Source organism: Triticum urartu, chromosome 4A (genome assembly GCF_056163025.1).
Source record: "Triticum urartu cultivar PI428250 chromosome 4A, HENAU_Tu73, whole genome shotgun sequence".
Taxonomy (NCBI): domain Eukaryota; kingdom Viridiplantae; phylum Streptophyta; class Magnoliopsida; order Poales; family Poaceae; genus Triticum; species Triticum urartu.
In genome coordinates this window covers 137,977,330-138,049,418 of record NC_141876.1, presented here as the reverse complement: position 1 = coordinate 138,049,418, position 72,089 = coordinate 137,977,330, and positions in this window count along the sequence as shown.

Below are 72,089 nucleotides of genomic sequence, written 5' to 3'. Positions count from 1 at the left end.
GCCAAATTCTTTGCACCAAGTAGAGATACTACTTGTACTTCCAAATATCCTTAAACCCAGTTTTGCCATGAGAGTCCACCATATATACCTATGGATTGAGTAAGATCCTTCAAGTAAGTTGTCATTGTTGCAAGCAGTAAATATTGCTCTCTAAATATGTATGATTTATTAGTGTGGAGAAAGTAAGCTTTATACGATCTTGTGATGTGGAAGAAATAAAAGCGACAGACTGCATAATAAAGTCCCATATCACAAGTGGCAATATAAAGTGACATTCTTTCGCATTAAGATTTTGTGCATCCAACCATAAAAGCACATGACAACCTCTGCTTCCATCTGCGAAGGGCCTATCTTTTATTCTTGTCTTATACTTCATACAAGAGTCATGGTGATCTTCACCTTTCCTTTTTACATTTTCTCCTTTGGAAAGCACAATATGTTGGAAAGATCCTGATATATATAGCTAATTGGATGTAAGTTTTCATGAACTATTATTGTTGACATTACCCTTGAGGTAAAGGTTGGGAGGCAAAACTATAAGCCCCTATCTTTCTCTGTGTCCGACTAAAACTTCATAACCATAAATATTGCGTGAGTGTTAGCAATTGTGAAAGACAAAATGATGGTTGAGTATGTGGACTTGCTGAAAAGCTCTTATATTGACTCTTTCCTATGTTATGATAAATTTCAATTGCTTCGATGACGGAGATTATAGTTTGTTAGTTTTCAATGAAGTTTCTGATTCATACTTGAAATTGTGAATGAATTGTCACTTTAGCATAAGAAATCATATGACAATATATATATGTGTATATGTTACTGTTATAATAATGATCATGATGCCCTCATGTCCGTATTTTATTTTATCGACACCTCTATCTCTAAACATGTGGACATATTTTCAATTTCGGCTTCTGCTTGAGGACAAGCGAGGTCTAAGATTGGGGGAGTTGATACGTCCATTTTGCATCATGCTTTTATATCGATATTTATTGCATTATGGGCTGTTATTACACATTATGTCACAATACTTATGCCTATTCTCTCTTATTTTACAAGGTTTACATGAAGAGGGAGAATGCCGGCAGCTGGAATTCTGGGCTGGAAAAGGAGCAAATATTAGAGACCTATTCTGCACAACTCCAAAAGTCCTGAAACTTCACGGGAGCATGTTTCAGAATATATAAAAAGTATTGGGCGAAGGAAGTACCAGAGGGGGGCACCCACCATCCACGAGGGTGGGGGGCGCGCCCTACCCCCAGGGCACGCCCCCTGCCTCGTGGGCCCCCTGGCAGCCCTCTAATGCCCATCTTCTACTATATGAGGTCTTTCATCCAGGGAAAAAAATCACAAGCAAGCTCATGGGACGAAACTCCGCTGCCACGAGGCAGAACCTTGGCGGAACCAATCTAGGGCTCCAGCAGAGCTGTTATGCCAGGGAAACTTCCCTTCGGGAGGGGGAAATCATCACCATCGATCCTCTCATCGGGAGGGGGTCAATCTCCATCAACATCTTCACCAGCATCATCTCATCTCAAACCCTAGTTCATCTCTTGTATCCAATCTTTGTCCCAAAGCCTCAGATTGGTACCTGTGGGTTGCTTGTAGTGTTGATTACTCCTTGTAGTTGATGCTAGTTGGTTTATTCGGTGGAAGATCATATGTTCAGATCCTTTATTCATATTAATACCCCTCTGATTATGAACATGAATATGATTTTTGAGTAGTTACATTTGTTCCTGAGGACATGGGAGAAGTCTTGCTATAAGTAGTCATGTGAATTTGGTATTCGTTTGATATTTTGATGAGATGTATGTTGTCTCTCCTCTAGTGGTGTCATGTGAACGTCAACTACATGACACTTCACCACTGTTTGTGTTGGGGAACGTAGTAATTTCAAAAAAATTCCTATGCACATGCAAGATCATGGTGATGCATAGCAACGAGAGGGGAGAGTATCGTCTACGTACCTTCATAGACCGTAAGCGGAAGCGTTATGACAACACAGTTGATGTAGTCGTACGTCTTCACGATCAACCGATCTAGCACCGAAGGTACGTCACCTCCATGATCTGCACACGTTCATCTCGGTGACGTCCCGCGAACTCACGATCCAGTAGAGCTTCGAGGGAGAGTTTCGTCAGCACGACGACGTGATGATGGTGATGATGTTGCTACCGAAACAGGGCTTCGCCTAAGCACCAGTACGATATAACCGAGGTGGATTATGGTGAAGGGGGGCACCGCACACGGCTAAAAGATCAATGATCAACTTGTGTGTCTTCTAGGGTGCCCCCTCCCCACGTATATAAAGGAGGGAGGGGAGGCTGGCCAGCCTCTTTAGGCGCGCCAAAAGGGGGGAGGAATCCTCCTCCTAATAGGAGTAGGATTCCTCCTTTCCTAGTCCTACTAGGAGGGGGAAGGAAGGAGAGGGGGAGGAGAAGGAAAGAGGGGGCGCATCCCCTCCCCTAGTCCAATTCAGACTAGGCCCATGGGGGGCACACGGCCAGCCCTCGTGGCTTCTCCTGTTTTTCCCTTAAAGCCCACTAAGGCCCATATGTACTCCTGTATTCACGTAACTCCCCCGGTACTCCGAAAAATACCCGGATCACTCGAAACCTTTTCGATGTCCGAATATATCCTTCCAATATATCGATCTTTACGGCTCGATCATTTTGAGACTCCTTGTTATGTTCCTGATCTCATTCGGGACTCCGAACGACCTTCGGTACATCAAAACACATAAATTCATAATACCGATCGTCACCGAACGTTAAGCGTGCGGACCCTACGGGTTCGAGAACTATGTAGACATGACCGAGACTCATTTCCGGTCAATAACCAATAGCAGAACCTGGATGCTCATATTGGCTCCTACATATTCTACGAAGATCTTTATCGGTCAAACCGCATAACAACATACGATGTTCCCTTTGTCATCGGTATGTTACTTGCCCGAGATTCAATCGTCGGTATCTCAATACCTAGTTCAATCTTGTTACCGGAAGTCTCTTTAATCGTTTCGTAATGCATCATCCTGCAACTAACTCATTAGTCACATTGCTTGCAAGGCTTATAGTGATGTGCATTACCGAGAGGGCCCAGAGATACCTCTCCGACAATCGGAGTGACAAATCCAAATCTCGATCTATGCTAACTCAACAAGTACCATCGGAGACACCTGTAGAGCACCTTTATAACCACCTAGTTACGTTGTGACATTTGGTAGCACACAAAGTGTTCATCTGGTATTCGGGAGTTGCATAATATCATAGTCAGAGGAACATGTATAAGTCATGAAGAAAGCAGTAGCAGCAAACTAAATGATCACCGTGCTAAGCTAACGAAATGGGTCAAGTCAATCACATCATTATCTAATGATGTGATCCCGTTAATCAAATGACAACCCATGCCTATGGCTAGGAAACTTAACCATCTTTGATTCAACGAGCTAGTCAAGTAGAGGCAAACTAGTGACACTCTGTTTGTCTATGTATTCACACATGTACTAAGTTTCCGGTTAATACAATTCTAGCATGAATAATAAACATTTATCATGATATAAGGAAATATAAATAACAACTTTATTATTGCCTCTAGGGCATATTTCCTTCAGTCTCCCACTTGCACTAGAGTCAATAATCTAGTTCACATCGTCATGTGATTTAACACCAATAGTTCACATCTTTATGTGATTAGTTCACATCTCCTTGTGAATAACACCCAAAGGATTTACTAGATTCAATAATCTAGTTCACATCGCTATGTGATTAACACCCAAAGAGTGATCATGTTTTGCTTGTGAGAGAAATTTAGTCAACGGGTCTGCCACATTCAGAGCCGTATGTATTTTGCAAATTTTCTATGTCTACAATGCTTTGCACGGAGCTACTCTAGCTAATTGCTCCCACTTTCAATATGTATCTAGATCGAGACTTAGAGTCATCCAGATCGGTGTCAAAGCTTGCATCGATGTAACTCTTTATGACGAACTCTTTGTCACCTCCATAACCGAGAAACATTTCCTTATTCCACTAAGGATATTTTTGACCGCTATCTAGTGATCCATTCCTGGATCACTATTGTAACCTCTTGCCAAACTTATGGTGAGGTACACAATATGTCTGGTACACAACATAGCATACTTTGTAGAACCTATGACGGAGGCATAGGGAATGACTTTTCATTCTCTTTCTATTTTCTGCCATGGTTGGGTTTTGAGTGTTTACTCAACTTCACACCTTGCAACACAGGCAAGAACTTCTTCTTTGGCTGTTCCATTTTGAACTACTTCAAAATCTTGTCAAGGTATGTACTCATTGAAAATATATCAAGCATCTTGATCTATCTCTATAGATCTTGATGCTCAATATGTAAGTGGCTTCATCCAGGCCTTTCTTTGAAAAACTCCTTTCAAACATTCCTTTATGCTTTCCAGAAAATTCTACATTATTTCTGATCAACAATATGTCATTCACATATACTTATCAGAAATGTTGTAGTGCTCCCACTTACTTTCTTTGTAAATACAGGCTTCACCGCAAGTTTGTATAAAACCATATGCTTTGATCACTTTATCAAAGCATATATTCCAACTCCGAGATGCTTGCACCAGTCCATAGATGGATCGCTGGAGCTTGCTCACTTTGTTAGCACCTTTAGGATCGACAAACCCCTCTGGTTGCATCATATACAATTCTTCTTTAAGAAATCCATTAAGGAATGTAGTTTTGACATCCATTTGCCAGATTTCATAAAATGCGGCAACTGCTAACATGATTCGGACAGACTTTTAAGCATCGATACGAGTGAGAAACTCTCATCGTAGTCAACACCTTGAACTTGTTGAAAACATTTTTGCGACAATTCGAGCTTTGTAGATAGTAACACTACTATCAGCGTCCGTCTTCCTCTTGAAGATCCATTTATTCTCAATGACTCACCGATCATCGGGCAAGTCAATCAAAGTCCATACTTTGTTCTCATACATTGATCCCATTTCAGATTTCATGGCCTCAAGCCATTTTACGGAATCTGGGCTCATTATCGCTTCCTCATAGTTCGTAGGTTCATCGTGGTCAAGTAACATGACTTCCAGAACAGGATTGCCATACCACTCTGGCGCGGATCTTACTCTGGTTGACCTATGAGGTTCTTTAGTAATTTGATCAGAAGTTTCATGATCATCATCATTAGCTTCCTCACTTACTGGTGTAGGAATCACTGGAACTGATTTCAGTGATGAACTACTTTCCAATAAGGGAGAAGGTACAATTACCTCGTCAAGTTCTACTTTCCTCCCACTCACTTCTTTCGAGAGAAACTCCTTCTCTAGAAAGGATCTATTCTTAGCAACGAATGTCTTGCCTTTGGATCTGTGATAGAAGGTGTACCCAACTGTCTCCTTTTGGGTATCCTATGAAGACACATTTCTCCGATTTGGGTTTGAGCTTATCAGGATGAAACTTTTTCACATAAGCATCGCAACCCCAAATTTTAAGAAATGACAACTTTGGTTTCTTGCCAAACCATAGTTCATACGGTGTCATCTCAACGGATTTAGATGGTGCCCTATTTAACGTGAATGCAGCTGTCTCTAATGAATAACCCCAAAACGATAGCGGTAAATCAGTAAGAGACATCATAGATCGCACCATATCTAGTAAAGTGCGATTACGACGTTCAGACACACCATTACATTGTGGTGTTCCAAGTGGCGTGAGTTGCAAAACTATTCTGCATTGTTTCAAATGAAGACCAAACTCGTAACTCAAATATTCTCCTCCATGATCAGATCGCAGAAACTTTATTTTCTTGTTACGATGATTTTCCACTTCACTCTGAAATTCTTTGAACCTTTCAAATGTTTCAGACTTATCACTTATGTTTCATCAAGTAGATATACCCATATCTGCTCAAATCATCTGTGAAGGTCAGAAAAATAATGATACCTACCGCGAGCCTCAATACTCATTGGACCGTATACATTAGTATGTATTATTTCCAATAAGTCGGTCGCTTGCTCCATTGTTCCGGAATGGAGTCTTAGTCATCTTGCCCATGAGGCATAGTTCGCAAGCATCAGGTGATTCATAATCAAGTGATTCCAAAATCCCATCAGCATGGAGTTTCTTCATGCGCTTTACACCAATATGACTTAACGGCAGTGCCACAAATAAGTTGCACTATCATTATTAACTTTGCATCTTTTGGCTTCGATATTATGAATAGGTGTATCACTACGATCGATATTCAATAAACCATTTATATTGAGTGTATGACCATAGAAGGTTTTATTCATGTAAATAGAACAACAATTATTCTTTGACACAAATGAATAACTGTATTGCAATAGACATGATCCTATCATATTCATGCTCAATGCAAACACCAAATAACATTTATTTTAGGTTCAACACTAATCCCGAAGGTAAAGGGCATGTGCGATGGTGATCTTATCAATCTTGGAATCACTTCCAACACACATCATCACCTCGCCCTTAACTAGTCTCTGTTTATGTTGCAACTCCCGTTTCTAGTTACTACTCTTAGCAACTGAACCAGTATCAAATACCGAGGGGTTGCTATAAACACTAGTAAAGTACACATCAATAACATGTATATCCAATAAACCTTTGTTCAGTATTCCATCCTTCTTATCTGTCAAGGATCTAGGGCAGTTCCACTTCCGGTGACCCTTTTTTCTTTGCAGTAGAAGCACTCAGTTTCAGGCTTGGGTCTAGCTTTGGGATTCTTCATGGGAATGGAAACTTGCTTGCCATTCTTCTTGAAGTTCCCTTTCTTTCCCTTGCCCTTTTACTTGAAACTAGTGGTCTTGTCAACCATCAACACCTGATGCTTTTTCTTGATTTCTACCTTCGCCAATTTCAGCATCGCGAAGAGCTTGGGAATTGTTTCCCTTATCCCTTGCATATTATAGTTCATCACAAAGTTCTAGTAACTTGGTGATAGTGACTAGAGAACTCTGTCAATCACTATTTTATCTGGAAGATTAACTCCCGCTTGATTCAAGCAATTGTATTACCCAGACAATCTGAGCACATGCTCACTGGTTGAGCTATTCTCCTCCATCTTGTAGGCAAAGTACTGTCAGAGGTCTCATACCTCTCGACATGGGCATGAGCATAAAATACCAATTTCAACTCTTGGAACATCTTATATGCTCCATGGCATTCAAAACATTTTTGAAGTCCCGGTTCTAAGCCATAAAGCATGGTGCACTAAACTATCAAGTAGTCATCATACCAAGCTTTACCAAACGTTCATAACGTCTGTATCTGCTCCTGCAATAGGTCCGTCACCTAGCGGTGCATCAAGGACATAATTCTTCTGTGCAGCAATGATGATAATCCTCAGATCACAGAGCTAGTCTGCATCATTGCTACTAACATCTTTCAACATAGTTTTCTCTAGGAACATATCAAAAAATAAACGGGGAGCTACATCGCAAGCTATTGATCTACAACATAGATATGCAAATACTATCAGGACTAAGTTCATGATAAATTAAAGTTCAATTAATCATATTACTTAAGAACTCCCACTTAGATAGACATCCCTCTAGTCATCTAAATGATCACGTGATCCAAATCAACTAAACGATGTCCGATCATCACGTGAGATGGAGTAGTTTTCAATGGTGAACATCACTATGTTGATCATATCTACTATATGATTCACGCTTGTGAAGGAAATATGCCCTATAGGCAATACTAAAGTTATTATTTATTTCCTTATTTCACAATAAAAGTTTATTATTTATGCTAGAATTGTATTAACCGGAAACATAATACATGTGTGAATACATAGACAAATAGAGTGTCACTAGTATGCCTCTACTTGACTAGCTCGTTGAATCAAAGATGGTTAAGTTTCCTAGCCATAGACATGAGTTTTCATTTGATTAACGGGGTCACATCATTAGAGAATGATGTGATTGACTTGACCCATTCCGTTAGCATAGCACTTGATCGTTTAGTTTGTTGCTATTGCTTTCTTCATGACTTATACATGTTCCTATGACTATGAGATTATGCAACTCCCGTTTACCGGAGGAACACTTTGTGTGCTACCAAACGTCACAACGTAACTGGGTGATTATAAAGGTGCTCTACAGGTGTCTCCGAAGGTACTTGTTGGGTTGGCGTATTTCGAGATTAGGATTTGTCACTCCGCTTGTCGGAGAGGTATCTCTGGGCCCACTCGGTAATGCACATCACTATAAGCCTTGCAAGCATTGCAACTAGTGAGTTAGCTGCGGGATGATGTGTTACGGAACGAGTAAAGAGACTTGCCGATAACGATATTGAACTAGGTATTGAGATACCGACGATCGAATCTCGGGCAAGTAACATACTGATGACAAAGGGAACAACGTATGTTGTTATGCGGTCTGACCGATAAAGATCTTCGTAGAATATGTAGGAGCCAATATGAGCATCCAGGTTCCGCTATTGGTTATTGACCGGAGACGTGTCTCGGTCATGTCTACATAGTTCTCGAACCCGTAGGGTCCGCACGCTTAACGTTACGATGATAGTTTTATTATGAGTTTATGTGTTTTGATGTACCGAAGGTTGTTCGGAGTCCCGGATGTGATCTTGGACATGGCAAGGAGTCTTGAAATGGTCGATACATGAAGATTGATATATTGGAAGCCTATGTTTGGATATTGGAAGTGTTCCGGGTGAAATAGTGATTTTACCCAAGTACCGGAGGGGTTACCGGAACCCCCCGGAGGCTATTGGGCCTTATGGGCCCAAGTGGAGGAAGAGGAGCGGCGGCCAAGGGGCAGCTGTGTGCCCCTCCCCCCCAAGTCCGAATTGGACAAGGAGGGGGGGCGGCACCCCCCCTTTCCTTTCCCCTCTCTCCTCCTCCCCCCCAAGTCCTAATCCAACTAGGAAAAAGGAGGGGAGTCCTACTCCCGGTGGGTGTAGGACTCCTCCGGCACGCCTCCTCCTATGGACGGCCGCACCCCCCTTTGCTCCTTTATATACAGGAGCAGGGGGGTACCCCAGAGATACAACAATTGATCTCTTGATCTCTTAGCCATGTGCGGTGCCCCCCTCCACCATAATCCACCTCGATCATATCGTAGTTGTGCTTATGCGAAGCCCTGCGTCGGTAGAACATCATCATCGTCAGCACGCCGTCGTGCTGACGAAACTCTCCCTCAACACTCAGCTGGATCGGAGTTCGAGGGACGTCATCGAGTTGAACGTGTGTAGAACTCGGAGGTGCCGTGCGTTCGGTACTTGATCGGTCGGATCGTGAAAACGTACGACTACATCAACCGCGTTGTGCTAACGCTTCCGCTTTCGGTCTACGAGGGTACATGGACACACTCTCCCCTCTCGTTGCTATGCATCACCATGATCTTGAGTGTGCGTAGGAATTTTTTTTGAAATTACTACGTTCCCCAACAGTGGCATCAGAGCCAGGTTTTATGCATAGATGTCATATGCACGAGTAGAACACAAGTGAGTTGTGGGTGATATAAGTCATACTGCTTACCAGCATGTCATACTTTGGTTCGGCGGTATTGTTGGATGAAGTGGCCCGGACCGACATTACGCGTACGCTTACGCGAGACTGGTTCTACCGACGTGCTTTGCACAAAGGTGGCTGGCGGGTGTCAGTTTCTCCAACTTTAGTTGAACCAAGTGTGGCTACGCCCGGTCCTTGCGAAGGTTAAAACAGCGCCAACTTGACAAACTATCGTTGTAGTTTTGATGCGTAGGTAAGAACGGTTCTTGCTAAGCCCGTAGCAGCTGTTGTGGTTCTAAGACTGGCAGTAGAATAGGGGGGGTAGGAATGTAGAGGCAAGATCCTAGCTATGGAGGAGTTGTACACACGAGTTTTACGAGTTCAGACCCTTCTCAGAGGAAGTAACAGGCCTACGTCTCGGAGCCCGGAGGCGGTCGACTGAATATATGTGTGTGAATTACAGAAAGTGCGAACCCCTGTCCCAGAGGAGGGGGGTGGCTTATATAGAGTACGCCAGGACCCCAGCTCCCCTCCGTTACACAAGGTTCAATGTTCATAAAGGAAGGGCGTTACTGGTAACGTCTGCAGTAAAGTGTTGTAAATGCCCATAAAGCTATGGTTTAAATCCTGACCGTTGCAAAGTGGAGGGTTTATCATCTTCTGGTGGTCGAGTGTCTTCAAGGTGGTCGAGTGAGCACATCTTCATGGTCGAGTGGATGATGGTTTCTCTTCGACTGCTTCTGATTCTTTGTAGAGATGTCCTTGGGGAGGGTATGTTGGACAGAGCCATGACCCTACCCTAGGTACATAGCTTCATCATTAGCCCCTGAATGGATCAGGGTTTGAGTGAGGAAGGAGTTGGGAACACTTTTGACCCATTGTTTGTGCTATGAGTATATCTTATTTTGGAACAATGAGTTGAGGTGACGACATCGACTCCTTTCTCAGTCGCCTTGGTCCATTCTTAGTTTTTGCTGAGTGAATTTTCACGGTAGAATTCCGAATGATAATGTAGAGGGTGTTTGTCTTCAGTCTGACAGGTTGCTCTGCTCTCCGCGGATTTCGCGGGATTCGAATTTTGGGAAGTGCGCCAGACAGACGGAACCGAGGTTATCGGGAGGGATTAGGCAAGTCTCCTCGATCCCCGCACCACCTTTTTCGCCACCTACTGCGTGCGCGATTGTTGCGGGATTTGTTTAGATTGTCTAGGTCCACCAGTCAGTCACTCGTGGGACGACCTTATAAAAGGCCCCAGACTAGGCCTCTGCCCCGTGCGCTCCCATTCTCTCTTCTTCTTCTCCCGATCTCTTCGCCACGCTCGCTTCCTCTCTCGTCGCTGGACTCTCGCTCGAACTCGACCCGTCGCCATGGGGAAAGAGAAGACGGTGGCGCTGGAGCGCGCGAAGAAGGCGACCGCGAAGGCGAAGGGCAAGCGGGCCAGCCGGGGCGGATCCTCGTCGAGATCCGGCCTGCCGCCGGGCTGGATCCAGGGCGACTGGATCCGCTCGACAATCACCCAGGACGACCTCGACGACCTGGTGGAGGGGGGACTGATCCCCCACAAGTCGGCACGACTCCCGGGGAATGAGACCAAGCCGCAGCCAAGGGAGGGTGAGTGTGTTCTCCTCGCCACCCACGTAGATCGCGGATTCTCACTGCCTCCCCATCCTTTCTTCTAGGGTTTTTTGAACTTCTTTGGGGCTCAGCTTCACCATTTCACTCCAAACACCATAGTCTAACTGGCTGCTTTCGTGTCGATGTGTGAAAATTTTTTGGGCTGTCGACCGCACTGGGGTCTTTTCAAACACATCTTCACCTGCCGCTCCCAGTCAGTCAAAAAGGCCAATCCGAGTGACGAGAGGACACAAGTGATCCAGATGTGCGGGGGTCTAGGGATCCAGATGAGGAGCAAGAGTACCTTCACAGCCATGATCCTTCCCGACTCGGTCCGGGGCTGGCAGTCGACTTGGTTCTACTGCAAGGATCAGCCGAGCCCGGGTCAGTCGACTGGACTTCCTCCCTTTTCCTTGGCTCGAGTGGAGAAGCCCGCCCCCCTGAAGGTAGTACCATAAGAGAAGGCGCAGGTCAAGGTGCTGGTCGAGCGGGTCGTCCAACTCGTCCGTGACGGTGTGACCAGGATGGACCTGCTGGAGGTCTTTCTCGGTCGATGCATCCAACCGCTTTAGGTGCGTGATCATCCGATGTGGATGTACTCTGGGCTCGAGGATTCCACTCGGATCCACCCGGAGGATGTCAGCGAGGATACCTTGGAGAAGTGGCCGATGGGGATCACCAGCAACAAAGACAACCCTCGGGGGTCTAGGAGGGTGATTCCATTCGACAACTCGCACCAGCCGGAGCAGGTATAATTTTGTTTTATCAAGTATCTTTCCGATTCACAGTGTGACATCTTGTTGATGGTCGACTGAATTTCTTTTGATCGTTGTCTTTTCAGGCCCTCATCGACATGTACTCAATGCCCAACGGAGTGCAGGAGCAAGACGTCGAGGCAGAAGCGAGCGGGGGCGAGAGCGACGAGGGTCACTCGGATGCCATGGAGGACGAGGAGAGCGACGAATCGACTGATGACGAAGAAGTCAACTCGCCTCCTCGCAGGGAGAGGAGGTCCAAACACGCTCACGACCCGGCGAGCGCTCTGGACTTGGTGGCCGCGCCGATTGGACAGTCTTCGAAGCGTCCCAGGACGTCTTCGCCAACGCCGACTGAGAAGGCTCCAAAGCAGTCCAAAGTTGTGCCGCCTCCAGCGCCAAAAGCACCAAAAGCCACGTACTCCAAACTGCCAAAAGCTTTTCCCAGGATCAAAGTGTCAGTCCCTACTATCTCTGGGTAATCATCTGACTTGTCCTTTTCGTCGACTCGATTAACCGGACGTAACCGATTGAATGCGGGTCTTTGCAGTGCTGCTACGTCAGGAACCTCTTCTCTCCAGTATCGGGACGAGGAGATGGAAGATGCGGTAACCTCCAACCCGGGTATAAACTCTTGTGATTTTGTTCTTGATTCCTTGGTCGATTGCATTCTAGTGGTTCACTTGGGGTCGAATGATCTGCCTTGCAGCTCCACCCAACATCATCGATCTTCCAGATGACGACAAAGATGTGGCTCTTAAGCCTAGGAAGAGCAAGAAGGTAGCAGCTGGCAGGATGTCTCGGCAAGAACCAACTACGACACCTCCAGTCCGTCAACCTGAAGACACGGGCAGGGCCTCTGTGACCTTCGCTGCACCCTTGTCGAGTGAGCACCCCGCACCATTGACTGCGCCTGTGATTCCTTCAGTCGTCCAACTCCACGCTGCTACGTCTTGAGCTTGCGTTGGTTTTCCCCGAAGAGGGAGGGATGATGCAGCAGAGTAGCATAAGTATTTCCCTCGGTTTTTGAGAACCAAGGTATCAATCCAGTAGGAGCCCATGCTCAAGTCCCTCGTACCTGCACAAAGCGATAGCTACTCGCAACCAACGCGATTAGGGGTTGTCAAGCCCTTCACGGTCACTTACGAGAGTGAGATCTGATAGATATAATATTTTTGGTATAAAGATGCAAAGTAAAAAGTAAAAGCAAAGTAAAAAAGCAAAGCAAGATTAAAGTGATAGAGATTGATATGATGAGAATATACCCGGGGGCCATAGGTTTCACTAGTGGCATCTCTCAAGAGCATAAGTATTGTACGGTGGGTGAACAAATTACTGTTGAGCAATTGACAGAATTGAGCATAGTTATGAGAATATCTAGGCATGATCATGTATATATGCATCACGTCCGTGACAAGTAGATCGAAACAATTCTACATCTACTACTATTACTCCACTCATCGACCGCTATCCAGCATGCATCTAGAGTATTAAGTTAAAAACAGAGTAACGCCTTAAGCAAGATGACATGATGTAGAGAGATAAATTCATGCAATATGAAACAAACCCCATCTTGTTATCCTTGATGGCAACGATACAATACGTGCCTTGCTGCCCCTTCTGTCACTGGGTAAGGACACCGCAAGATCGAACCCAAAGCTAAGCACTTCTCCCATGGCAAGAACTACCAATCTAGTTGGCCAAACCAAACTGATAATTCGAAGAGACTTGCAAAGATAACCAATCATACAAAAAAGAATTCAGAGAAGATTCAAATATTATTCATAGATAGACTTGATCATAAACCCACAATTCATCGGTCTCAACAAACACACCGCAAAAAGAAGATTACATCGAATAGATCTCCACGAGAGAGGGGGAGAACTTTGTATTGAGATTCAAAGAGAGAGAAGAAGCCATCTAGCTACTAACTATGGACCCGAAGGTCTGAGGTAAACTACTCACACTTCATCGGAGAGGCTATGATGATGTAGAAGCCCTCCGTGATGACGGCCCTCTTCCGGCCGAGCTCCGGAATAGGCCACAAGATGGGATCTCGTGGATACAGAAAGTTGCGGTGGTGGAATTAGGTTTTTGGCTCCTGTTCTGATCATTTTGGGGTACTTGTGTATATATAGGAGGAAGAAGTACGCCGGAGGAGCAACGAGGGGCCCACGAGGCAGGGGCGCGCCCTAGGGGGGGCGCCCCCCACCCTCGTGACCGCCTCTTTTGTTCCTTGGAGCAGGGTCCAAGTCCCCTGGATCACGTTCGGTGAGAAAATCACGTTCCCGAAGATTTTATTCCGTTTGGACTCCGTTTGATATTCCGTTTCTTCGAAACACTAAAATAGGCAAAAAAAACAGCAATTCTGGGCTGGGCCTCCGGTTAATAGGTTAGCCCCAAAAATAATATAAAAGTGGAAAATAAAGCCCAATATAGTCCAAAACAGTAGATAATATAGCATGGAGCAATAAAAAATTATAGATACGTTGGAGACATATCAGGCATCCCCAAGCTTAATTCCTGCTCGTCCTCGAGTAGGTAAATGATAAAAAGAGAATTTTTGATGTGGAGTGCTACTTGGAATAATTTCAATGCAAATCTTCTTAATTGTGGTATGAATATTCAGATTAGAAAGATTCAAGACAAAATTTTATATTGACATAAAAAATAATAATACTTCAAGCATACTAACAAAGCAATTATGTCTTCTTGAAATAACATGGCCAAAGAAAGTTATCCCTACAAAATCATATAGTCTGGCTATGCTCCATCTTCACCACACAAAGTATTTAAATCATGCACAACCCCGATGACAAGCCAAGCAATTGTTTCATACTCTAACTTTTTCAAAACTTTTTCAATCTTCACGCAATACATGAGCATGAGCCATGGATATAGCACTATAGGTGGAATAGAATGTTGGTTGTGGAGAAGACAAAAAGGAGAAGATGGTCTCACATCAACTAGGCGTATCAACGGGCTATGGAGATGCCCATCAATAGATATCAATGTGAGTGAGTAGGGATTTCCATGCAACGGATGCACTAGAGCTATAAGTATATGAAATCTCAAAAAGAAACTAAGTGGGTGTGCATCCAACTTGCTTGCTCATGAAGACCTAGGGCAATTTTTGAGGAAGCCCATCATTGGAATATACAAGTCAACTTCTATAATGTAAGATTCCCACTACTATATGAAAGTGATAACATGAGAGACTCTCTACTATGAAGATCATGGTGCTACTTTGAAGCACAAGTGGGGTAAAAGGATAGTAACATTGTCCCTTCTCTCTTTTTCTCTCATTTTTTTATTTGGGCCTTTTCTCTTTTTTTTGCCTCTTTTTATTTGGGCTTCTTTGGCCTCTTTTATTTATTTATTTATTTTATTTTTCGTCCGGAGTCTCATCCTGACTTATGGCGGGATCATAGTCTCCATCATTCTTTCCTCACTGGGACAATGCTCTAATAATGATGATCATCACACTTCTATTTTTCTTATAACTCAACAATTACATCGATACTTAGAACAAAATATGACTCTATGTGAATGCATCCGGCGGTGTACCGGGATATGCAATATGACAATGATGGAGTGTGTCATGATGAACTAGATGGTGGAAAGTTGCATGGCAATATATCTCGGAATGGCTATGGAAATGCCATAATAGGTAGGTGTGGTGGTTGTTTTGAGGAAGGTATAGGTGTATGATACCGGCGAAAGGTACGCGGTATTAGAGAGGCTAGCAAAGGTGGAAGGGTGAGAGTGCGTATAATCCATGGACTCAACATTAGTCATAAAGAACTCATATACTTATTGCAAAAATCTAGAAGTTATCAAAGCAAAGTATTACGCGCATGCTCCTAGGGGAATAGATTGGTAGGAAAAGACCATCGCTCGTCCCCGACCGCCACTCATAAGGAAGACAATCAATAAATAAATCATGCTCCGACTTCATCACATAACGGTTCACCATACATGCATGCTACGGGAATCACAAACCTTAACACAAGTATTCTTTAAATTCACAACTACTCAACTAGCATGACTTTAATATTATCACCTCCATATCTCAAAACAATTATCATGCTTCAATCTTTTCTTAGTATTCAACACACTCAAAAGAAAGTTTCACAAATCTTGAATACCAAGCATATTATTAGTAATCAAATTACCATGCTATTAAGAGACTCTCAAAATAATTTAAGTGAAGCATGAGAGATCAATAGTTTATTTAAAACAAATCCACCACTGTGCTCTAAAAGATCTAAGTGAAGCACATAGAGCAAAATTATAACGCTCAAAAGATATAAGTGAAGCACATAGAGCAAAACTACTACGCTCAAAAGATATAAGTGAAGCACATAGAGCAAAACTACTACGCTCAAAAGATATAAGTGAAGCACATAGAGTATTCTATCAAATTTTAATTCATGTATGGCTCTCTCAAAAGGTGTGTACAACAAGGATGATTGTGGCATACTAAGACACAAAGACACAAATAATACAAGGCGCTCCAAGCAAAACACATATCATGTTGGTGAATAAAAATATAGCTCCAAGTAAATTACCCATGGAAGTGGACGAAAGAGGGGATGCCTTCCGAGGCATCCCCAAGCTTTGACTTCTTGGTGTCCTTGGATTATCTTGGGGGTGCCATGGGAATCCCCAAGCTTAGGCTCTTGCCACTCCTTGTTCCAGGATCCATCAAAAGAATTCACCCAAAACTTGAAAACTTCATGACAAAAAACTCAAAATAGAAAACTCGTGAGCTCCGTTAGCAAAAGAAAACAAAAGACCACTTCAAGGTACTGTAATGAACTCATTATTTATTTATATTGGTGTTAAACCTACTGTATTCAAACTTCTCTATGGATTATAAATTATTTTACTAGCCATAGATTCATCAAAATAAGCAAACAACACACGGAAAACAGAATCTGTCAAAAACAGAACAGTCTGTAGTAATCTGTAGCTAGCGCAAGATCTGGAACCCCAAAAATTCTAAAATAAATTTCTGGACGTGAGGAATTTATTTATCAATCATATGCAAAAACAATTAACTAAATAGCACTTTTAAAATAAAAATTACAGCAGTTCTCCTGAGCACTAAAGTTTCTGTTTTTTACAGCAAGTTCAACAAAACTTTCCCCAAGTCTTCCCAACGGTTCTACTTGGAACAAACACTAATTAAACACAAAAACACAACCAAAACAGAGGCTAAATAATTTATTTATTACTAAGCAGGAGAAAAAGGCAAGTAATAAAAATAAAATTGGGTTGCCTCCCAACAAGAACTATCGTTTAACGCCCCTAGCTAGGCACAAAAGCGAGGATAGATCTAGGTATTGACATCTTTGGTAGGCAATCCATAAGTGGCTCTCATGATAGTTTCATATGATAATTTTATTTTATTTCTTGCAAAGTGTTCCATTCCCTTTTTAATGGAAATTGAAATCTAATATTCCCTTCCTTCATATCAATAATCGCACCAACCGTTCTAAGGAAAGGTCTACCAAGAATAATAGGGCAAGAAGGATTGCAATCTATATCAAGAACAATGAAATATACGGGCACATAATTCCTATTTGAAACAATAAGAACATCATTAATCCTTCCCATAGGTTTCTTAATAGTGGAATCCACAAGATGCAAGTTTAGAGAGCAATCATCAAAATTACGGAAATCTAGAGACACTAGCACCCAAGTCACACAAAGCATAAAACTCATGATCTTTAATTTTAATTTTAATAGTTGGTTCCCACTCATCATAGAGTTTTCTATGGATAGAAACTTTCAACTCAAGTTTTTCCTCATAAGATTGCATCAAGGCATCAACAATATGTTCGTTGAAGGCTTTATTTTGACTATAAGCATGTGGAGAATTTAGCACGGATTGCAACAAGGAAATACAATCAATTAAATAGAAACTTTCATAATTAAATTCCTTGAAATCCAATATAGTGGGTTTAGCAACATCTAGATTTCTTTCAATCCCACTTTCGTCAATTTCATCATTAAGATCTAAATACTCCGAATTTTTAGAACGCCTTCTAGGTAAAGGAAGATCATATTCAGTTTCATCAAGATTCATATTGCAAAATAAAGATTTAATAGGAGACACATCAATAACTTTTAGATCTTCATCTTGATTTTCATAGGTATTGGAAGAACATGCTTTAATAAAGGCATCTTTGGAAGCATGCATCCTAGCGGTTCTTTCCTTGCACTCATCAATAGAAATTCTCATGGCTTTGAGAGACTCATTGATATCATGCTTAGGAGGAATAGATCTAAGCTTTAAAGAATCAACCTCAAGCGAAATTCTATCAACGTTTCTAGCCAAATCATCAACTTTAAGCAATTTCTCCTCAAGCAAAGCATTAAAATTCTTTTCTGAATTCATAAACTCTTTAACACTATTCTCAAATTCAGAGGGCATCTTATTATAATTTCCATAAGAGTTGTTGTAGGAATTACCATAATTATTAGAAGGATTACTAGGATATGGCCTAGGATTAAAATTCCCTCTATAAGCGTTGTTACCAAAATTATTCCTACCAACAAAATTCACATCCATAGATTCATTGTTATTCTCAATCAAAGTAGACAAAGGCATATCATTAGAATCAGAAGAAACACTCTTAGTAGCAAATAATTTCATAAGTTCATCCATCTTTCCACTCAACACATTAATTTCTTCTATCGCATGCACTTTTTTATTAGAAGATCTTTCAGTATGCCATTGAGAATAATTAACCATAATATTATCTAGGAGTTCAGTAGCATCTCCTAAAGTGTTTTCCATAAAAGTGCCTCCCGCGGCCGAATCTAAAAGATTTCTAGAAGCAAAATTCAATCCGGCATAAAAATTTTGTATGATCATCCACAATTTCAAACCATGAGTAGGGCAATTACATATCATTAATTTCATTCTGTCCCAAGCTTGTGCAACATGTTCATGACCAAGTTGTTTAAAGTTCATAATATCGTTTCTAAGAGAGATGATCTTAGCGGGAGGAAAATACTTAGAGATAAAAGCATCTTAGCACTTGTTCCATGAATCAATACTATTCTTAGGCAAAGACGAAAACCAAGCTTTAGCACGATCTCTAAGTGAAAAAGGAAATAGCTTCAATTTAACGACATCATTATTGACATCTTTTTTCTTTTGCATATCACATAAATCAACGAAGCTATTCAGATGAGTAGCGGCATCTTCACTAGGAAGGCCGGCGAATTGATCTTTCATAACAAGATTCAACAAAGCAGTATTAATTTCACAAGATTTAGCATCGGTAAGAGGAGCAATCGGAGTGCTAAGGAAATCATTATTGTTGGTATTGGTGAAGTCACACAATTTAGTAGTATCTTGAGCCATCGCGACAAGCAAGCAATCTAACACATGAGCAAACAAAAGCAAACGGGCAAAAAGAGGCAAATAGAGAGGGAGGATAGGGAGAGAGAGAGGGCGAATAAAACAGCAAGGGTGAATTGGGGGAAGAGGAAAACGAGAGGCAAATGGCAAATAATGTAATGCAAGAGATAGGGATTGTGATGGGTACTTGGTATGTTGACTTTTTGCGTAGATTCCCCGGCAACGGCGCCAGAAATCCTTCTTGCTACGTCTTGAGGTTGCGTTGGTTTTCCCCGAAGAGGAAGGGATGATGCAGCAGAGTAGCGTAAGTATTTCCCTCAGTTTTTGAGAACCAAGGTATCAATCCAGTAGGAGCCCACGCTCAAGTCCCTCGTACCTACACAAAGCGATAGCTACTCGCAACCAACGCGATTAGGGGTTGTCAAGCCCTTCACGGTCACTTACGAGAGTGAGATCTGATAGATATAATATCTTTGGTATAAAGATGCAAAGTAAAAAAGTAAAAGCAAAGTAAAAAAGCAAAGCGAGATTAAAGTGATAGAGATTGATATGATGAGAATATACCCGGGGGCCATAGGTTTCACTAGTGGCTTCTCTCAAGAGCATAAGTATTCTACGGTGGGTGAACAAATTACTGTTGAGCAATTGACAGAATTGAGCATAGTTATGAGAATATCTAGGCATGATCATGTATATAGGCATCACGTCCGTGACAAGTAGATCGAAACAATTCTGCATCTACTACTATTACTCCACTCATCGACCGCTATCCAGCATGCATCTAGAGTATTAAGTTAAAAACAGAGTAACGCCTTAAGCAAGATGACATGATGTAGAGAGATAAATTCATGCAATATGAAATAAACCCCATCTTGTTATCCTCGATGGCAACGATACAATACGTGCCTTGCTGCCCCTTCTGTCACTGGGTAAAGACACCGCAAGATCGAACCCAAAGCTAAGCACTTCTCCCATGGCAAGAACTACCAATCTAGTTGGCCAAACCAAACGGATAATTCGAAGAGACTTGCAAAGATAACCAATCATACATAAAAGAATTCAGAGAAGATTCAAATATTATTCATAGATAGACTTGATCATAAACCCACAATTCATCGGTCTCAACAAACACACCGCAAAAAGAAGATTGCATCGAATAGATCTCCACGAGAGAGGGGGGAACTTTGTATTGAGATTCAAGGAGAGGGAAGAAGCCATCTGGCTACTAACTATGCACCCGAAGGTTTGAGGTAAACTACTCACAGTTCATCGGAGAGGCTATGATGATGTAGAAGCCCTCCGTGATGACGGCCCTCTTCCGGCGGAGCTCCGGAACAGGCCCCAAGATGGGATCTCGTGGATACAGAAAGTTGCGGCGGTGGAATTAGGTTTTTGGCTCCTGTTCTGATCATTTGGGGGTACGTGTGTATATATAGGAGGAAGAAGTACGCCGAAGGAGCAACGAGGGGCCCACGAGGCAGGGGGGCGCGCCCCCCACCCTCGTGACCGCCTCTTTTGTTCCTTGGAGCAGGGTCCAAGTCTCCTGGATCACGTTCGGTGAGAAAATCACGTTCCCGAAGATTTTATTCCGTTTGGACTCCGTTTGATATTCCGTTTCTTTGAAACACTGAAATAGGCAAAAAAAACAACAATTCTGGGCTGGGCCTCCGGTTAATAGGTTAGTCCCAAAAATAATATAAAAGTGGAAAATAAAGCCCAATATAGTCCAAAACAGTAGATAATATAGCATGGAGCAATCAAAAATTATAGATACGTTGGAGATGTAACACACGCCACGGAGCTCCAAGCCGCCGCACCTGGGTCGTCTGCTCACTTTTTCACCAGCTATCCCGTCCCGGACAACCAGTCGGAAGCGGCTGCGGAAGCCATCCGATAGGCTGACATGATGATGGAGCGGGTGAAGACGGTGCATGAGAACAGCCAGGCTGCCTACGACGCCAGTGCTGCTCTTCGGGCCAATGTCCAGGTGAGTAGACTTTCTGACTGTTTTTGCTCTATGAGGATATGTTACCCGAAAAATCTTCTTCTACACAATCTCCTGTTGTTTGCGTCGAATTAGAGCACCCACTGGGTGTTTTGTTGTTTTTGGTAGTTTCGTTCTTCCACTCGGTCTAGGCGAGTGGGATCTGAACCGGTGGGGGCACGCTAAGTGCACCCACTGGGTGTAGTCCCCGAGATCGTGGTCGACTGCTGACAGTCGACTGGGGTCTGAGTTCTACTTTCCTTTCTTTTTCATTTATTACACTCGACTCAGGTGGACCGGTCGAGTAGGATCCGAACTGGTGGGGGCACGCCAAGTGCACCCACTGGGTGTAGTCCCCGAGACCGCAGTCGACTGCTGGCAGTCGACTGTGGTCTGAACAGCTTTTTTTTGACTTGGTCCGGGCAGACCGGTCGAGTTGAGTCTTAGTCAGCGGGGGCACGCCAAGTGCACCCACTAGGTGTAGCCCCTGAGACCGCAGTCGACTGTGTGCAGTTGGCTGGGGTCTAAGCGAACTTCTTTAGGATTTATTCACTCGGAAGTAAACAACCTTTGATCTTATCGACTGATTCGTCTTTTGCCTTCTGCAGAAGTCTTGTACTCTTATTTCTAAGTTTGCTAAACTTGAGGAGAAGCAGAGGCAACTCAACCTCGACTTGGAGTTGGCCCAGCAGAATATGAAGAAAGCTCAAGGCGAAGCCGCTGGTATGGAAGGTAACTGACTGTCGACTGACTTTCAATATATTTCTTTGATCTCTTCTTTGATTCGCTTGCTTCTTTTGTAGAGAAAATGAAGTTGGCTCTGGAGAAGAAGGACTCGGATCTCGCCGCCGCGCAAAAAGCAGCCCAAGATAAAAGTGCTCTCGCAGACCAGAAGCTTGCTTCAATCGGAACGCTGGAAGGGGAGGTGAACAAACTGAAATCTTGTCTTAATGAAGCTAACCACGAGGTGACCAGTCTGAAGAAGGACAAGGTTGTCCTGAATGAAAAGTTGGAGTCTGCGATCCGCAAGAGGAATGACACGGAAGCTTATCTGAGGACTCTTGCCAAGAAGCTCTATCTCACACTGGAAGGTATTTCTTCTAAACCGATTGTGTTGATGCTTGCGCTCGGATCTTGCTCGGTTGATTCACTAATTTTTGGCTGCAGAATTCTGCCAAGACTTCGACGAGGAAACTGGAAGGGTCGAGACGGGTCTGTACCCTATCGCTTCTCCAGTCTGCGACGAAACTGCAATGAACGTGCTCCGACTAGAGTCCCGTATCGCCAACACCACAAGCTACCTCGTGCGCCTGAAGGAGGTAGTCTCCCGAATCGACTCATCACTTTGGTCGAGAGCGACGCTTCAAAATGACCTGGAATCCCTGATGACTCGACTGAACAAGATCCCTGACCGAGTGCAAGAATGGAAGAAATCCTCTGCCCGGTGTGGTGCTGACGTGGCGCTGTCCTTGGTGTGAGTCCATTGCAAGGAGGCCCGTGAAGACAAGCTGGCTGCGATCAAAGTTGCTAACACCAAAAAGCATGACTTCCAGTCTTTGATGGAGACTTTCATTGCTGCCGCCACTCGGATCGCTGATGGGATCGACATGGACTCATTCGTGGAGCCTGCCAGCCCTCCTCCAGCCGAGTGAACAAACTTATGAAACTTGAATCTGCTTTAAATTTGCCTCGGAATGCCGAGTAATTGCTGTAACTGTTGAACTCCTTCGGGCTTGATGCCCGAGTACTTTTGATTTGCTGCTTGGAACTTTTAGGATTTATCTGAATTTGGTTTATCTCCGAATGTGCTTGCGTTTGCCTTCGAATGGACTTTGCTCACTGCTCGGAATACTCTTTGCGCTGGAGATGCAGCTCTGAGGTGGTGGCTCCAGTCGACCTGCGCTTCGTCGTCCTTGCGGATAGGGATGGAGCGGACGTTGTACTTGTGCCATAACTCCGAAGGAGAAGGTTGTAGTCGACCTGCACCTCGCCGTCCTTGCCGATAGGGATGGAGCGTACGTTGTACTTGTGTCGTAGCTCCGAAGGAGAAGGTTGTAGTCGACCTGCACCTCGTCGTCCTTGCGGATAGGGATGGAGCTTATGTTGTACTTGTGCCGTAGCTCCGAAGGAGAAGGTTTCAGTCGACCTGCACCTCGTCGTCCTTGCGGATAGGGATGGAGCGTTCGTTGTACTTGTGTCGTAGCTCCGAAGGAGAAGGTTTCAGTCGACCTGCACCTCGTCGTCCTTGCGGATAGGGGTATGTTTCGGACTTAGGCAAGTACTGGACTGCAGCTAAGACCCCTGAGTGGGAGGACTGCTCTCCACTCGGTAAGATTATTTCAAACTTAGGCGAGTACTGGACTGCCGCTAAGCCTCCTAGTGGGAGAACTTGGGCGAGTACTGGACTGCAGCTAAGCCCCCGAGTGGAAGGATTGCTCTCCACTCGGTAGGATTTTTTCAAACTTAGGCGAGTACTGGACTACAGCTAAGCCTCCTAGTGAGAGAACTTAGGCGAGTACTGGACTGCAGCTAAGCCCCCGAGTGGGAGGATTGCTCTCCACTCGGTAGGATTTTTTCAAACTTAGGCGAGTACTGGACTGCAGCTAAGCCTCCTAGTGAGAGAACTTAGGCGAGTACTTGACTGCAGCTAAGCCCCCGAGTGGGAGGATTGCTCTCCACTCGGTAGGATTTTTTCAAACTTAGGCGAGTACTGGACTGCAGCTAAGCCTCCTAGTGGGAGAACTTAGGCGAGTACTGGACTGCAGCTAAGCCCCCGAGTGGGAGGATTGCTCTCCACTCGGTAGGATTTTTTCAAACTTAGGCGAGTACTGGACTGCAGCTAAGCCCCCGAGTGGGAGGATTGCTCTCCACTCGGTAGGATTTTTTCAAACTTAGGCGAGTACTGGACTGCAGCTAAGCTTCCTAGTGGGAGAACTTAGGCGAGTACTGGACTGCAGCTAAGCCTCCGAGTGGGAGGATTGCTCTCCACTCGGTAGGATTTTTTTCAAACTTAGGCGAGTATTGGACTGCAGCTAAGCCCCCGAGTGGGAGGATTGCTCTCCACTCGATAGGATTTTTTTCAAACTTAGGCGAGTACTGGACTTCAGCTAAGCCCCCGAGTAGGAGGATTGCTCTCCACTCAGTAGGATTTTTTTTTCAAACTTAGGCGAGTACCGGACTGCAGCTAAGCCTCCTAGTGAGAGAACTTAGGCGAGTACTGGACTGCAGCTAAGCCCCCGAGTGGGAGGATTGCTCTCCACTTGGTAGGATTTTCTTTCAAACTTAGGCGAAACGGATTCGCGACTAAGCCCACCCACCGGGGGATTTCAGAAGTAAATAAGAACACAACAATCGAATGATAGGACCATAAGCTCTTGTCTTTGATAAACAAATTACAAAGGTGTTTCTTATTACATTTTATTCAAACGAGTGCTTAAGTATAAAAGGGGCGGAGCAGCTCCGCGTTCGAAGCCCGTGGCTCATCTTTCTGCTGCTCAATACTGTAAAGATGGTATGCTCCATTGTGGAGAACTTTGGTGATGATGAAGGGGCCTTCCCAAGTCAGGGCGAGCTTGTGTGGTTTCTGTTGATCCACTCGAAGAACTAGGTCTCCTTCTTGAAAGGCTCGACCCCTCACATTTCTGGCGTGGAATCGACGCAAATCTTTCTGATAAATGGTCGACCGGATCAAGGCCATCTCTCTTTCCTCCTCTAAGAGATCGACTGAATCTTGCCAGGCCTGCTCTGCTTCCTCTTCAGAGAAGAGCTCGACTCGGGGTGCGTTGTGGAGCAAGTCACTTGGTAGAATAGCTTCGACTCCATAAACTAAGAAGAAAGGAGTTCGTCCGGTCGACCGATTAGGAGTTGTCCTTAAACCCCACAGAACTGATGGAAGTTCATCAACCCAAGCACCTGCTGCGTGTTTGAGATCACGCATCAGTCGGGGTTTCAGTCCTTTGAGAATTAGGCCATTGGCTCTTTCTGCTTGTTCGTTCGACTGCGGGTGAGCGACCGAAGCATAGTCGACTCGAGTGCCTTGAGAAGCGCAGAAAGCTCTGAACTCATCGGAATCAAAGTTCGACCCGTTGTCCGTGATGATGCTGTGTGGGACTCCATATCTGAATGTCAATTCTCTGATAAAACTGACAGCGGTGCTAGCATCAAGGTTCTTGATAGGTTTAGCTTCGATCCATTTGGTAAACTTTTCGACTGCAACGAGCACATGAGTGAAGCCGCTCCTGCCAGTTCTCAGTGGTCCAACCATATCCAGTCCCCAAACAGCAAAGGGCCAGATGAGGGGGATGGTCTTCAGGGCTGACGCTGGCTTGTGATACATGTTGGAGTAAAACTGGCAGCCTTCACATCTGTCGACTATATCTTTCGCCATTTCATTTGCTCGTGGCCAATAGAATCCAGCTCGGTATGCTTTAGCCATGATGGCCCGAGAGGACGCATGGTGACCACAGGTCCCTGAGTGGATGTCATTAAGAATCATTCGACCTTCTTCTGGTGTGATGCATTTCTGACCGACTCCAGTCACGCTTTCCCTGAACAGTTGTCCTCTTATCACAGTAAAGCCCTTGGACCGACGGACGATCTGTCGGGCCTCTTCCTCATCCTCTAGGAGTTCTTTCCTGAGGATGTACGCAATGTAGGGCACCGTCCAGTCGGGGGTAATGGCCAGAACCTCAATGATCAGGTCGACCACGGCTGGGACCTCGACCTCAGTCGGATCTATGGCGCTCCTAGGTTGCGGGGGCTCTTCAGTAAAAGGATCTTCCTGAACTGTCCGCGTGTGAATATGCTCCAAAAACACATTGCTGGGAATGGCTTCTCTCTTGGAACCTATCTTTGCCAAGTCATCGGCTGCTTGATTTTTCAGTCGGGGTATGTGGTGGAGCTCTAACCCCTCAAACTTCTTCTCAAGCTTCCTCACCGCGTTGTAGTAACCAGTCATGGCTGGGCTTCTGACGTCCCACTCCTTCATCACTTGATTAACTACCAAATCTGAGTCGCCATAGACCATGAGGCGACGGACGCTGAGTGAGATGGCCATGCGCAACTCATACAGGAGTGCTTCATATTATGCTTCATTGTTGGAGGAATCAAAGTGAATCTGGAGGACATATCTGTAACACCCCGGATGTAACTTTCCCAATTTGTACTCCAACTCTTGCCGTTTCTGGCATTAAGTTATATTTATTTTCTCGGGTTCGGGTTTTTGTCTCCGTGTGTTGTTATCGTTGTCATGCATCTCATATCATGTCATCATGTGCATTGCATTTGCATACATGTTCGTCTCATGCATTCGAGCATTTTTCCCGCTGTCCGTTTTGCGTTCCGGCGCTTCGTTCTCCTCCGGTGGTCATTTCTAGCTTTCTTTCGTGTGTGGGGATTAAACATTTCCGGATTGGACCGAGACTTGCCAAACGGCCTTGGTTTACTACCGGTAGACCGCCTGTCAAGTTTCGTACCATTTGGACTTCGTTTGATACTCCAACGGTTAACCGAGGGACCGAAAAGGCCTCGTGTGTGTTGCAGCCCAACACCCCTTCAATTTGGCCCAAAACCCACCAAACTCTGCTCCATCATCTAGATCGTTCGATCACGATCGCGTGGCCGAAAACCGCACCTCATTTGGACTCTCCTAGCTCCCCCTATGCCTATATATACACCCCCTCCAAAAATTCACGGATCCCCTCTCCCAAACCCTAGAAAACAGATCTCCGCCGCCGCCGGACGTGTCCGGACGGAGCCGGACAACGTCCGGATCCCGCCGCCCTCTCCCGCGCTGCCACGTGGCAACCGGCGCCCGCCGCCGCCACGGCCCGCCGAGGCCCATCTCCGGCCCTCCTCCCCGCCGCTCGGGCCAGAGGCCGCCGCCCGCGCCCGCGTCGTCCTCCCCGCGGCCGGTGGCCGAGCCCACCTCGCCACACCGCCGCTGTTCCTGCCATCGAGGGCCCGCCGCCCCGAAGCTCAGCGTCGTCCCGCGCCTCGCCTGGCGGCCGCTGCCGCCCCGGTCGACCACCGCCGCCGCCGCCTCGTTCCCCACGCGCCCCGGGCCTCCCTCGCAGCTCCGGCAAGCCGCCGACCTCCTCCCCCGTCGATTCCGGCGAACAGCTACAGTAACTCCGGCGTGCTCCGAAATCCATGCCGATCCGGATCTCAGATCTGAAAACCCTAGGGTTGACTTTTGCCTCTCCGTTAATTTTTTATGCAATCTTTGACGTGTGATATCTCCGCATCCGTAGCTCCGATTTGGGCATATAGCATATCAAATGTTCATCTCAGAGAGTACATCTTTTCATTCCATTGCATCATTTTCATTTGAGCTCATCTTGATGCCCGAAAATGCTGTTAGAAGAGGGCTTCGTGAGTTAATTGTCAGATCTGCTAGTTCATCTTAGACATTTGTCATTTTTGCCATGATTTATGTGTGCATGCTATGCCCGTGAGTTCTACATATGTTTTGTTAAGGGTTTTGTCATCTATCCAGAGGTGCAACCCATGTATTTTTAGGATGTGTGTAGTGACTTGTGCAAACTTGCAAGGTGGTGCACTTGCTAATTCTGTTTTCAGGGACTTAGTGATTTCACTAAGTCCTGGGATTGTTTAGTTCATGATGCCATATGTTCTTGTTGTTTCCTAGTGATCCGTGCCTCTTTTGAGGATGATCAGTAAGAGAGTTTTGTTAATCTTGTAGTGCTCTATCCATCCATGTCTTTTTTTGCAATTATGGAACACCCTAGTTTGAGTCAATCGAGCTCTACTTTTGCTTCGTTGTGAATCTGGGCAGATCGTCAACTTGTTTGCGATTTTGCCGATGTTATTATAGTTGATCCGTGCATGCTATGCCATTGTTCTTGCCATGTCTAGCTTGTATTTTGTGCCTTATTGAAGGATGTATGCTTGTCTTTCCATGACTTGCACCATGGTGAGTGCATCGAGCTCGTAAACATGCCTTCGTGAGTTATATTTCAGCATGTCCCAGTTTTCACTAAGTCTGAAAACTGATTATGTTTTTGCTATGTTCGTGTGCTTGTTAGTATATTTTGTGATCCATTTTGGCTCAAGGTCACTAAGGGACTTTTGTTAAGCTTGTTGAGTAGCTCCATGCCATGTCTTTATTTGTCATGTTCAGGTCCTGTAGCATGTTGTTTTGTTGCTCCGAAGAGGGCTATATGATCTGAAATTCCAGACAAGTGTTAATTTCACTAAGTCTAAGATCTGTTTACCATTTGCGTTTTTGCCATGCTTGTTTGAACCTGTTAAGGGATGATTTGGCCGTAGCTCAGTGCTAGACTTTTGTTAAGCATCTTGTGTGCATCCCTGCCATGTATTTTGTTGTCATGTTTGGGTGCTGTAGCATGTTCATCTCATTGCATTTAGATGCCTACTTGCTGTAAATCGCAGACCGGTGTCATTTTTGAATCGCTTGCCATTTCCAAACCGTAACTCCGATTCCGGCGTTCTTTATATCGTTTTCAAGCGATTTCATCTCATCTTTCTAGTGGAACCCTTGGAATTCCAAGTTGAGGCCAGGTTCATGCATTTCCTGTCATATCTTGCATTTTTGCATCCCGCATCGCATCCCGCATAGCATATCATCATTTCATCATATTGCTTGGTCTTGCACGTGGTTGATTGTATCCTTGTTGCTTTTTTGTCTTGTTGGGTAGAGCCGGGAGACGAGTTCGCTAACGAGGAGCCCGTTGAGTTTGCTTTTGAGGATCCAGTCAACTCTGACAACTGTGCAGGCAAGATGATCATACCCTCGAAATCACTACTATCTTTGCTATGCTAGTTTGCTCGCTCTTTTGCTATGCCATTGCTACGATGCCTACCACTTGCTTGCAAGCCTCCTAAATTGCCATGTCAAACCTCTAACCCACCATTGTCCTAGCAAACCGTTGATTGGCTATGTTACCGCTTTGCTCAGCCCCTCTTATAGCGTTGCTAGTTGCAGGTGAAGATTGGAGGCCGTTCCTTGTTGGAACCTTTATTTACTTGTTGGGATATCATTATATTGCTATGTTATCTTAATGCATCTATATACCTGGTAAAGGGTGGAAGGCTCGGCCTCTCGCCTAGTGTTTTGTTCCACTCTTGCCGCCCTAGTTTCCGTCATATCGGTGTTATGTTCCCGGATTTTGCGTTCCTTACGCAATTGGGTTATAATGGGAACCCCTTGATAGTTCGCCTTGATTAAAGCTTTTCCAGCAATGCCCAACATTGGTCTTACTATTCACCACCTAGCCTCTTTTTCCCTTGGGTTACCGGAGCCCAAGGGTCATCTTATTTTAACCCCCCCCCCGGGCCAGTGCTCCTCTGAGTGTTGGTCCGACCGAGTAGACTGTGGGGCCACCTTGGGGCAACTTGAGGGTTGGTTTTACTCATAGGATGTCTCATCTGAGTGTGCCCTGATAAAGAGATATGTGCAGCTCCTATCGGGATTTGTCGGCACATTCGGGCGGTGTTGCTGGTCTTGTTTTAACCTATCGAAGTGTCTTGAGTTACCGAGATACCGAGTCTGATCGGAACGTCTTGGGAGGAGGTCTATTCCTTCGTTGACCATGAGAGCTTGTCATGGGCTAAGTTGGGACTCCCCTGCGGGGATTGAACTTTCGAAAGCCGTGCCCGCGGTTATGGGCAGATGGGAATTTGTTAATGTCCGTTGTAGATAACTTGAACCTTAATTAATTAAAAAGAACCAAGTGAGTGTGTTACCGTGATGGCCTCTTCTCGGCGGAGTCCGGGAAGTGGACACGGTGTTGGAGTAATGTTTGCGCAGGTTGTTCTCTAGCTTCTCGCTCGTGCTTTGCCTCCTCTTCTCGCTCTCTTTTGCGAATAAGTTAGCCACCATACTTGCTAGTCGCTTGCTGCAGCTCCACTCATATTTTACCTTGCCTTACCTATAAGCTCAAATAGTCTTGATCGCGAGGGTGCGAGATTGCTGAGTCCCTGTGGCTCACAGATTACTATTACACCAGATGCAGGGCCTGATGATTCCGCTCCAGGAGACGCGTATGAGCTCAAGTGGGAGTTCGACGAAGACTCTCAACGATACTATGTTTCCTTTCCCGATGATCAGTAGTGGTGCCCAGTTGGGGGTGATTGGGACCGTTGTCGCATGTTGGGTTCTCTTTTATTTTGGCGCCGTAGTCGGGCCATGAGTGTTTGGTTGATGTAGTGTTATTTATGTACTTGATTGACGTGGCGAGTGTAAGCCAACTATGTTATCTCCCCTTTTATTATTATATTACATGGGATGTTGTGAAGATTGCCTAACTTGCGACATATGCCTTCAATGCGATTATGTCTCTAAGTCGTGCCTCGACACGTGGGAGCTATAGTCGCATCGAGGGTGTTACAATATCTGAGCCTGTCTCCTCGGGGGGATACCAGAACTACCCCAGCACCAGAACCATTCAGCATTTTGGATCCGTCAAAGAACATGGTCCGGTGCTCCGAGTGAACTTGATTCGGCAGTTGCTGTTCGATCCACTCGGCGAGGAAATCTGCTAATGCTTAGGACTTGATAGCTTTCTTTGACTCAAACTTGATATCCAAGGGAAGGAGTTCAATCGCCCATTTTGCCACTCGACCAGTTGCATCTCTGTTGTGCAGAATCTCTGACAATGGAGTGTTGCTGACGACTGTAACAGAGTGATCCGAGAAATAGTGTGCAACCTTCTTCGTGGTCATGTAAATCCCATAGACAAGCTTCTGATAGTGAGGATATCTCTGCTTTGATGGGGTCAGGACTTCAGAAATATAATAAATTGGGCGTTGAACTTTATAAGCTTTTCCTTCTTCTTCCCGCTCGACCGTAAGTACTGCACTGACGACTTGTCTAGTGGCTGCTATATAAAGCAGTAGAGGCTCTTTGCTGATTGGAGCAGCAAGCACCGGCTGGGTGGAAATCAGGGCTTTTAGCTCTGCAAACGCTGCATCAGCTTCTGGGGTCCACTCGAACTTATCTGACTTCTTCATTAGTCGGTAAAGAGGCAGTGCCTTTTCACCGAGGTGAGAAATGAATCGACTTAGGGCGGCAGAGCAACCAGTAAGCTTCTGGACATCATGCACACGCACAGGGCGTTTCATTCGGAGTATAGCGCCTACTTTCTCTGGGTTAGCATCAATTCCTCGTTCGGAAACAAGGAAACCGAGTAACTTTCCACCCGGAACTCCAAACGTGCACTTTGATGGATTGAGCTTGATATCATACCTTCTGAGGTTGGCAAAGGTTTCAGCAAGGTCAGTCAGTAGGTCGGAACCTTTACGTGACTTGACCACAATGTCATCCATGTATGCTTCCACATTCTGACTGATCTGAGTGAGCAGGCACTTCTGAATCATCCGCATGAATGTGGCTCCAGCATTCTTCAAACTGAATGGCATTGTGACATAATAGAAGCACCCAAACGGGGTGATAAAAGCTGTCTTTATCTTGTCGGGTCCGTACAGACGGATTTGGTGGTACCCGAAGTAGGCGTCCAAAAAGGACAAACGCTCGCACCCTGCAGTCAAGTCGACTATCTGGTCGATGCGAGGGAGAGGAAAGTGATCTTTTGGGAAGGCCCGATTGATATGCTTGAAATCAATGCACATGCGAAGTGAGTCGTCCTTCTTTGGAACCATGACAACATTGGCTAACCACTCGGAGTGGTAAATCTCTTGGATAAACTCAGCTGCCAAAAGCTGAGCCACCTCTTCACCGATTGCCTTTCTATTCTGTACAGCAGACCGTCGAAGATGCTCTTTGACTGGTTCCACCTTTGGGTCGACTCGCAAACGATGCTCAGCCAGTCCCCTGGGAACACCCAGCATGTCAGAAGGCTTCCATGCAAAGATGTCCCAATTCTCACGGAGGAACTGGATGAGCGCTTCTTCCTATTTGGAGTCGAGTGTGGTTGAAATGTGAGTCGGAGCAGCATTGGGATCTGTCGGGTGAATGTGAATCGACTTCGTTTCACGGGACGACTGGAAGCTGAATCTGTGGCTGGCTTCTTGGCTCGCAACAAGTCACTCGGATCTGCATTTTTCTGATATTCTTGCAATTCTACCATGGCCATCTGAGCATCGGCGATCTTTGAGCCCTTCTGGAAGCACTCTTCTGCCTTCTTCCGATTACCAGAGATAGTGATCACTCCTTTGGGACCAGGCATCTTCAGTTTGAGGTAGACGTAACACGGTCGAGCCATAAATCGTGCATAAGCTGGCCTGCCCAGAATTGCATGATAAGCACTGTGGAAAGCCACAACTTCAAATGTCAACTTTTCTTTGCGGTAATTTTTGGAATCACCGAAAACCACGTCGAGCGCAATCTGACCAAGGGATGCAGCCTTCTTGCCTGGGATGACTCCATGGAAACTCGTATTGCTTTCACTGAGTCTGGACATCGGAATGCCCATTCCCTTCAACGTCTCTGCATATAGTATGTTCAGGCCACTGCCACCGTCCATCAGGACCTTTGTCAGTCGAGTGCCTTCGACCACCGGGTCGACCACCAATGCTTGCCTCCCAGGGGTGGCTATGTGTGCTGGATGGTCAGACTGGTCGAATGTAATGGCAGTCTGTGACCACTTCAAGTAACTGGGTGTCACTGGAGCGACCATGTTCACTTCTCTGTTGATGACTTTCAATCGACTTTTGCTCTCAACGTCAGCAAAAATCATCAGAGTGGAATTCACATGGGGATAACCATCATCATCTCCTTCTTCATCCTCAGCCTTGTCTTCTTCCTTCTCCTTTTCCTTGGGTTGTTTCTCTCGGAATTGCTGGATTAGGAGCCGACACTGCCGAGTGGTGTGCTTCGGGTAAATGAAATTACCCTCTTCATCTTTTTTGGTGTGGATGTGGCACGGCAAATCCAACATGTCATTTCCATCTTGATCTTTTACTTTCTTGGGGTTCCACGACCCCTTGGGCTTCCCATTGAACTTTCCTTGAACCACAGCCAAGGCTTCACCAGGAGCAGCTGGCTCGGCCTTGCGCTTTTGTTTCCGACCGGAGTTTCCTCCTTCGGCTTCGTGGGCGACTGCTTTGTGCTTGCCACTCCGGAGGCATTCTTCTTCTTCACCATTGGCGTACTTGGTGGCAATTTCCATCATCCAAGCCAGAGTCATATTTCCTGTCCGGCCAAATTTCATATTCAACTCCCGATACCTGACACCTTCCTTAAAGGCACAAATTGCCTGATGATCTGACACATCTTCTACCGTGTGGTGTAGGGTGATCCATCTCTGGATATAATCCCTCAAAGTTTCATTCAGTTTCTGAACACAACACGGTAATTCTATCAAACCTGCCGGCCATTTGCAAGTGCCTTCAAATGTTCTGACAAACACCCGGGCGAGATCTTCCCAAGTATAGATGCTGCCAGGTGCCAACTGATTCAGCCATGCTCTAGCCGAGCCCTCCAACATCAGAGGAAGGTGTTTCATGGCCACTTCATCATTGCCACCACCAATTTGGACAGCCACTCGGTAGTCTTCAAGCCAAGTGTCAGGCTTGGACTCTTCGATGAACTTACTGACTCCAGTCGCCAACCTAAAGTTTGGGGGAATCACCGCAGCTCTGATAGCTCTGCTGAAGCACTCTGGACCTGAGACATGCACCCTGTTGCTGGTTTGCGGATCTCTGTCATGGCCCTCTCGGTGAGCTCTGTTTCTGTCGACCAAGCCCTACACGAGAATAGATCTCGCATCAAAGCCTGGCTCCCTGGGGTCGACTGGAATACCTCGTACGACACTGTAAGGGCGTCTGTCTTCATGTTGCTGAGGCACGTATGACCCACTTCTTGGAGGAGGTGTGGGCACTCGACGACGATCATCGCGATCGGCTCAGCGATCATACTGCTCTCGGTTTCTATACTGATCACGCCGATCTCCACGTCCCTCACGCCTCGGGGGCGATCTTGGGCTATGGGCCGACTGAACTGTGTCTGCGACCACGGATCTGCTATGGATCCTATTCTGCGACTGAGATACGACCGTATTCTGCTCTCCCGCTGCCCGGAGCAAGGCTCTGATCTGCACCAGACCTCGGCCAGCTTCTGATTGGGAAGGTTGGATCGACTCTGCTGTCCGGGCAGCAGCTGCTAGATTCTGGATCGGGGTTCGGTATACCTGAGTCGAAGGTGGAAAAAGATGGCGTCGACTGGACTCAGGAGCACGTTATCGAGCGCGATCGTCGAGTGCGTGCTGGAGGTTCTCCAATCGAGTGCGCTCAGCCAGGTTGGCCAAGCGCGCCTGCTCCAAGGCCTGGGCCTCAGGGGTTTCTCCAACTATAGGAGTATGCAGTGCATCCATGTTCCGGCGGCGAAGTTCCTCCCTCTGCTGCGAGGAGAGTGGTTTGGGGCGGTACTCCTCGTGAACGCGCGACGGATCGCCGTTCCCGTCGCCTCCGTCTTCACGGTTGAAGCCAGGAGGGCTGCGTGGTCCATTAACCATCAGGACTTCCGCCACCGGGTCGCTGCTGTCGCACTTGGATGCAGTCTCTACGGAGCCAGTCGACAGATCGAACAGGCCGTAGAGAGTTTCGTCGGGCTCGATCACCGTGACTTGAGGGGTGGCCGACTGGCGGGCCACCGCATGCTTCACCCACCGCTGAAGCCTCGACCGACTGGAGCGTTTGCTCCGGCGGGCCGCAGGGAGGGAGAAAGCTGCTGAAGTCGACTGATACTGGGTCGACGGCTGCCGCAGGAGGACGCCGCGGACGCACGCGCGAAAGTGCATCGCCCTGCGGGCGGGAAGCGCGTCGGCGTCGAGTGGTGCCTCCTGAAGCCAAGCGGAGTCATCGGCGACAAACACGAGCGCGCCGAGATGGATCTCGCGGCCCTCAGTCAAACCTCCGCCTGGAACCATGATGAAGGGGATCGAAAAAATTGCAACTTCTCCAACAAGTCGCTAAGACACCTGCCCCACGGTGGGCGCCAACTGTCGTGGTTCTAAGACTGACAGTATAATAGGGGGTAGGAATGTAAAGGCAAGATCCTAGCTATGGAGGAGTTGTACACACGAGTTTTACGAGTTCAGGCCCTTCTCAGAGGTAGTAACAGCCCTATGTCTCGGAGCCCGGAGGCGGTCGACTGAATATATGTGTGTGAATTACAGAAAGTGTGAACCCCTGTCCCAGAGGAGGGGGTGGCTTATATAGAGTACGCCAGGACCCCAGCTCCCCTCCGTTACACAAGGTTCAATGTTCATAAAGGAAGGGCGTTACTGGTAACGTCTGCAGTAAAGTGTTGTAAATGCCCATAAAGCTATGGTTTAAATCCTGAGCGTTGCAGAGTGGAGGGTTTATCATCTTCTGGTGGTCGAGTGTCTTCAAGGTGGTCGAGTGGATGATGGTTTCTCTTCGACTGCTTCAGATTCTTTGTAGAGATGTCCTTGGGGAGGGTATGTTGGACAGATCCATGACCCTACCCTAGGTACATAGCTTCATCAGCAGCCACATAAAACCTGCAACAACAAAGTAGAGGACGCCTAACTTGTTTTTGCAGCGCATGTTGTGATGTGATATGGTCAAGACATGATGCTAAATTATATTATATGAGATGATCATGTTTTGTAACCGAGTTATCGGCAACTGGCAGGAGCCATATGGTTGTCGCTTTATTGTATGCAATGCAATCGCCCTGTAATGCTTTACTTTGTCACTAAGCGGTAGCGATAGTCGTAGAAGCATAAGTTTGGCGAGACGTGTCGCGCCGATGACGATGGTGATCATGACGGTGCTTCGGAGCTAGAGATCACAAGCACAAGATGATGATGGCCATATCATACCACTTATATTGATTGCATGTGATGTTTATCTTTTATGCATCTTATCTTGCTTTGATTGACGGTAGCATTATGAGATGATCTCTCACTAAATTTCAAGATAATAGTGTTCTCCCTGAGTATGCACCATTGCCAAAGTTCGTCGTGCCCAGACACCACATGATGATCAGGTGTGATAAGCTCTACGTCCATCTACAACGGGTGCAAGCCAGTTTTGCACACGCAGAATACTCAGGTTAAACTTGATGAGCCTAGCATATGCAGATATGGCCTCGGAATACTAAGACCGAAAGGTCGAGCGTGAATCATATAGTAGATATGATCAACATAGTGATGTTCACCATTGAAAACTACTCCATTTCATGTGATGATCGGTTATGGTTTAGTTGATTTGGATCATGTGATCACTTAGAAGATTAGAGGGATGTCTTTCTAAGTGAGAGTTCTTAAGTAATATGATTAATTGAACTTAATTTATCATGAACTTAGTCCTGGTAGTATTAGCATATTTATGTTGTAGATCAATAGCTCGCGTTTAGCTTCCCTGTTTTATTTTTGATATGTTCCTAGAGAAAACTAAGTTGAAAGATGTTAGTAGCAATGATGCGGATTGGATCCGTGATCTGAGGTTTATCCTCATTGCTGCACAGAAGAATTATGTCCTTGATGCACCGCTAGGTGACAAACCTATTGCAGGATGATGTCTACTACACAACCTTCTTCTTGTAGACATTGTTGGGCCTCCAAGTGCAGAGGTTTGTAGGACAGTAGCAAATTTCCCTCAAGTGGATGACCTAAGGTTTATCAATCCGTAGGAGGCGTAGGATGAAGATGGTCTCTCTCAAGCAACCCTGCAACCAAATAACAAAGAGTCTCTTGTGTCCCCAACACACCCAATACAATGGTAAATTGTATAGGTGCACTAGTTCGGCGAAGAGATGGTGATACAAGTGGTATATGGATAGTAGATAAGGGTATTTGTAATATGAAATTATAAAAATAGCAAGGTAACAAATGATAAAAGTGAGCGTAAACGGTATTGCAATGTGTTGAAACAAGGCCTAGGGTTCATACTTTCGCTAGTGTAAGTCCTCTCAACAATAATAACATAATTGGATCATATAACTATCCCTCAACATGCAACAAAGAGTCACTCCAAAGTCACTAATAGCGGAGAACGAACGAAGAGATTATGGTAGGGTACAAAACCACCTCAAAGTTATTCTTTCCAATCAATCCGTTGGGCTATTCTGATAAGTGTCACAAACAGCCCTAGAGTTCGTACTAGAATAACACCTTAAGACACAAATCAATCAAAACCCTAATGTCACCTAGATACTCCAATGTCACCTCAAGTATCCGTGGGCATGATTATACGATATGCATCACACAATCTCAGATTCATCTATTCAACCAACACAAAGGACCTCAAAGAGTGCCCCAAAGTTCTACCGGAGAATCACGACGAAAACGTGTGCCAACCCCTATGCATAGGTTCATGGGCGGAACCCGCAAGTTGCTCACCAAAACATACATCAAGTGAATCACGTGATATCCCATTGTCACCACAGATATCCATGGCAAGACATACATCAAGTGTTCTTAAGTCTTTAAAGACTCAATCCAATAAGATTACTTCAAAGGGGAAACCCGATTCATTACAAGAGAGAAGAGGGGGGAAGAAACATCATAGGATCCAAATATAATAGCAAAGCTCGCGATAAATCAAGATCGTATCACCTCAAGAACACGAGAGAGAGAGAGAGAGATCAAACACATAGCTACTGGTGCATACCCTCAGCCCCGAGGGAGAACTACTCCCTCCTCGTCATGGAGAGCACCGAGATGATGAAGATGGCCACCGGAGAGGGATTGCCCCCTCCGGCAGGGTGCCGGAATGGGTCTAGATTGGTTTTCGGTGGCTACGGAGGCTTCTGGCGGCGGAACTCCCGATCTATGTTGCGTTCTGGAAGTTTTAGGGTATATGGAGTTATATAGGCAGAAGAAGCATGTCAGGGGAGCCACGGGGGCGCCACGAGGTAGGGGGCGCGCCCTAGGGGGGTGGGCGCGCCCCCACCCTCATGGGCAGCTACCGTATCTTCTGACGTGGGGTCCAAGTCCATCAGGTGTGTTTCCCAAAAATAACTTCTCTAGTTGATTTCGTTCCGTTTCGACTCCGTCTGATATTCCTTTTCTTCAAAACACTGAAATAGGCATAAAACAGCAAATCTGGGTTGGGCCTACGATTAATAGGTTAGTCCCAAAAATAATATATAAAAGTGGATAATAAAGCCCAACATTGCCCAAAACAGTACATAATATAGCACGGAGCAATCAAAAATTATAGATACGTTGGAGACGTATCAAGCATCCCCAAGCTTAATTCCTGCTCGTCCTCGAGTAGGTAAATGATAAAAAAGATAATTTTTATGTGGAATTCTAGTTGGCATAATTTCAATGTAATTCTTCTTAATTGTGGTATGAATATTCAGATCCATAAGATTCAAGACAAAAGTTCATATTGACATAAAAATAATAATACTTCAAACATACCAACTAAGCAATTATGTTTTCTCAAAATAACATGGCCAAAGAAAGCTATCCCTACAAAATCATATAGTCTGGCTATGCTCCATCTTCACCACACAACATATTTAAATCATGCACAACCCCGATGACAAGCCAAGCAATTGTTTCATACTTTTTATGTTCTCAAACTTTTTCAATCTTCACGCAATACATGAGCGTGAGCCATGGACATAGCACTATAGGTGGAACAGAATGGTGGTTGTGGAGAAGACAAAAAGGAGGGGAATATAGTCTCACATCAACTAGGCGTATCAACGGGCTATGGAGATGCCCATCAATAGATATCAATGTGAGTGAGTAGGGATTGCCATGCAACGGATGCACTAGAGCTATAAGTGTATGAAAGCTCAAAAAGAAACCAAGTGGGTGTGCATACAACTTGCTTGCTCATGAAGACCTAGGGCAATTTGAGGAAGCCCATCATTGGAATATACAAGCTAAGTTCTATAATGTAAAATTCCTACTAGCATATGAAAGTGATAACATGAGAGACTCTCTACTATGAAGATCATGGTGCTACTTTGAAGCACAAGTGTGGTAAAAGGATAGTAGCATTGCCCCTTTTATTTTTTTATTTTTTATTTTTTTTATTTGGCCTTTCTTTTTTTATGGCCTTTCTCTTTTTTATTTTTTTATTTGGGACAATGCTCTATTAATGATGATCATCACACTTCTATTTATTTACAACTCAAGAATTACAACTCGATACTTAGAACAAGATATGACTCTATATGAATGCCTCCAGCGGTGTACCGGGATATGCAATGACTCATTAGTGACATGTATGAAAGAATTATCAATGGTGTCATTTCCACAAATACGATGTCAACTACATGATCATGCTAAGCAATATGACAATGATGAAGCATGTCATAATAAATGGAACGGTGGAAAGTTGCATGGCAATATATCTCAGAATGGCTATGGAAATGCCATAATAGGTAGGTATGGTGGCTGTTTTGAGGAAGGTATATGGTGGGTGTATGGTACCGGCGAAAGTTGTGCGGTACTAGAGAGGCTAGCAATGGTGGAAGGGTGAGAGTGCGTATAATCCATGGACTCAACATTAGTCATAAAGAACTCACATACTTATTGCAAAAATCTATTAGTTATCGAAACAAAGTACTATGCGCATGCTCCTAGGGGGATAGATTGGTAGGAAAAGACCATCGCTCGTCCCCGACCGCCACTCATAAGGAAGACAATCGATAAATAAATCATGCTCCGATTTCATCACATAACGGTTCACCATACGTGCATGCTACGGGAATCACAAATTTCAACACAAGTATTTCTCAAATTCACAACTACTCAACTAGCATGACTGTAATATCACCATCTCCATATCTCAAAACAATTATCAAGTATCAAACTTCTCATAGTATTCAACACACTCATGAGAGAATTTTATGATTCTTGAATACCTAGCATATTTGGATTTTAAGCAAATTACCATGCTATTTAAGACTCTCAAAATAATATAAGTTAAGCATGAGAGTTCATCTATTTCTTCAAAATAAAACTACCACCATGCTCTAAACGATATAAGTGAAGCATTAGAGCAAATGACAAACTACTCCGAAAGATATAAGTGAAGATCAATGAGTAGTCGAATAATTATGCAACCATGTGAAGACTCTCTAACATTTAATAATTTAAGATCTTGGTATTTTATTCAAACAGCAAGCAAAGCAAAATAAAATGACATCTAAGAATAGCAAACATCATGTGAAGAAGCAAAAACTTAGGATCAACCGATACTAACCGATAATTGTTGAAGAAGAAAGGTGGGATGCCAACCGGGGCATCCCCAAGCTTAGATGCTTGAGACTTCTTGAAATATTATCTTGGGGTGCCTTGGGCATCCCCAAGCTCGAGATTTTGTGTCTCCTTAATTCCTCTCATATCACGGTCTCCCTAAATCTCAAAAGCTTCATCCACACAAAACTCAACAAGGACTCGTGAGATAAGTTAGTATAAACCATTGCCAAAACCTTATCATACTCTACTATAGCAAATCACTAAACTTATTATTCAACATTTCATACTAAATTCCTCTGCATATTTAATAGTCCTATCCTCAAATAGAATCATTAAAGAAGCAAACATATGCAAACAATGCAAACATAACAACAATCTTCCTAAACAGGATAGTCTGTAAAGAATGCTGCAACATCAATACTTCCCTAGCTCCAAAAATTATGAAAGAAAATTACCACTATATTAAATTTATCAGAGATTAATATGCAAAAGGTTTCAACATTTTATCACATTCTGACTTTTCTAGGGAATTATTGCAACAGCAGTAAACTTTCAGTTTTCAAACAGCAATATGTATACTTGTAACATAGGCATAGTAAAGGCTATCAATGCCACTTTTATTGAAATAAAAGATGCAAAACATTATTCTAAATAACAGAAAGCAAATCTTAACAAAATAAATTGACGCTCCAAGCAAAACACATATCATGTGGCGAATAAAAATATAGCTCCAAGTAAAGTTACCGATGAACGAAGACGAAAGAGGGGATGCCTTCCGGGGCATCCCCAAACTCAGGCTCTTGGATATCCTTGAATATTACCTTGGGGTGACTTGGGCATCCCCAAGCTTAGGCTCTTGCCACTCCTTATTCCATAATCCATCGAATCCTTACCCAAAACTTGAAAACTTCACAACACAAAACTTAACAGAAAACTCGTAAGCTCCGTTAGTATAAGAAAATAAATCACCACTTCAAGGTACTGTAATGAACCCATTCTTTATTTATATTGGTGTTAAACTTACTGTAATCCAACTTCTCTATGGTTTATAAACTATTTTACTAGCCATAGGTTCATCAAAATAAGTAAACAACACATGAAAAACAGAATCTGTCAAAAACAGAACAGTCTGTAGTAATCTGGATCAAACGTATACTTATGGAACTCATAAAATTCTCAAATAAATTGCTGGACCTGATGAATTTATCTATTAATCATCTTCAAAAAGAATTAACTAAATATCACTCTCCAAATAAAAATGGCAGCAATTCTCGTGAGCGCTAAAGTTTCTGTTTTTGACAGCATGATCAACAAGACTTTCCCCAAGTCTTCCCAAAGGTTCTACTTGGCACAAACACTAATTAAACAAATAAAACCACATCTAAACAGAGTCTAGACGAATTATTTATTACTAAACAGGAACAAAAAGCAAGTAACAAAAATAAAGTTGGGTTGCCTCCCAACAAGCGCTATCGTTTAACGCCCCTAGCTAGGCATGATGATTTCAATGATGCTCACATAAAAGATAAGAATTGTAACATAAAAAGAGCATCATGAAGAATATGACTAGCACATTTAAGTCTAACCCACTTCCTATGCATAGGGATTTTGTGAGCAAACAACTTGTGAGAACAAGAATCAACTTGCATAGAAAGGTAAAACAAGCATAACTTCAAAATTTTAAGCACATAGAGAGGAAACTTGATATTATTGCAATTCCTACAAGCATATATTCCTCCCTCATAATAATTTTCAGTAGCATCATGAATGAATTCAACAATATAACCAGCACCTAAAGCATTCTTTTCATGATCTACAAGCATAGAATTTTTATTACTCTCCACATAAGCAAATTTCTTCTCATGAATAGTAGTGGGGGCAAAGTCAACAAAATAATTATCATGTGAGGCATAATCCAATTGAAAACTAAAACCATGATGACAAGTTTCATGGATATCATTATTCTTTATAGCATACAAGTCATCACAATCGTCATCATAGATAGCAACTTTGTTCTCATAATCAATTGGAACCTCTTCTGGAATAGTGGATTCATCACAAAATAAAGTCATGACCTCTCCAAATCTACTTTCATCAATATAATCATCATAAATAGGAGGCATGCTTTCATCATAATAAATTTGCTCATTAAAACTTGGGGGACTATCATCTTCATCAAACATAGCTTCCCCAAGCTTGTGGCTTTGCATATCATTAGCATCATGGATATTCAAGGAATTCATACTAACAACATTGCAATCGTGCTCATCATTCAAATATTTAGTGCCAAACACTTTATAGATTTCTTATTCTAGCACTTGAGCACAATTATCCTTTCCATCATACTCACGAAAGATATTTAAAAGATGAAGCGTATGAGTCAAACTCAATTCCATTTTTTATAGTTTTCTTTTATAAACTAAACTAGTGATAAAACAAGAAACTAAAAGACTCGATTGCAAGATCTAAAGATATACCTTCAAGCACTCACCTCCCCGGCAACAGCGCCAGAAAAGAGCTTGATGTCTACTACACAACCTTCTTCTTGTAGACGTTGTTGGGCCTCCAAGTGCAGAGATTTGTAGGACAGTAGCAAATTTCCCTCAAGTGGATGACCTAAGGTTTATCAATCCGTAGGAGGCGTAGGATGAAGATGGTCTCTCTCAAGCAACCCTGCAACCAAATAACAAAGAGTCTCTTGTGTCCCCAACACACCCAATACAATGGTAAATTGTATAGGTGCACTAGTTCGGCGAAGAGATGGTGATACAAGTGGTATATGGATAGTAGATAAAGGTATTTGTAATCTGAAATTATAAAAACAGCAAGGTAACAAGTGATAAAAGTGAGCGTAAATGGTATTGCAATGTGTTGAAACAAGGCCTAGGGTTCATACTTTCACTAGTGTAAGTCCTCTCAACAATAATAACATAATTGGATCATATAACTATCCCTCAACATGCAACAAAGAGTCACTCCAAAGTCACTAATAGCGGAGAACGAACGAAGAGATTATGGTAGGGTACGAAACCACCTCAAAGTTATTCTTTCCAATCAATCTGTTGGGCTATTCCTATAAGTTTCACAAACAGCCCTAGAGTTCATACTAGAATAACACCTTAAGACAAAAATCAATCAAAACCCTAATGTCACCTAGATACTCCAATGTCACCTCAAGTATCCGTGGGCATGATTATACGATATGCATCACACAATCTCAGATTCATCTATTCAACCAACACAAAGGACCTCAAAGAGTGCCCCAAAGTTCTACCGGAGAATCACGACGAAAACGTGTGCCAACCCCTATGCATAGGTTCATAGGCGGAACCCGCAAGTTGCTCACCAAAACATACATCAAGTGAATCACGTGATATCCCACTGTCACCACAAATATCCACGGCAAGACATACATCAAGTGTTCTCAAGTCTTTAAAGACTCAATCCGATAAGATTACTTCAAAGGGGAAACCCGATTCATTACAAGAGAGAAGAGGGGGGAAGAAACATCATAGGATCCAAATATAATAGCAAAGCTCGCGATACATCAAGATCGTATCATCTCAAGAACACGAGAGAGAGATATCAAACACATAGCTACTGGTGCATACCCTCAGCCCCGAGGGAGAACTACTCCCTCCTCATCATGGAGAGCACCGGGATGATGAAGATGGCCACCGGAGAGGGATTGCCCCTTCCGGCAGGGTGCCGGAACGGGTCTAGATTGGTTTTCGGTGGCTACGGAGGCTTCTAGCGGCGGAACTCCCGATCTATGTTGCGTTCTGGAAGTTTTAGGGTATATGGAGTTATATAGGCAGAAGAAGCACGTCAGGGGAGCCACGGGGGCCCCATGAGGTAGGGGGCGCGCCCTAGGGGGTGGGTGCACCCCCACCCTCATGGGCAGCTCCCATATCTTCTAACGTGGGGTACAAGTCCATCAGGTGTGTTTCCTTCCAAAAATAACTTCTCAAGTTGATTTCGTTCCGTTTCAACTCCGTCTGATATTCCTTTTCTTCAAAACACTGAAATAGGCATAAAACAGCAAATCTGGGCTGGGCCTCCGGTTAATAGGTTAGTCCCAAAAATAATATATATAAGTGGATAATAAAGCCCAATATTTCCCAAAACAGTAGATGATATAGCATGGAGCAATCAAAAATTATAGATAGGTTGGAGACGTATCACAGGAGCAGATGCAGATGTTATGAACGTTTGGCTAGCTCAATATGATGACTACTTGATTGTTTAGTGCACCATGCTTAAACGGCTTAGAATCGGGACTTCAAAGACGTTTTGAACGTCATGGACCATATGAGATGTTCCAGGAGTTGAAGTTAATATTTCCAGCAAATACCTGAGTTGAGATATATGAAGTCTCCAACAAGTTCTATAGCTAAAAGATGGAGGAGAATAGCTCAAGCAGTGAGCATGTGCTCAGATTGTCTGGGTACTACAATCGCTTGAATCAAGTGGGAGTTAATCTTCCAGATAAAATAGTGATTGACAGAATTCTCTAGTCACCATCATCAAGTTAGTAGAACTTCGTGATGAACTATAATATGCAAGGGATAATGGAAACGATTCCCAAGCTCTTCGTGATGCTGAAATTGACGAAGGTAGAAATCAAGATAAGCATCAAGTGTTGATGGTAAAGAAAACCACTAGTTTCAAGTAAAGGGACAAAGGGAAGAAAGGGGAACTTCAAGAAGAACGGCAAGCAAGTTGCTGCTCAAGTGAAAAAACCCAAGTCTGGACCTAAGCCTGAAACTGAGTGCTTCTACTTCAAAGGGACTGGTCACTAGAAGCGGAACTACCCCAAGTAATTGGCGGATAAGAAGGATGGCAAAGTGAACATAGGTATATTTGATATACATGTTATTGATGTGTACTTTACTAGTGTTTATAGCAACCCCTCAGTATTTGATACTAGTTCAGTTGCTAAGAATAGTAACTCGAAACGGGAGTTGCGGAATGAACACAGACTAGTTAAGGGTGAAGTGACGATGTGTACTGGAAATGGTTCCAAGATTGATATGATCATCATCGCACACTCCCTATACTTTTGGGATTAGTGTTAAACCTAAAATAAATGTTATTTAGTGTTTGTGTTGAGCATGAATATGATTGGATCATGTTTATTGCAATATGGTTATTCATGTAAGTTAGAGAATAATTGTTGTTCTGTTTACATGAATAAAACCTTCTATGGTCATCACCCAATGAAAATGGTTTGTTGGATCTCGATCGTGGTGATCCACATTTTCATAATACTGAAGCCAAAAGATGCAAAGTTAATAATGATAGTGCAACTTATTTGTGGCACTGCCGTTTAGGTTATATTGGTGTAAAGCGCATCAAGAAAATCCATGCTGATGGGCTTTTGGAATCACTTTATTATGAATCAGTTGATGCTTGCGAACCATGCCTCATGGGCAAGATGACTAAGACTCCGTTCTCCAGAACAATGGACCGAGCAACAGATTTGTTGGAAATCATAAATACTAATGTATGTGGTCCGATGAATATTGAGGCTCACGGCAGGTATCATTATTTTCTGATCTTCACAGATGATTTGAGCAGATATGAGTATATCTACTTGATGAAACACAAGTCTGAAACATTTGAAAAATTCAAAGAAATTCAGAGTGAAGGGGAGAATCATCGTAACAAAAATAAAAGTTTCTACGATATGATCACGGAAGTAAAATATTTGAGTTACGAGTTTGGCCTTCAGTTAAAACAATGTGAAATAGTTTCGCTACTCACGCCACCTGGAACACCATAGTGTAATGGTGTGTCTGAACATCGTAACCGTACTTTATTAGATATGGTGCGATCTATGATGTCTCTTACCAATTTACCACTATCATTTTGGGGTTATGCATTAGAGACAGCTACATTCACGTTAAATAGGGCACCATCTAAATCCGTTGAGACGACACCGTACGAACTATGGTTTGGCAAGAAACCTAAGCTGTCGTTTCTTAAAGTTTGAGGTTGCTGCTTATGTGAAAAAGTTTCAACCTGATAAGCTCAAACCCAAATCGGAGAAGTGCATCTTCATAGGATACCCAAAAGAAAATGTTGGGTACACCTTCTATCACAGATCCGAAGGCAAGATATTCACTGCTGAGAATGGATCCTTTCTAGAGAAGGAGTTTCTCTCGAAAGAAGTGAGTGGGAGGAAAGTAGAACTTGATGAGGTAACTGTACCTGCTCCCTTATTGGAAAGTAGTTCATCACAGAAATCTTTTCCTGTGACTACTACACCAATTAGTGAGGAAGCTAATGATGATGATTATGTAACTTCAGATCAAGTTACTACCGAAACCTCGTAGGTAAACCAGAGTAAGATCCGCACCAGAGTGGTACGGTAATCCTATTTTGGAAGTCATGCTACTAGATCATGATGAACCTACGAACTATGAAGAAGCGATGGTGAGCCCAGATTCCACAAAATAGCTTGAAGCCATGAAATCTGAGATGGGAATTCATGTATGAGAACAAAGTGTGGACTTTGGTTGACTTGCCCATTGATCGGCAAGCAATTGAGAATAAATGGATCTTCAAGAAGAAGACTGACACTGACGATAATGTTACTATGTACAAAGCTCGACTTGTTGCGAAAGGTTTTCGACAAGTTCAAGGGTTTGACTACGATGAGACCTTCTCACCCGTAGCGATGCTTTAAGTCTGTTCGAATCATGTTAGCAATTGCCGCGTTTTATGATTATGAAATATGGCAGATGGATGTCAAAACTGCATTCTTGAATGGATTTCTGGAAGAAGAGTTGTATATTATGCAACCGGAAGGTTTTGTCGATCCAAAGGCAGCTAACAAAGTGTGCAAGCTCCAGCGATCCATTTATGGACTGGTGCAAGCCTCTCGGAGTTGGAATAAATGCTTTGATAGTGTGATCAAAGCATTTGGTTTTATACAGACTTGCAGTGAAGCCTGTATTTACAAGAAAGTGAGTGGGAGCACTACAACATTTCTGATAAGTATATGTGAATGACATATTGTTCATCGGAGATAATGTAGAATTATTCTGCAAAGCATAAAGGAATGTCTGAAAGGAGTTTTTAAAAGAAAGACCTCGGTGAAGCTACTTACATATTGAGCATCAAGATCTATAGAGATAGATCAAGACGCTTGATAAGTTTTTCAATGAGTACATACCTTGACAAGATTTTGAAGTAGTTCAAAATGGAACAGTCAAAGGAGTTCTTGCCTGTGTTACAAGGTGTGAAGTTGAGTAAGACTCAAAACCCGACCACGGCAGAAGAGAGAGAGAATGAAAGTCATTCCCTATGCCTCAGCCATAGGTTCTATAAAGTATGCCATGCTGTGTACCAGACCTATTGTATACCCTACCCTGAGTTTGGCAAGGGAGTACAATAGTGATCTAGGAGTAGATCACTGGACATTGGTCAAAATTATCCTTAGTGGAATAAGGATATGTTTCTCAATTATGGAGGTGACAAAAGGTTCGTCGTAAAGGGTTACGTCGATGCAAGTTTTGACACTGATCCAGATGAGTCAAAGTCTCAATCTGGATACATATTAAAAGTGGGAGTAATTAGCTAGAGTAGCTCCGTGCAGAGCATTGTTGACATAGAAATTTGCAAAATACATACGGATCTGAATGTGGCAGACCCGTTGACTAAACTTCCCTCACAAGCAAAACATGATCACACCTTAGTACTCTTTGGGTATTAATCACATAGCAATGTGAACTAATTATTGACTAGTAAACCCTTTGGGTGTTGGTCACATGACGATGTGAACTATGGGTGTTAATCACATGGTGATGTGAACTATTGATGTTAAATCACATGGCGATGTGAACTAGATTATTGACTCTAGTGCAAGTGGGAGACTGGAGGAAATATTCCCTAGAGGCAATAATAAAGTTATTATTTATTTCCTTATTTCATGATAAGTGTTTATTATTTATGATAGAATTGTATTAACCGGAAACATAATACATGTGTGAATACATAGACAAACAGAGTGTCACTAGTATGCCTCTACTTGACTAGCTCGTTGAATCAAAGATGGTTAAGTTTCCTAGCCATAGACATGAGTTGTCATTTGATTAACGGGGTCACATCATTAGAGAATGATGTGATTGACTTGACCCATTCCTTTAGCATAGCACCTGATCATTTAGTTTGTTGTTATTGCTTTCTTCATGACTTATACATGTTCCTATGACTATGAGATTATGCAACTCCCGTTTACCGGAGGAATACTTTGTGTGCTACCAAACATCACAACGTAACTGGGTGATTATAAAGGTGCTCTACAGGTGTCTCTGAAGGTACTTGTTGGGTTGGCGTATTTCGAGATTAGGATTTGTCACTCCGATTGTCGGAGAGGTATCTCTGGGCCCACTCGGTAATGCACATCACTATAAGCCTTGCAAGCATTGCAACTAATAAGTTAGTTGCGGGATGATGTGTTGTGGAACGAGTAAAGAGACTTGCCGGTAACGAGATTCAACTAGGTATTGAGATACCGACGATCGAATCTCGGGCAAGTAACATACCGATGACAAAGGGAACAACGTATGTTGTTATGCGGTCTGACCGATAAAGATCTTCGTAGAATATGTAGGAGCCAATATGAGCATCCAGGTTCCGCTATTGGTTATTGACTGGAGACGTGTCTCGGTCATGTCTACATAGTTCTCGAACCCGTAGGGTCCGCACGCTTAACGTTACAATGATAGTTTTATTATGAGTTTATGTGTTTTGATGTACCGAAGGTTGTTCGGAGTCCCGGATGTGATCACGGACATGACGAGGAGTCTCAAAATGGTCGAGACATGAAGATTGATATATTGGAAGCCTATGTTTTGATATCGGAAGTGTTTCGGGTGAAATAGTGATTTTACCGGAGTACCGGAGGGACCCCCCCCCCCCCCGGAGGCTATTGGGCTTTATGGGCCCAAGTGGAGGAAGAGGAGAGGCGGCCAAAGGGCAGCCGCGCGCCCCTCCCCCCAAGTCCGAATTGGACAAGGAAGGGGGGCAGCGCCCCCCTTTCCTTTCCCCTCTCTCCTCCTTCCCGCCATGTCCTAATCCAACTAGGAAAAAGGAGGGGAGTCCTACTCCCGGTGAGAGTAGGACTCCTCCGGCGCGCCTCCCCCTATGGCCGGCCGCACCCCCCTTTGCTCCTTTATATACTGGGGCAGGGGGCACCCCAGAGACACAACAATTGATCTCTTGATCTCTTAGCCATGTGCGGTGCCCCCCTCTACCATAATCCACCTCGATCATATCGTAGCGGTGCTTATGCGAAGCCCTGCGTCGGTAGAACATAATTGTCGTTAGCACGCTGTCGTGCTGACGGAACTCTCCCTCAACACTCAGCTGGATCGGAGTTCGAGGGACGTCATCGAGTTGAACGTGTGCAGAACTCGGAGGTGCCGTGCGTTCGATACTTGATCGGTCGGATCGTGAAGACGTATGACTACATCAACCGCGTTGTGCTAACGCTTCCACTTTCGGTCTACGAGGGTACATGGACACACTCTCCCCTCTCGTTGCTATGCATCACCATGATCTTGAGTGTGCATAGGATTTTTTTTGAAATTACTACGTTCCCCAACAGCTCTACCTTTTGGTCTCCAGTGTTCCGAGGCCATATCTGCATATGTCAGGCTCGTCAATTTTAACCCGAGTATTCCGCATGTGCATGATACGTCTCCAACGTATCTATAATTTTTTATTGTTACGTGCTATTATATATTCTGTTTTGGATGTTTAATGGGCTTATTTATACACTTTTATATTATTTTTGGGACTATTATATATTCTGTTTTGGATGTTTAATGGGCCTATTAACCGGAGGCCCAGCCCAAATTGTTGTTTTTTTGCCTATTTCAGTGTTTTGCAGAAAAAGAATATCAAACGGAGTCCAAACGGAATGAAATCTTCGGGAGCATGATTTTTGGAACAAACGTGATCCAGAGGACTTGGAGTGGACGTCAAGCAATCAACAAGGAGGCCACGAGGCAGGGGCGCCTACCCCCTGGGCGCGCCCTCCACCCTCGTGGGCCCCTCGTGGCTCCACCGACCTACTTCTTCCTCCTATATATACCTACGTACCCTGAAAACATCAGGGGGCACCATAAAAACCTAATTCCACCGCCGCAACCTTCTGTACCTGTGAGATCCCATCTTGGGGCCTTTTTCGGCGCTCCGCCGGAGGGGGCATTGATCACGGAGGGCTTCTACATCAACACCATAGCCTCTCCAATGATGTGTGAGTAGTTTACCTCAGACCTTCATGTAACGCCCTCGATGCGGCTATATCTCCTACGTGTCGAAGCACGACTTAGAGGCATAACCGCATTGAAAGCAATGTCGCAAGTAAGGTAATCTTCACAACAACCCATGTAAATAGATAATAGGGGAAAAGGTACATAGTTGGCTTACACTCGCCATGTCACACAAAGTACATAAATAGCATTACAGTCATCCAATACACTCATAGTCCGACTATGGTACCAAAATAAAAGATCAACCCCAACATGCGACACGGTCCCGATCGCCCCAACTGGGCACCACTACTGATCATTAGGGAAAGACACATAGTAACGGCGTGAGTCTTCATCGAACTCCCACTTGAGCTCAAGCCCATCGTCTGGAACGGAGTCATCGGGCCCTGCATCTGGTTTGGAAGTAATCTGTGAGTCACGGGGACTCAGCAATTTTGCACCCTCGCGATCAAGACTATTTAAGCTTATAGGTAAGGCAAGGTAATATGTGGAGCTGCAGCAAGAGACTAGCATATATGGTGGCTAACTTGTTCACAAAAGAGAGCGAGAAGAGAAGGCAAAGCGCGAACGAAGAACTATAGAACAACCTACGACAAACATTACTCCAACACCGTGTTTACTTCCCGGACTCCGCCGAGAAGAGACCATCACGGTAACACACGCGGTTGATTCATTTTAATTTAAGGTTCAAGTTATCTACAACCGGACATTAACAAATTCCCATCTGCCCATAACCGCGGGCACGGCTTTTGAAAGTTCAAATCCCTGCAGGGGAGTCCCAACTTAGCCCATCACAAGCTCTCACGGTCAACGAAGGATAAACCTTCTCCCGAGACATTCCGATCAGACTCGGCCTCCCGGTTCTACAAGACAACTTCGATAAAGATAAAACAAGTCCAGCAACACCGCCCGAATGTGCCGACAAATCCCGATAGGAGCTGCACATATCTCGTTCTCAGGGCACACTCAGATTTTCCAAACTTCCGGTAGGCCAGCCCAGAGTTGCCCCTGGTGGCCACCGGCGGCTGACGAGGTGGACCAACACTCAGAGGAGCACTGGCCCGGGGGGGTTTAAATAAGATGACCCTTGGGCTCCGGAAACCCAAGGGAAAAAGAGGCTAGGTGGCAAATGGTAAAACCAAGGTTGGGCATTGCTGGAGGAGTTTTATTCAAGGCGAACTGTCAAGGGGTTCCCATTATCACCCAACCGCGTAAGGAACGCAAAATCCGGGAACATAACACCGATATGACGGAAATTAAGGCAGCAAGAGTGGAACAAAACACTAGGCAAAAGGCCGAGCCTTCCACCCTTTACCAAGTATATAGATGCATTAAGATAACAAGATAATATAATGATATCCCAACAAATAAACAATGTTCCAACAAGGAACGATCTCCAAATCTTCACCTGCAACTAGCAATGCTATAAGAGGGGCTGAGCAAAGCGGTAACATAGCCAATCAACGGTTTGCTAGGACATGGTGGGTTAGAGGTTTGACATGGCAATTTGGGAGGCATGATAAGCAAGTGGTAGGTATCGTAGCATAGGCATAGCAAAAGAGCGAGCATCTAGCAAGCAAAGATAGAAGTGATTTCGAGGGTATGATCATCTTGCCTGCAAAGTTGTCAGAGTTGACTTGATCCTCATAAGCAAACTCAATAGGCTCCTAGTTAGCGAACTCGTCTCCCGGCTCTACCCAAACAAGACAAACAAGCAAGAGGAACACAATCAACCACGTGCAAGGCTCAAACAACATGATGCAAACATGGTATGCTATGCGGGATGCGATATGTGATGCATATGCAAGATTTGACAAGGAATGATTGAACCTGGCCTAAACTTGGAAATCCAAGAGTGCCACTGGAAAGGTGAGGTGATTTCGGTTGAAATCGATATAAAGATCACCGGAATCGGATGCACGGTTTGGAAATGGCAAGCAAAACAAATATGGCACCGGTCTGCGATAAACAGCAAGTAGCCATCTAAATGCAACAAGTTAAATATGCTACAGCACTCAAATATGGCAACACAATACATGGCAGGGATCCACTCATGATGCTTGACAAAAGATGAACACTGAGCTACGGCCAATTCATCCATTAACAGGTTTAAACAAGCATGGAAAAAGTGCAAATGATAAACAGGTTTCAGACTTAGTGAAATTAACACAAGCCTGGAATTTCAGATCAGGTAGCACACTTTGGAGCATGAAAACTATATGCTACAGGAACTTAACATGGCAAAGCAAGGCATGGCATGGAGCTACTCAAAGAGATTAACAAAAGTCCCTAAGTGACCTTGAGCCAAAAGGGATCAGAAAATACAATTCAAGCATGTGAACATGGCAAAAACATAATCAGATTACAGACTTAGAGAAAAACTGGAGCATGCAAATCTGTTAACGAGTAGGCATGTTTACGAGCTCGATGCACTCACTACAGAGCAAGGCATGACAACATAAGCATACACCCATCAAGAATACATATTATAGAAGCTAGGCATGGCAAGAACAACAACATAGCATGCACGGATCAACAACAACATCGTCGGCAAAATTGCTAACAAGTAAACAATCTGCCAGGATTCACGAAATAGCAAAAGTAGAGCTCGATTGACTCAAGCTAGGTTGCTCCATAATTGCAAACAAAGACATGGATGGATAGAGCACCACAATGTTAATAAATCATCCTTACTGATCATCCTCAAAAGAGGCACGGATCACTAGGAAACAACATGAACATATGGCATATTGATAAAAACAGATCAAGGACTTGATGAAATTCTAAGTCCCTGAAATCAGCATTAACGAATGCACTACTTTGCAAGCTTGTTCTAGTCACCACATATGTCACAAAAATACATGGTAAGCACCTCTGTAAAGATGGCATGGCATATAACAAAACACATGTAGAGCTCAGGAGCATATCATGCACACATTAAATGGCAAAAATGACAAATAGCTATTTGATGCAGCAGATCTGACAATTAACTCAAATAGCTCTCTTCCAACAGCATTTCGGGCATCAATGTGAGCTCAAATGAAAATGATGCAATGAGATGAAATGATGTATTCTCTGAGACGAACATTTTGATATCATACACGCGCAAAACGGAGCTACGGATGCGGAGTTATAGCATGATGAAAAACGCAAAATATCTAGGGTTTCAGGAGAAAAGTCAACCGAATCAGATCTGGATCCGGATCGGCACTGTAGCGGCGCGGAGTTCGTCGGGGTGGTCGCTGGACTTGTCGTTCGCCGGAGTTCGAAGCGGGGCGGCCGGATCTCTCACGGGAGAAGACGCCGGCGTGGAGGAGGAGGCCGGAGCCGGTGCGGGGCGGCGCCGGAGCCGCGGCGGCGTCGGGCGGCGGAAGCGGCATGGCGGGGAGGCGAGCTAGGCGGGCGGCGGCCGGCGACGTTGAGGCGGAGCAGCGAGGTAAAGACGGCGGCGCGGCGAGGAGCTTGCCGGCTCGAGCGGAGAAGAGGCAGGCACGGGCGGCGCGGAGGGAACGGGCTCGGGGGCCCGCGGCGGGCCGAGCGGGACGGCGGCGGGGGAGCTCCCGGTGCAACACGTGGCGCGCAGCTATTGGATCGGGGCGGCGGCGCGAAGCGTCCAGCCAGGGACGGACATGTCCGGCGTGGCGCGAGGCGATTTTTAGGGTTTAGGAAGGAGGGGATCCGGGAATTTCAGGGAGAGGTCTATTTATAGGCATAGAGGGAGCTAGGAGAGTCCAAAAGAGGTGCGGTTTTCGGCCACGTGATCGTGATCGAACGCTCTAGATGATGGAGGAGGTTTTGGTGTGTTTTGGGCCAGTTTGGAGAGGTGTTGGGCTGCAACACACACAAGGCCTTCTCGGTCCCTTGGTTAACCATTGGAGTATCAAACGAAGTCCAAATGGTACGAAACTTGACAAGCGGTCTACCGGTAGTAAACCAAGGCTTCTTGGCAAGTCTTGGTCCAATCCGGAAATTTTTAACCCCCAGAAACGAAAAGAAGGTAGAAAGGACCACCGGAGGAGATAGGAGCGCCGGAATGCAAAACGGACAACGGGGAAAATGCTCGGATACATGAGACAAACACGTATGCAAATGCAATTCACATGATGACATGATATGAGATGCATGACAATGACAACAACACACGAAGACAAAAACCCAAACCCGAGGAAATAAAATAACTTAGCACCGGAAACGGCAAGAGTTGGAGATCATATAAGGTAAATTACATCCGGGCTGTTACACTTCGGGTCCATAGTTATTAGCTAGATGGCTTCTTCTCTCTCTTTGGATCTCAATACAAAGTTCTCCTCGATTCTCTTGGAGATCTATTCGATGTAATCTTCTTTTGCGGTGTGTTTGTCGAGATCCGATGAATTGTGGGTTTATAATCAAGATTATCTATGAACAATATTTGAATCTTCTCTGAATTCTTTTATGTATGATTGGTTATCTTTGCAAGTCTCTTTGAATTATCAATTTGGTTTGGCCTACTAGATTGATCTTTCTTGCAATGGGAGAAGTGCTTAGCTTTGGGTTCAATCTTGCGGTGCTGAATCCCAGTGACACTAGGGGAAACGACACGTATTGTATTGTTGCCATCGAGGATAAAAAGATGGGGTTTATATCATATTGCATGAGTTTATCCCTCTACATCATGGCATCTTGCTTAAAGCGTTACTCCGTTCTTATGAACTTAATACTCTAGATGCATGCTGGATAGCGGTCGATGTGTGGAGTAATAGTAGTAGATGCAGGCAGGAGTCGGTCTACTTGTCACAGACGTGATGCCTATATACATGATCATACCTAGATATTCTCATAATTATTCTCTTTTCTATCAATTGCTCGACAGTAATTTGTTCATCCACCGTAATACTTATGCTATCTTGAGAGAAGCCACTGGTGAAACCTATGCCCCCCGGGTATATTCTCCATCATATAAGTTTCCAATCTATTTTATTTTGCAATCTTTACTTTCAATCTATATCATAAAAATACCAAAAATATTTATCTTATTATTATTATCTCTATCAGATCTCACTCTTGCAAGTGGTCGTGAAGGGATTGACAACCCCTTTATCGCGTTGGTTGCGAGGTTCTTATTTGTTTGTGTAGGTACGAGGTGACTCGCGCATGGTCTCCTACTGGATTGATACCTTGGTTCTCAAAAACTGAGGGAAATACTTACGTTGCTTTGCTGCATCACCCTTTCCTCTTCAAGGGAAAACCAACGCATGATCAAGAGGTAGCAGTGCAAAACTGGCTTGCACCCGTTGTATGTGAACGTAGAGCTTATCACACCCGATCATCACATGGTGTCTCGACACGACGAACTGTCGCAACGGTGCATACTCAGGGAGAACACTTATAATGCTACTGCCGAACTAAGCAAAATAAGATACATAAAGGATAAACATCACATGCAATCAAAATATGTGACATGATATGGCCATCATCATCTTGTGCCTTTGATCTCCATCTCCAACACACCGTCATGATCTCTATCGTCATCGGCATGAAATCATGATCTCCATCATCTTGATCTCTATCAACGTGTCATCACATGGTCGTCTCGCCAACTATTGCTCTTGCAACTATTGCTATTGCATAGCGATAAAGTAAAGCAATTATTTGGCGCTTGCATCTTATGCAATAAAGAGACAACCATAAGGCTCCTGCTAGTTGCCGATAACTTTAGCAAAACATGATCATCTCATACAATAATTTATATCACATCATGTCTTGACCATATCACATCACAACATGCCCTGCAAAAACAAGTTAGACGTCCTCTACTTTGTTGTTGCAAGTTTTACGTGGCTGCTATGGGCTGAGCAAGAACCGTTCTTACCTACGCATCAAAAACCACAACACGCTATAGTGATTGCTTTTTGATCTTCAGAAAGAACCATGTTCATTGAATCCAATTTAACTAAAGCTGGAGAAACAGATACCCACTAGCCACCTGTGTGCGAAGCATGTCGGTAGAACCAGTCTCACGTAAGCGTACGTGTAATGTCGGTCTGGGCCGCTTCATCCAACAATGTCGCTGAATCAAGAATCAACTAGTGACGACAAGCAATTTGTGTATACCCACACCCACAACTCCTTTGTGTTCTACTCGTGCATATAACATCTACGCATAAACCTGGCTCGGATGCCACTGTTGGGGAACGTAGTAATTTCAAAAAAATCCTATGCACACGCAAGATCATGGTGATGCATAGCAACGAGAGGGGAGAGTATCGTCTACGTATCCTCGTAAACCGTAAGCGGAAGCATTATGACAACGCGGTTGATGTAGTTGTATGTCTTCACGATCGACCGATCTAGCACCGAAGGTACGGCACCTCCACGATCTGCACACATTCAGCTCGGTGATGTCTCGTGAACTCACGATCCAGTAGAGCTTCGAGGGAGAGTTTCGTCAGCACGACGGCATGATGATGGTGATGATATTGCTACCGGAACAGGGCTTCGCCAAAGCACCGCTACGATATAACCGAGGTGGATTATGGTGGAGGGCGGCACCGCACACGGCTAAAAGATCAATGATCAACTTGTGTGTCTTCTAGGGTGCCCCCCTCCCCATGTATATAAAGGAGAGAGGGGAGGCCCACCGGCCTCTCTAGGCGCGCCAAAAGGGGGGAGGAATCATCCTCCTAGTAGGAATAGGATTCCTCCTTTCCTAGTCCTACTAGGAGGGGGAAGGAAGGAGAGGGGAGGAGAAGGAAAGAGGGGGCGCATCCCCTCCCCTAGTCCAATTCGGACTAGGCCCATGGGGGGCGCGCGGCCAGCCCTCGTGGCTTCTTCTCTTTTTCCCTTAAAGCCCACTAAGGCCCATATGTACTCTCGTATTCCCGTAACTCCCCGGGTACTCCGAAAAATATCCGGATCACTCGGAACCTTTACGATGTACGAATATAGCCTTCCAATATATCGATCTTTACGGCTCAATCATTTCAAGACTCCTCGTCATGTCCCTGATCTCATCCGAGACTCCGAACAACCTTCGGTACATCAAAACATATAAACTCATAATACGGATCGTCACAGAACGTTAAGCGTGCGAACCCTATGGGTTCGAGAACTATGTATACATGACCGAGACTCATTTCCGGTCAATAACCAATAGTGGAACCTGGATGCTCATATTGGCTCCTACATATTCTACGAAGATCTTTATCGGTCAAACCGCATAACAACATATATTGTTCCCTTTGTCATCGGTATGTTACTTTCCTGAGATTCGATCATCGGTATCTCGATACCTAGTTCAATCTTGTTACCAGCAAGTCTCTTTACTCATTCCATAATGCATCATCCTGCAACTACCTCATTAGTCACATTGCTTGCAAGGCTTATAGTGATGTGCATTACCGAGAGGGCCCAGAGATTCCTCTCTGACAATCGGAGTGACAAATCATAATCTCGATCTATGCCAACTCAACAAGTACCATCGGAGACACCTGTAGAGCACCTTTATAATCACCTAGTTACGTTGTGGCGTTTGGTAGCACACAAAGTGTTCCTCCGGTATTCGGGAGTTGCATAATCTCATAGTCAGAGGAACATGTATAAGTCATGAATAAATCAGTAGCAACAAACTAAACAATCATCGTGCTAAGCTAACGGAATGGGTCAAGTCAATCACATCATTCTCTAATGATGTGATCCCGTTAATCAAATGACAACTCATGTCTATGGCTAGGAAACTTAACCATCTTTGATTCAATGAGCTAGTCAAGTAGAGGCAAACTAGTGACACTCTGTTTGTCTATGTATTCACACATGTACTAAGTTTCTGGTTAATACAATTCTAGCATGAATAATAAACATTTATCATGATATAAGGAAATATAAATAACAACTTTATTATTGCCTCTAGGGCATATTTCCTTCAGTTTGGGCCTAGAGGAAGGCATTGGGGAGTAATAAGTAGATGATGGGTTGCTAGAGTGACAGAAGCTTAAACCCTAGTTTATGAGTTGCTTCCTAAGGGGCTGATTTGGATCCATATGTTTCATGTTATGGTTAGGTTTGCCTTAATACTTATTTTGTAGATGCGGATGCTTGCAAGAGGGGTTAATCATAACTGGGATGCTTGTCCAAGGAAGGACAGTACCCAAGCACTGGTCCACCCACATATCAAATTATCAAAGTACCGAACGCGAATAATATGAACGTGATGAAAACTAGCTTGACGATATTTCCCATGTGTCCTCGAGAGCGCTTTCCTTTATATAAGAGTTTGTCCAGGCTTGTCCTTTGCTACAAAAAGGATTGGGCCATCATGCTGCACCTTATTTACTTTTATTACTTGTTACCCATTACAAATTACCTATCACAAAACTATCGGTTACCGATAATTTCAGTGCTTGCAGAGAATACCTTACTGAAAATTGCTTATCATTTCCTTCTGCTCCTCGTTGGGTTCGACACTCTACTTATCGAAAGGACCATGATAAATCACCTATACTTGTGGGTCATCAGGGGCCATAGGTTTCACTAGTGGCTTCTCTCAAGATAGCATGTATTACGGTGGGTGAACAAATTACTGCCGAGCAATTGATAGAAAAGCGCATAGTTATGATGATATATAAGGCAATGATCATGAATATAGGCATCATGTCTGTGTCAAGTAGACCAAAACGATTCTGCATCTACAATTATTACTCCACACATCGACCACTATCCAACATGCATCTAGAGTATTAAGTTCATAAGAACGGAGTAACGCATTAGGCAAGATGACATGATGTAGAGGGATAAACTCAAGCAATATGATATAAACCCCATCTTTTTATCCTCGATGGCAACAATACAATACATGTAATTTCCCTTTCTGTCACTGGGATCGAGCACCGCAAGATTGAACCCAAAGCTAAGCACTTCTCCCATTGCAAGAAAGATCAATCTAGTAGGCCAAATCAAACTGATAGTTCGAAGAGACTTGCAAAGATATCAAATCATGCATATAAGAATTCAGAGAAGAATCAAAAAATATTCATAGATAATCAAGTTCATAAACCCACAATTCATCGGATCTTGGCAAACACACCGCAAAAAGAGTTACATTGAATAGATCTCTAAGAAGATCGAGGAGAACTTTGTATTGAGATCCAAAGAGAGAGAGAAGAAGCCATCTAGCTAATAACTATGGACTCGAAGGTCTGTGGTAAACTACTCACACATCATCGGAGAGGCTATGGTGTTGATGTTGAAGCCCTCCGTGATCGAATCCCCATCCGGCGGAGCGCCGGAAAAGGCCCCAAGATGGGATCTCATGGGTACAAAAGGTTGCGGCAGTGGAAAAGGTGTTTCGTTGCTCTCCCCGAAGGTTTCAGGGTATAAGAGTATATATAGGCGAAAGAAATAGGTCGGTGGAGCTGTGAGGGCCCACGACGGTGGGGGTGCGCCCTCCTGCCTCGTGGCTTCCTCGCTGCTTCCTTGACGTCCACTCCAAGTCTCCTCGATCACGTTTGTTCCAAAAAATATCCTCACGAAGGTTTCATTCCGTTTGTATTCCGTTTGATATTCCTTTTCTGCGAAACACTGAAATAGGAAAAAAACAACAATTTGCACTGGGCTTTCGGTTAATAGGTTAGTCCCAAAAATAATATAAAAGTGCATAGTAAAGCCCATTAAACATCCAAAACAGATAATGTAATAGCATGGAACAATCAAAAATTATAGATACGTTGGAGACGTATCAATACCTCCCCCTAAAACTCAAGGGACCAGCCCGGCACTGGCTGAATAGTCTGCCAGAAAACTCTATTGGCAGCTGGGAAGACTTGGAAGACGCCTTTCGTGACAACTTCCAAGGCACATACGTCAGACCTCCGGATGCCGATGACTTAAGTCACATAGTCCAACAGCCCGGAGAGTCGGCAAGGAAATTCCAGACTAGGTTCTTAACTAAAAAGAACCAAATCATCGACTATCCGGATGTCGAAGCCCTAGCGGCCTTTAAACACAGCATCCGTGATGAATGGCTCGCCCGACACCTCGGCCAAGAAAAGCCAAAGTCCATGGCGGCCCTCACGGCACTCATGACCCGCTTTTGCGCGGGCGAAGATAGTTGGCTAGCCTGCAGCAATAACAATGCAAGCGAACCTGGCACCTCGGAAGCCAGAAATAGCAACGGCAAGCCCCGACGCAATAGGCACAAGTGTTGAAACAATGGTGACAATACTGATGACACGGCGGTCAACGCTGGATTCAGTGACTCCAAGTCCAGTCAGCGGAAGAAGCCATATAAAAGGAATAATCAGGGCCCTTCCAGCCTGGACCGCATACTCAATCGTCCATGTCAGATCCGTGGCACCCCTGATAAACCAGCCAATCATACCCACCGGAGCTGTTGGGTCTTCAAACAGGTCGGCAAGTTAAATGCCGAAGACAAGGAGAAGGGGTCACAAAGCGAGAATGATGATGAGGAGCCCCGTCCACCGAACAAAGGGGGACAGAAGAAGTTTCCCCCTCAGGTCAAAATGGTGAACATGATATACGCTACCCATATCCCTAAGAGGGAGCGCAAGCGCGCGCTCAGGGACGTCTATGCGATAGAGCCAGTCGCCCCAAAATTCAACCCATGGTCGTCATGCCCGATCACCTTTGATCGCAGGGGTCATCCGACCAGTATCCACCATGGCGGTTCAGCCGCACTGGGTCTCGACCCAATAATTGATGGATTCCACCTCACACGAGTCCTCATGGATGATGGCATCAGCCTCAACCTGCTCTATCAGGATACAGTGCACAAAATGGGCATCGATCCATCAAGGATCAAGCCCACCAAAACTACCTTTAAAGGAGTTATACCGGGTGTTGAGGCCCGTTGCTCAGGCTCAATTACATTGGAGGTCGTCTTCGGACAACTTCTGAAGCGAAGAGTTAATCTTCGATATCGTCCCCTTCCGCAGCGACTATCACGCACTGCTCGGACGAACCGTGTTTGCTCGATTCAATGTGGTGCCGCACTATGCTTATCTCAAGATCAAGATGCCCGGACCATGCAGTGTCATAATAGTCAATGGAAACACGGAGCGCTCCCTCCGTACCGAGGAACACATCGCGGCCCTGGCAGCGAAAGTACAGAGCGGCCTTTTAAGGCAGAACTTTAATTCAGCGGCCAAGCTCCCGGACACTGTCAAACGAGTCCGGACTACTCCGCATCATGATAGTCCGGCTCGTCAGGAGTTAGACTAGCAATTCGACTCCGCCCAGACCAAGGGGCGACATACGTACCGCGCATACATAACTACGCACTAAAAATACCATGGGCAGAGACGGAGGCATAACCAGACTGTGGTCCACAATATGGCTTGACCTTCCTAGGACACACATACTTTACTTTTCTTTTTATCCTTTTCAGGTTTCTTTCAATAGGCCCCTCTCGACGGCCTGATAATCGGTCCTTTCGAAGGACAGATATCCCAAGGTGGCAAGTAGCACAGACGTGTGAGGGAATCTCGGGATGTTCTTCTTAACGATCATTCTACCTGTTTTCAGGACCCATACGCAACTCCCCCTTGGTCTTGGCATGTTAAATAGCCATTGTTTCTTATCGCACTATTTGTACCAATACGCTTTGACGTATTAATCAAAATTATAATGGAAACAGTTTGCGGCCCAACTTATGTGGCACTAGCTTCCTACTTCATTTTTATTTTTCTGTTCTTATTTGCATCCGTACACTTTGGTATGCCGTAATTCGCCAGGGGCTTTATTGCGCCCCATACTATGGCAACAAGTCTGAACACTTTTACAGTATAGTTCGGCCCCCGAATTTAGCATTATATGCATCGGCTCCGAATCATGTCTTTGGTCAATAGTTGGGTTGCCCGGCTCCTATGCTTACTACCTTACGTTCCGCTCTATCGGCTAGGGTAGTAAAGGGAGAACTACTGCGATTGTGTCCTGGTTTATCCGGATGAGCGGCTCAGTAGAGAAAGCCGAAAACTGACTGTCATGATGCGGCGTGAGCTGGTCAACTCTTCGGAGGTTAAAATCTCTTGCATTTTTTTCCGCATTATGCGACGGATCGGCCTTCACCCGATCAGGTGTCTACAGCACCCTAGGCTGGACTAACGAATACTAGGGGATGCGCCTACATTTCTATTGTCAAACTCCTATGGCTAAGTGAGGGTGATAAAGCCACATAGTCCAATTGCCTAGTTAGTTGCGCTAAATACCTCCTTCAAGGACCAATTTCATGGATCAAGAGTGTTTAGATTCCATCCCGAACACCCCCGTACTACCTACGTGGGGGCTGAAGCCGTCGACTGGCCAACTCTCAGATTTAATAAAAACGGCCGCATGGGAGGTAAAATTCTAAAATAAACAACAAGCATTATATTACATATCAGTCTTGTTTTAATCATACAGGGCGGGATAACATGAAGTTACTCATTCAAAGATAATATCTTTTGAACACTGGCCCTCTACAATGCGGGATCCCTTGAGGACATCATCAAAATACTGCTCTGGCATGTGGTGCTCCTTGCCAGCGGGCGGTCCCTCGGTCGTGAGCTTGACGACGTCCATCTTCGCCCACTGTATCTTGACACGGGTAAAGGCCATCCACACACCTTTGATGCATATCGACCGCTTGATGACTGCTAACCCACAAGTATAGGGGATCGCAACAGTTTTCGAGGGTAGAGTATTCAACCCAAATTTATTGATTTGACACAAGGGGAGCCAAAGAATATTCTCAAGTATTAACAGTTGAGTTGTCAATTCAACTGCACCTGAAATACTTAATATCTGCAGGAAAGTATTTAGTAGCAAAGTAATATGATAATAGCGGTAACGGTAGCAAAAGTAATAGTTTTGGTTTTATAGTGATTGTAACAATAGCAACGGAAAAGTAAATAAGTGAAGAAAAATATGTGAAAAGCTCGTAGGCAATGGATCAGTGATGGATAATTATGTCGGATGCGATTCCACATGCAATAGTTATAACATAGGGTGACACAGAACTAGCTCCAGCTCATCAATGAAATGTAGGCATGTATTCCGAATATAGTTATACGTGCTTATGGAAAAGAACTTGCATGACACCTTTTGTCCTAACCTCTTGTGGCAGCGGGGTCCTATTGGAAACTAAGGGATATTAAGGCCTCCTTTTAATAGAGTACCGGACCAAAGCATTAACACTTAGTGAATACATGAACTCGTCAAACTACAGTCATCACTGGTAAGAATCCCGATTATTGTCACTTCGGGGTTAACGGATCATAACACATAATAGGTGACTATAGACTTGCAAGATAGGATCAAGAACACTCATATATTGATGAAAACATAATAGGTTCATGAGAATAACTCGCCTAGCATGGAAGATACAGACATCCCTAGTTGATACATGAGCTATTTGAGCATACAAAACAGAATTTTTATTTGAATGTTTAGAGTTTGGCACATACAAATTTACTTGGAACAGCAGGTAGATACGGCATATAGGAAGGTATGGTGGACTCATATGCAACTACTTTGGGGTTTATGGAATTGGATGCACAAGCAGTATTCCCGCTTAGTACAAGTGAAGGCTAGAAAGAGACTGGGAAGCGACCAGCTAGAGAGCGACAACAGTCATGAACATGTAGTAAAATTAATCAACATTCAATGCAAGCATGAGTAGAATATAAATCACCATGAACATAAAAATCGTGGAGGCTATGTTGATTTTGTTTCAACTACATGCGTGAACATGTGCCAAGTCAAGACACTCGAATCGTTCAAAGGAGGATACCACCCTATCATACCACATCACAACCATTTTAATAGCATGTTGGCACACAAGGTAAACCATTATAAACTCCTAGCAAATTAAGCATGGCACGAGCAACTATAATCTCTAATTGTCATTGCAAACATGTTTCATTCATAATAGGCTGAATCAGGAACGATGAACTAATCATATTTACAAAACAAGAGAGGCCGAGTTCATACTAGCTTTTCTCATCTCAACCAGTTCATCATATATTGTCATTATTGCCTTTCACTTGCACAACCGAACGGTGTGGGTAATAATAATAGTGCACGTGCATTGGACTAAGCTGGAATCTGCAAGCATTCAATTCAAGGGAGAAGACAAGGTAATATGGGCTCTTTGTTAGATCAACAATAATGCATATGAGAGCCACTCAACATTTTCAATGGTCTCCTCCTCTCGACCCCCAAAGAAAAGAAAAGAAACAAAACTATTTACACGGGAAAGCTCCCAACAAGCAGAAGAAGAACGAGAAATCTTTTTGGGTTTTGTTTTTAATTACCACTACTACAGGCATGGAAAGTAAACTAGCTAAAAGCTACAACTAATTTTTTTAATTTTTCTTAAGGGTTTTCAAACACACAAGAAGAAAGCTTAAAAAGAAAATAAACTAGCATGGATGATACAATGAAAAAGTAGTGAGCACCGACAACTGGCATGAGTGTGTGAACATGAATGTAATGTCGGTGAGAGATACGTACTCCCCCAAGCTTAGGCTTTCGGCCTAAGTTGGTCTATGGCCACAGATCAAAACTGTTCTCTCCGGTGTACTGAGGAGGGTCTTCGGGGTGCCACTGGTTGGCGATCTCCTCCGGATCCCACTGATAAACAGACTGACAGTGAGGACCAGATAGTGGTGGCTCCAGCTCAGGCTCCGGAGCTGGTGTCAGGCTCCAGTATGCATAAACGGCCTCCGGCAAAATGAGGTACGTGCCTGAAAATATGTTAAACAAAGAGGGCGCAGGCAAGGTAATAATCTCACAGTAGTCTTTATCAAATATCAATTTATACTTAAGCATCTTCTTCTTATCCTTAATAATAAAATCATGTGCTACCATACTCTTATAATCTAGAAAAATAGGAGGCAGCAACCTTTCCTATTTCTTATAATGCCTAATAGGTATGTTAAAGTGTGCAGTAAGGCGCGAGGCGAAGATGCCTCCTAAGACGGGACCCTTTGTACGATTCAGATTTAACCGTTTAGCAACAATAGCGCCTAAACTGAAAGTGGTATCACGAAATAAAGCATGGCACAGAATAACAATATAAGGGGCACTAAGATTTCCACAGTTCTCGCGACCAATTAAGCATCTACTAGCAAATATTGCAAAGTAACGTAGAACAGGAAAATGTATGCCAGTGATTCTTGCATCGGAAACTTTCCTCGTTTCCCCTACAGCAATCATATCAATAAATCCCTCCACATCATTACGATGTGGTTCCTCTATGCTGCCCTCAAAGGGTATCCTACAAACCCGGCAAAAATCATAAAGTGACATCTCCTTATGCTCATCATACAAATAAAATTCCACCGAAGGTGGCGATCTCCTAGCATGGAAATGAAAATTTTGCACAAAAATATTCGTGAGTAGGAGATACTGTTCACGCTGGTCGTGGAGGAAGTCGATGAGGCTTGCATTCTCAGCCAAATAATAAAAATCTTCATAAATCCCAGCTTCTCTCAAGAACTCATCACAAGGCCATTCACACGGCCGAACCTCCGCAGTACGAGGGAGATTATACTTGGGCTTCTTATTCTCTTCACTTTTCTTATCCTTCGAGCTTCGGCTCGATGAGCCCCTCAAAAATCTCTTCATCTTTTTCTGAAAATTTCTGAAATTTTTAGTAACTTAAAATAAAAGTGAACCAAACTCAACAAAATTGATAGCAACTACTCCTACAAGTGTCTAGAGGCTATATCATGCATTAAAACTACTTTTGACCACATAAATTTGACATGCAAGCTCAAGAACAGGGTCACCTAAGCAGCAAAAATTTGCAATAAATAAAGCACTAGAACAAAAATTAATTGGACCATTGGAGGAGTCACATACTGAAGAACAATCCCCCAAAGCAGTTTTGTGAATGGAGCTTTGAGCAAGGAGATCGAAAATGGCAGCAAAATGAGCTAGAACTCGGGTTTGAGCTGGTGGATGATTTTTTCTGGAGGAAGAAGAAGTGTGTGGGTGCAAGAATAAGTGGAGGGGACCCACGTGGGGTCCACGAGGCAGGGGGCGCGCCCTCCACCCTCGTGGGCACATGGTGGGTCCCCCTGGTGTGTTCTCAGTGCCAATAATTCTCAAACATTTTGGAAAAAATCATATTAAATTTTCAGGGCATTTGGAGAACTTTCATTTTCGGGGTATTTTTTATTGCAAGGATAATTCAGAAAACAGACAGAAAATACTATTTTTGCTTTTATTTAAACTAAATAACAGAAAGTAAAAGGAGGGTACAGAGAGTTGTGATTTCTAACTTCATCCATCTCATGCTCATCAAAAGGAATCCACTAACAAGGTTGATCAAGACTTGTTAACAAACTCATTTCGAATCGCATGAAACCGGAGAATTTTCGAATAACACTAGTTTACCTCAACGGGGATATGCATGTCCCTAACAATAAGAATATCATATTTCTTCTTGACAGTAGGAAGAGGAAATTCAAAACCTCCAATAATAATTGTTGAAATTTTTCCAATAGAATTGATATTATGGACTTGAGGTTGTTTCCTCGGAAAGTGTACCGTATGCTCATTACCATTAACATGAAAAGTGACATTGCCTTTGTTGCAATCAATAACAGCCCCTGCAGTATTCAAAAATGGTCTACCAAGGATAATCTACATACTATCGTCCTCGGGAATATCGAGAATAACAAAGTCCGTTAAAATAGTAACGTTTGCAACCACAACAGGCACATCCTCACAAATACCGACAGCTATAGTAGTTGACTTATCAGCCATTTGCAAAGATATTTCAGTAGGTGTCAACTTATTCAAATCAAGTCTACGATATAAAGAGAGAGGCATAACACTAACACCGGCTCCAAGATCACATAAAGCAGTTTTAACATAGTTTCTTTTAATGGAGCATGGTATAGTTGGTACTCCTGGATCTCCTAGTTTCTTTGGTATTCCACCTTTAAAAGTGTAATTAGCAAGCATGGTGGAAATTTCAGCTTCCGGTATCTTTCTTTTATTAGTAACAATATCTTTCATCTACTTAGCATAAGGGTTCATTTTAAGCATCTCAGTCAAATGCATACGCAAGAAGGTAGGTCTAATCATTTCAGCAAAGCGCTCAAAATCCTCAACATCCTTTTTCTTGGATGGTTTATGAGGAAAAGGCATGGGTTTTCTGAACTCATGGTTCTCTTTCTTTACTGTGCTTCCTAGCAACAAAGTCTCTCTTATCATAACGTTGATTCTTTGATTGTGGGTTATCAAGATCAACAGCAGGTTCAATCTCTACCTCATTATCATTGCTAGGTTGAGCATCAACATGAGCATCATCATTAACATTATCACTAGGTTCGTATTCATTACGAGATTGTGTTTCGGCATCAGAAATAGAAATATCATTGGGATTCTCAGGTGTGTCTACAATAGGTTCACTAGGAACATGCAAAGTATATCATTTTTCTTTTTCTTCCTCTTAGAAGAACTAGGTGCATCAATATTAGTTCTCTGAGAATCTTGCTCAATTCTCTTAGGATGTACCTCGGGATACAAAGGTTCCCGAGTCATTTTACCCCCTCTAGTCATAACTCTAACAACATTATCATTTTTCTTATTATTTAATTCATTGAGCAAATCATTTTGATCCTTAAGTACTTGTTCTACTTGAGTTGTAACCATAGAAGCATGTTTACTAATATGTTTAAGTTCACCTTTAACTCTAGACATATAATCACTCAAGGGTTCAATCATATAAGCATTACGTTTCAATTGTCTACCAACATAAGCATTGAAGTCTTCTTGTTTAACCATAAAGTCATCAAACTCATCCAAGCATTGGCTAGCGAACTTAGTGGGTGGGATTTCACATTTATCAAATCTATAGAGAGAATTTACCTTTACTACCTGTGTCGGGTTATCAAGACAATGTATCTCTTCAATAGGTGGTAAATTCATAACATATTCAGCTTTAATACCTTTTTCTTTCATAGATTTCTTTGCCTCTTGCATATCTTCAGGACTGAGAAATAGAATGCCCCTTTTCTTCAGAGTTGGCTTAGGAGTTGGTTCAGGAAGTGTCCAATTATTTTCATTACTCAACATATTATTCAATAGCAATTCAGCTTGATCAACAGTTCTTTCCCTGAAAACACAACCAGCACAACTATTCAGGTGGTCTCTGGAAGCATCGGTTAGTCCATTATAAAAGGTATCAAGTATTTCATTTTTCTTGAGAGGATGATCAGGCAAAGCATTAAGTAATTGGAGAAGCCTCCCCCAAGCTTGTGGGAGACTCTCTTCTTCAATTTGCACAAAATTATATATTTCCCTTAAAGCAGCTTGTTTCTTATGAGCGGGGAAATATTTAGTAGAGAAGTAATAAATCATATCCTGGGGACTACGCACGCAACCAGGATCAAGAGAATTAAACCATGTTTTAGCATCACCCTTTAATGAGAACGGAAACAACTTAAGGATAAAGTAATAGCGAGTCTTCTCATCATGAGTAAATAGGATGGCTATATCATTTAATTTAGTAAGATGTGCCTCAACAGTTTCAGATTCGTAGCCATAGAAAGGATCAGATTCAACCAAAGTAATTAACTTAGGATCGACAGAGAAATCATAATCCTTATCAGTAATAAAGATAGGTGAAGTTGCAAAAACAGGGTCATATTTCATTCTAGCATTCAAAGACCTTTCTTTAAGCTTAGCTAATAATTTCTTAAGATCAGATCTATCATTGCAAGCTAAGAGGTCTCTAGCAGTTTCTTCATCCATAACATAACCCTCAGGCACAACATGCAATTCATATCTAGGGGGAGAATCTTCATCATCACTTTCATCAATATTATCAGTTTCAATAATTTCATTCTCTCTAGCCCTAGCAAGTTGTTCATCAAGAAATTCACCTAGTGGCATAGTATTATCAAGCATAGAAGTAGTTTCATCATAAGTATCATGCAAAGTAGAAGTGACATCATCAATAACATGCGACCTATCAGAATCAATAGCATGTGTAGGTGTCGCAAGTTTACTCAAAACATAAGGTGAATCAAGTGCAGAGCCAGATGGCAGTTCCTTACCTCCCCTCGTAGTTGAGGGAAAAATCTTGGTTCTTTGATCTTTCAAGTTCTTCATAATGATAAGCAGATATAAATCCCAAGTGACTCAAAGAATAGATCTATGTTCCCCGGCAACGGTGCCAGAAAATAGTCTTGATAACCCACAAGTATAGGGGATCGCAACAGTTTTTGAGGGTACAGTATTCAAGCAAAATTTATTGATTCAACACAAGGGGAGCCAAAGAAGATTCTCAAGTATTAGCAGCAGAGTTGTCAATTCAACCACACCTGGAAACTTAATATCTGCAGCAAAGTGTTTAGTAGCAAAGTAATATGATAATAGCGGTAACGGTAGCAAAAGTAATAGTTTTGGTTTTATAGTGATTGTAATAGTAGCAACGAAAAAGTAAATAAGTGAAGAACAATATGTGAAAAGCTCGTAGGCAATGGATCAGTGATGGATAATTATGTCGGATGCGATTCGTCATGCAATAGTTATAACATAGGGTGACACAAAACTAGCTCCAGTTCATCAATGTAATGTAGGCATGTATTCCAAATATAGTCATACGTGCTTATGGAAAAGAACTTGCATGACATCTTTTGTCCTACCCTCCCGTGGCAGCGGGGTCCTATTGGAAACTAAGGGATATTAAGGCCTCCTTTTAATAGAGTACCAAACCAAAGCATTAACACTTGGTGAATACATGAACTACTCAAACTACGGTCATCACTGGTAAGTATCCCGATTATTGTCACTTCGGGGTTAACGGATCATAACACATAATAGGTGACTATAGACTTGCAAGATGGGATCAAGAACTCACATATATTCATGAAAACATAATAGGTTCAGATCTGAAATCATGGCTCTCGGGCCCTAGTGACAAGCATTAAGCATAGCAAAGTCATAGCAACATCAATCTCAGAACATAATGGATACTAGGGATCAAACCCTAACAAAACTAACTCGATTACATGATAAATCTCATCCAACCCATCACCGTCCAGCACCTACGATGGAATTACTCACGCATAGTGGTGAGCATCATAAAATTGGTGATGGAGGAAGGTTGATGATGATGTTGGCGACGAATTCCCCTCTCTGGAGCTCCGAACGGACTCCAGATCAGCCCTCCCAAGAGAGATTAGGGTTTGGCGGCGGCTCTGTTTCGTAAAACGCGATGAATCCTTCTCCTTGATTTTTTTTCTCCCCAAACGTGAATATATGGAGTTGGAGTTGAGGTCGGTGGAGCACCAGGGGGCCCACGAGGCAGGGGGCACGCCCAGGGGGGTAGGCGCGCCCCCACCCTCGTGGACAGGGTGTGGGCCCCCAGGCCTTGATTCTTTCGCTAGTATTTTTTATATATTCCAAAAATATTCTCCGTTGATTTTCAGGTCATTCCGAGAACTTTTATTTCTGCACAAAAATAACACCATGGCAATTCTGCTGAAAACAGCGTCAGTCCAGGTTAGTTCCCTTCAAATCATGCAAGTTAGAGTCCAAAACAAGGGCAAAAGTGTTTGGAAAAGTAGATACGTTGGAGACGTATCAATGACGTCAAGCCGGGGGCAGGCATTGACCAGCCGCTTCACGAGTCCGAAGTAGCTGCTAGGTATGACTTTGGCAGGCCATAGCCGGATTATTAAATCCTTCGTGGCTAGTTCAGCCACCCTATGCAGTTCGACCAGCTGTTTTAGCTGATTGCTAAAAGGCACCGGATGTTCTGGCGCAAGGTACTGCGACCAGAACAACTTCTCCGTCGAGCTCCCCTCTGCGGCTCGGAAGAACTCCGCAGCATCGGCAACACTGTGCGGTAAATCCGCAAACGCTCCTGGAGAACTCCATATCTGGGTTATTAAGAGATACCTCTTCTTCACATATTTGCTCTCATAATGAAGGCCTTACCCGCCGCGATTTTTCTGGCCTCTTGGATCTCCTAGAGGGCGTCTTGGGCCTCAACCCGGGCATCTTGTGCGCTTTGGCGGGCCTTGGCGAGTTCGGAATCTTGATCCGCAACGTGGCGCTCCAAGGACTCATATTTATTCACGGCGTCGTGGAGCTCCTGCTGGACCTCACCGACCCTAGCCTCGTGCTTTTCACGGGCGGCTTTTTCCTTTGCCGCTCTCTCCTCGGCCTTGGCCAGCGCCTTCTTAAGGGCCTCCACCTCGGTCGCCGCCCCTAATAAATATCATGGCACTATGGTCAGCACAAATCATTCATCCTTTCTGGATATACACAAGGTCATTGCATACCTTGCTTGTCTTCTAGCTGCTTTTTTACACTATCGAGCTCTTCCTCGGCCCGCTCCAGACTCTGCTTTAGTCCCGAGACCTCAGCAACATGAGAGGTTGAGGCTAGCAACGACGCCTGCTTATTCACATAAGACATATTTAGTTAGTC